The sequence below is a fragment of the Enhydra lutris genome, unplaced genomic scaffold (genome assembly GCF_002288905.1).
Source record: "Enhydra lutris kenyoni isolate GAN:26980312 unplaced genomic scaffold, ASM228890v2 scaffoldscaffold123, whole genome shotgun sequence".
NCBI classification, from domain to species: Eukaryota; Metazoa; Chordata; class Mammalia; order Carnivora; family Mustelidae; genus Enhydra; species Enhydra lutris.
Window position 1 is genome coordinate 295,730 of NW_019154207.1, and position 66,757 is coordinate 362,486.

Sequence of the window (66,757 nt, forward strand, 5' to 3'; positions counted from 1 at the left end):
CTCATGCATGGGGTAGGCTTAATTTGTTGTTGATTCTCCAGTTCTTTAAGGTGTAAAGAGAGTTTGTTTATTCAGTATTTTTCTATTTTTTTTAAGTGAGACTTGGATAGCTATGTATTTCCCCCTTATGAACGTCTTTGCTATATCCCATAGGTTTTGGATCAATGTGTCCTTGTTCTCATTGGTTTCCATGAATTGTTTAAGTTCTTCTTTGATTTCCTGGTTGACCCAAACATTCTTCAGCAGGATGGTCTTTGGCTTCCAAGTGTTTGAAATTCTTCCAAACTTTTTCTTGTGATTGAGTTACAGTTTCAAAGCATTGTCGTCTGAGAATATGCAGGGAATAATCTCAGTCTTTGGGTATCAGTTGAGACCTGATTTGTGGCCCACTATGTGGTCTATTCCGAAGAAAGTTCTATGCGAGTTCGAGAAGAATGAGTATTCTGTTGAATTAGGGTGGAATGTTCTGTATATATCTATGAAGTCCATCTTGTCCCGTGTTTCATTCAAAGCTCTTGTTTCATTGTTGATTTTCTGCTTAGACATCTGTCTGTTGCAGAGCATGGTGTGTTAAGATCCCCTACAATTAATGTATTCTTATCAATATGTCTCTTTATTTTGATAAACTGTTGGATTATGTAATTGGCTGCTCCCATGTTGGGGGCATAGATATTTACAATGGTTAGATCTTCCTGTTGGATAGACCCTTTAAGAATGATATAGTGTCCTTCTGTATCTCTGACTACAGTCTTTAGCTTAAAATCTAATTTGTCTGATATTAGACTTTCTTTTTGAGGCCCATTGGCATGAAAGATGGTTCTCCATCCCTTCACTTTCAGTCTGGATGTATCTTTAGGTACAAAATGAGTCTCTTGTAGACAGCATATGAATGTGTCCTATCTTTTTATCTAATTTGTGACCCTTTGCCATTTTATGGGAGCATTTAGGCCATTTATGTTGAGAGTGATTATTGAAAGATAAGTTTTTATTGTCATCATGTTTCCTGTGAAGTCCTTGTTTCTATTGATAGTCTCTGTAAATTTCTGTTCTATACCACTCTTGGTGTCTTTCTTCCCCCCAAAACCCCCCCTTAATATTTCTTGTAGGGATGGCTTGGTAGTCATATATTCTTTTAGTCTTTGCCGGTCTTGGAAGCTCTTTATCTCTCCATACATTGTAAATGAGAGCCTTGCCAGATAAAATATTATTAGTTGCATGTTCTTCTCATTTAGTGCCGAATATGTCTTCCCAGCCCTGTCTGGCTTCCTTAGGTTTTTGTGGACAGGTCTGATGTTATTCTCATGTTCCTCCCTCTGTAGGTAAGGAATCTCTTCCCCATAGCTGCCCTTAAGATATTTTCTCTCATTTTACAATTCATGAGTCTCACAATCAGACTGGTAGGTCTCTTTATCCTCATTTATCCTGGGTGGGTGTCCTCTCTGCCTCTAGGACATGAACACTTGTTCCATTTGCCAGGTTAGGGAAATTCTCAGCTAGGGTTTGCTCAACTATATCTTCTAGTCCTCTCTCTCTCCACCTTCTCAGGGGTCCCAATAATTCTGACACTGGAACGTTTCCTGGCATCATTTCTTTCTGTAATTCTGTTCTCATGGATTCGAAGCTGTTTGTTCCAGGCCCCCTCCTGATCCTTCTTTTCTGTCAGTTTGTCTTCTAGATCACTAATTTGTTCTTTTGCCTCACTTACCCTAGCTGTTAGAGTATCTAGATTAGATTGGATCTCATTGGTATCATTGTTAAATTCTGCCAGATCAGCACTCACTTCTGCCATTAGAGGATCTATGTTACCATTAATGCTTTTCTCCAACCTAGCCATTGTCTGCATAACTGTTTCCCTGAATTCTATTTCCAACATCTGGCTTATATCCATATCCATTAGTTCTGTGGCAGAGGTCCCAGTCTCTGAACTTTTCCTCTGTTGGGGGTTCCACCTCCTGGTTATTCTGGTGAGAGGTAATTGAGGGGATGTAAAGCTGAAAATTTCAACCATGATCTAGGCAAGGTGTACCCTCTCCACTGATGATCCTCTGCCCCCACTGAGATCCAGAAGTGTATAATCTTACATCTCAGGCTGATTTCATGGGCATACAGAGTGCTCTGGTATATATCTAACTAAATTCAGGGAACTGGATGAAATAGGGTCTCTACTCATCCTCCATCTTGCCCCTCCTCTTCAACTTTGCTATTTTTCAATTAAGTTTTTAATTTTAATTCCTGTGTAGTTAACATACAGTGCTATATTAATTTCAAGTATATAATATAGTGATTCAATAATTCTATACATTACTCACTGTCATCATCATAAGTGTACTATTTAATCCCCATCACCTATTTTAACATCCCCACCACCCACCTGCACTCAGTTTGTTCTTCATAGTTCAGAGTCTCCTTCTTGACAAATAGCATATGATTGGTTTGTCTCTCTTCTTTTGCACATTTGTTTTGTTTCTTAAATTCCACACATGGATGGAATCATATGGTATTTGTCTGTTCTGACTGATTTATTTTAATTTTAAATTTTTTTGTTAAATTTCTTTTCAGTGTTCCAGAATTCATTGTTTATGCATCACATCCAGTGCTCCATGCAATACATGCCCTCCATTAATACCCACCACCAGGCTCACCTAACCTCCCATCCCCTTCTCTTCAAAACCCTCAGTTTGTTTCTCAGAGTCCACAGTCTCTCATGGTTCATCTCCCCTTCCTATTTCCCCCAACTCACTTATCTTCTCCATCTCCCCATGTCCTCCCTGTTATTCCTTAGCTCCACAAATAAGCGAAACCATATGATAATTGATTCTTTCTGCTTGACTTATTTCAATGAGCATGATCTCTTCCAGTCCCGTCCATGTTGATACAAAAGTTGGGTATTCATCCTTTCTGATGGAGGCATAATACTCCATTGTATATATGGACCATATCTTCTTTATCCATTCATCCATTGAAGGGCATATTGGTTCTTTCCACAGTTTGGCGACTGTGGCCATTGCTGCTATGAACATTGGTGTACAGAAGGCCCTTCTTTTCACTACATCTGTACCTTTGGGGTAAATACCCAGTAGTGCAATTGCAGGGTCATAGGATAGCTCTATTTTTAATTTCTTAAGGAATCTCCACACTGTTTTCCAAAGTGGATGCACCAACTTGCATTCCCACCAACAGTGCAAGAGGGCTCCCCTTTCTTCACATCCTCTCCAACACATGTTGTTTACTGTCTTGTTAATTTTGGCCATTCTAACTGGTGTAAGGTGGTACTCAATGTGGTTTTGATTTGAATCTCCCTGCTGGCTAGTGATGATGAACATTTTTTCATGTATCTGTTAGCTATTTGTATGTCTTCTTTGGAGAAGTGTTTGTTCATGTCTTCTGCCCATTTTTTGACATAATTATGTGTTTTGTGTGTGTTGAGTTTGAGGAGTTCTTTAAAGATCTCGGATATCAGCCCTTTGTATGTACTGTCATTTGCGAATATCTTCTCCCGTTCCATGGGTTACCTCTTTGTTTTGTTGACTGTTTCCTTTGCTGTGCAGAAGCTTTTGATCTTGAGGAAGTCCCAAAAGTTCATTTTCGCTTTTGTTTCCTTTGCCTTTGGAGACATATCTTGAAAGAAGTTGCTGTGGCTGGTGTCGAAGTGGTTACTACCTATGTTCTCCTCTAGGATTCTGACGGATTCCTGCCTCACATTGAGTTCTTTTATCCATTGCGAGTTTATCTTTGTGTATAGTGTAAGAGAATGGTCGAGTCTCATTCTTCTACACATAGCTATCTAATTTTCCCAGCACGATTTATTAAAGAAACTGTCTTTTTTCCACTGTGTATTTTTTCCTGCTTTGTCGAAGATTAGTTGACCATAGAGTTGAGGGTCCATATCTGGGCTTTCTACTCTGTTCCACTGGTCTATGTGTCTGTTTTTGTGCCAGTACCTGTCTTAGTGATCACAGCTTTGTCGTAAAGCTTGAAATTAGGCAACATGATGGCCCCAGTTTTGTTTTTCTTTTTCAACATTTCCTTAGCGATTCGGGGTCTCTTCTGATTCCATACAAATTTTAGGATTGTTTGATCCAGATCTTTGAAAAATGCTGGTGGAATTTTGATCAGAATGGCATTGAAAGTATAGATTGCTCTAGGCAGTACAGACATTTTAACAATGTTTATTCTTCTGATCCAAGAGCACCGAATGGTCTTCCATCTTTTTGTGTTTTCTTCAATTTCTTTCATGAGTGTTTTGTAGTTCCTCAAGTACAGATCCTTTACCTCTTTGGTTAGGTGTATTCCCAGGTATCTTATGGTTCTTGGTGCTATAGTAAATGGAATTGATTCTCTAATGTCCCTTTCTGTATTTTCATTGTTAGTGTATAATAAAGCAAATGATTTCTGTACATTGATTTTGTGTCCTGCCACATTACTGAATTGCTGCATGAGTTCTAGTAGTTCTGGGGTGGAGTCTTTTGGGTTTCCCATATAAAGTATCATGTCATCTGTGAAGAGAGAGAGTTTGACTTCTTCACTGCCAATTTGAATACCTTTTATTTCTCTTTGTTGTCTGATTGCTGTTGCTAGGACTTCTAATACTATGTTGAACAAGAGTGGTGAGAGTGGGCATCCTTGTCGTGTTCCTGATCTCAGCGGGAAGGCTGCAAGTTTTTCCCCATTGAGGATGATATTCACTGTGGGTTTTTCATAGATAGATTTTATGAAGTTGAGGAATGTTCCCTCTATCCCTGTACTTTGAAGCTTTTTAATCAGGAAAGGATGCTGTATCTTGTCCAATGCTTTTTCTTCATCAATTGAGAGGACCATGTGGTTCTTCTCTCTTCTCTCATTGATTTGTTCTATCACATTGTTTGATTTGCAAATGTTGAACCACACTGGCATCCCATGTATAAATCCCACCTGGGCATGGTGGATAATCTTTTTAATGTACTGTTGGATCCTATTATCTAGGATTTGTTGAGAGTCTTAGCATCCATATTCATCGGGGATATTGGTCTGAAATTCTCCTTTTTGGTGGGGTCTTTGCCTGGTTTGGGGATCAGGATAATGCTGGCTTCATTAAAAGAGTCTGGAAGTTTTCCTTCTGCTTCAATTTTTTGAAACAGTTTCAGGAGAATAGGTATTATTTCTTCTTTGAGAGTTTGGTAGAATTCTCCCAGGGAATCTGTCAGGTCCTGGGCTCTTGTTTTTTGGGAAGTTTTTGATCAATACTTCAATCTTGTTACTAGATATTGGCCTATTCAGGTTGTCAATTTCTTCCTGATTCAGTTTTGAGAGTTTATAGGTTTCCAGGAATGCATCCATTTTGTCTATGTTGCTTAACTTATTGGCATATAACTGGTGATAATATTTTCTAATGATTATTTCTGTTTCCTTGGTGTTAGTCGTGATCTCTCCCTTTTCATTCATAATTTTATTAATTTGGATCCTCTCTCTTTTCTTTTGGATTAGTTTGGCCAACGGTTTATTGATCTTATTGTTTCTTTCAAAAAACCAGCTTCTAGTTTCATTGATGTATTCTACTTTGACTGACTTATTTTGCTTAGAATTTTACTCTCTAGTTCCGTCCATGTTGTTGCAAATGGCAATATTTCTTTTTTTATGGTTGAATAATATTCCATTGCATGTAGATTTATATATACATATGTATGTCACATCTTCACTATACTTCATATATTGATGAAAACTTGAGCAACTTCCATACTTTGGCTATTGTAAATAATGCAGGTATAAACATAGGAGCATGTGAGGGGGTGCCTGGGTGGCTCAGTTGGTTAAGCATCTGACTCTTGGTTTTGGCTCAGGTCATGATCTCAAGGGCCTGAGATTGAGCCCCACATCTGGCACCACACTCAGTGAGGAATCTGCTTGTCCCTCTCCCTCTGCTCCTCCCCCTGCTCCTTCTTTCTCATATAAGTAAATAAAATCTTTGAATAAAATAAAAATAGAGGTGCATGTATCTCTTTGAATTAGTGTTTCTATATTTTGCACCCAATAGTGCAAATACTGGATCAGAGGGAGGTTCTATTTTTAACTTTTTGGAAAACCTCCATACTGTTTTCCACAGTGTCCACACCACTGTGCATTCCCAACAACATCGCAAGAGTGCTCCTTTTTCTCCACAACCTCACCAACATCTGTTGTTTCTTGTGTTTTTAATTTTAGCCATTCTAACTGGTGTGAGGTGATATACCATTGTAGTTTGATTTGCATTTCTCTGACAATGAGTGATGTTGAGCATTTTTTCATGTGTCTGTTGGCCATCTGTATGTCTTCTTTGCAGAAAGGTCTGTTTATGTTTTCTGTCCCTTTTTAAATTGGATTATTTGTTTTTTGGGTGTTAAGTTGTATAAATTATTTATATATTTTGGAGACTAACTTTTTATTGGATATGCTATTTGCCAATATCTTCTCCCATTCAGTAGGTTGCTCCTTTAGTTTTTGTTGATTGTTTCCTTCACTGTACAGAAGCTTTTTATTTCAATGTAGTCCCAATAATTTATTTTTACTTTTATTTCCCTTGACTCAGGAGACATAGCTAGAAAAGTGTTGCTACAGCTGATGTCAGAGGAATTATTGCCTGAACTCTCTTCCAGAATTGTAATGGTTTCCTGTCTCACATTTAGGTCTATCATCCATTTTTGAGTTTATATCAAGTTTATATTTGTGTATGATGTAAGAAAGTGGTTCAATTTCATTCTTTTGCCTGTTGCTGTCCATTTGTCCCAACACAATTTGTTTAAAGAGACCCTTTTTCCCCATCGCATATTTTTCCTCCTTTGTCAAAGATTGAATTTACAGTTGTGGGCTTATTTCTGTGTTCTGTTGTCTGTTCTATTGATTTATGTATCTATTTTTTGTGCTAGCCATTTTGCTTTTATGAAAGAACTACATTAGTATCTGTTTTCACTAATGGAAAGAAATCTGAAGAGGATTTTCACTTTTATGAAAAACATCTCTTACTTTACTAATGTAGGTCTTTTGTATAAGTGAAGAGGCATAACACCAATTTCAGACAGCAGGAGATGCCTGTATAAGATAAAATAAGCTTTAAGTTAAAAGTGGTCACAAGAGACAAATATAATCATTATATAATGATAAAGTGGTCAATTAATAAAGAAGATTTAATTGTTGCAAATATTTATGTACCAACATTGGAGCACCTAAATACATAAAGCAAATGCTAACAGAACTCAAAGGAGAAGGAACACAATAATAGTAGATGACATCAATACCATCTTAATTATGGATATATCATCCAAAGAGAAAAATCAAAAAGCAAAAAAGCAGATTTGACAGCACTGTAAGACAAAATGTGCCTAACAGACACATAAAGAATATTCTATTCAACAGCAGCAAAATACACATTCTTCATAAGTGGACATGTTAGACTATAAAAGAAGTCTTAACAAATCCAAAATGACTGAAATTATACCAATAATCTTTTTCTACAACTGTATGAAACTAGAAATCAATAACAGAAGGATAATTGGAAAATTCACAAACACATGGACATTAAACACACTCCCAAATAAATAATGACTCAAAGAAGAAATTTAAAAAAAAAGAAATTAAAAAAACTTTGACATCAATGAAAATAGAAGCACAATGTACTAAAAGTTATGGGATGCAACAAAAGTATTTCTAAGACTGGAGTTTATAGCTATTAATGCCAATTTTAAGAAAAAAGAAAGACCTCAAATAAACAACCTAACATATCTCATAGAACTAGAAAAAGAACAAATTAAGCCCAAAATTAGCTGAAAGGAGAAAATAATAAAAAAAATTAAGCAGAAATATATGAAATGAAAAAGGAAAACAAGAGAAAATATCAAGAAGAATAAGAATTAGGTTTTTCTGAAGGATGAACAAAACTGACAAACGTTTGTCTAGGCTAACCAAGAAAAAAAGAGAGTAGACTCAATAAATAAAAGTATAAGTGAAAGAAAAGACATTACAAGTGATACCACAGAAATACAAAGGACCATAAGATATCACTATGAATAATCATAAGCCAACAAATTGAGTGACTTAGAAGAAACACATAATTCCTACAAACATACAACTTACCAAGACTGAATCATGAAGAAATAGAACATGACCAATAATAATATTGGTCTGTGAACAGATGTGAACAGACCAGTAATAAGTAAGGAGACTGAATCAGTAGTCTGACACCTTTCAACCAAGGAGAACCCAGTACCAGATGAATTCACTGGTGAAATTTTTTTAAAGATTTTATTTATTTGACAGCGAGAGAGAGAGAGAGAGTGAAAGAGAGAGAGAACACAAGCAGGAGGAGTGGGAGAGGAAGAAGTAGGCTTCTCTCCAAGCAAGGAGCCTGATGCAGGGCTTGATCCTAGGACCCTGCAATCCTGACCTGAGCCGAAGGCAGATGTTAACGAATGAGCCACCCAGGTGCCACTTCACTGGTGAATTTACCAAATGTTTAAGGAAGAATTAATGCAACCCCTCAAAAACTTGGGGAAGCAAACACTCCCAAGCTCATTTTATGAGGCCAGCATCACCTTTATACCAAAGCCAGAGAATGACACTACAAGAAAATGAAATTACAGGCCAATATCCCTGATGAATATACATGTAAATATTCTCAACAAAATACTAGCAAATTGAATTCAACAGCACATCTAAAAAACTATACAGCACAATTAAGTGGGATTTAATTCTGAGGTGAAAGGATGTTTTGCCATGTGCAAATCAATGAGATACACCACCTTAACAGAATGAAGGATAAAAATCATATAATTTAAGTAGATGAAGAAAATTTTTTTTCTAAAATTCAACAGCTTTTCATGATAAAATATCAAGGGACTGGGTACAGTACAGGCCATATATATATATATATATGTATACATATATATATATATCTCATAGCTAAGATTATACAAAATGATGAAAAATGGAAAGTTCTTCCTCTAGAACAGGAATAAGACAAGGATGCCCACTTTCACTAGTCTTATTCAACAAAGCACTAAAGTCCCAACCAGAGAAAATAGGCAAGAAAAAGAAATAAAAGGTATCCATAAAAATCCTCAACAAAATATTAGGAAACCACATTCACCATTATATTAAAAGGATCATTCACTGGGACACCTGGGTGGCTCAGTTGGTTAAGAGTCTGACTCTTGATTTTGGCTCAGGTTATGATCTCAGGGTTGTGAGATGGAGCCCCACATCAAGTTCCATGCTGGGTGTGGAGCCTGCTTGGGATTCTCTCCCTCTGCCCCTCCCCCATCCCACCCATGCTCTCTCTCTCTCTCTCAAAAAAAAAAAAAAGTATCATTCACTACAACCCAATGGGATTTATTCTGGGAATGCAAGGTTGGATCAATATTTGCAAACCAATGTGATACACCACATTAAAAAAGAAGAATAAAAATCATATGATTAGGGGCGCCTGGGTGGCTCGGTGGGTTAAGCCTCTGCCTTCGGCTCAGGTCATGATCCAGGGCCCTGGGATCAAGCTCTGCATCAGGCTCTCTGTTCAGCAGGGAACCTGCTTCCCCCACTCTCTCTCTGCCTACCTCTCTGCCTACTTATGATCTCTTTCTGTTAAATAAATAAAATATTTAAAAATCATATGATCATCCCAATAGATGCAGAAAAAGTATTTCACAAAAATCAACATCCATGCATGATAAAAACTCTCAACAAACTGAATTTAGAGGGAACATACATCAACATAATAAAGGCCATATATGACAGACCCATAGCTAACATCATACTCAATGGTGAAAAACTGAGGGCTTTTCCTCTAACACCAGGTAAAAAGACAAGGATGTACATCTTCACTACTTTAATTCAACAAAGTAATGAAAATACTAGTCATAGCAAGCACAAAAGAAAAAGAAATAAAAGGTGTCTAAACTGGTAAAGAAGAAATAAAACTGTCAGTATTTGCAGATGACATGATACTATACATGGAAAACTCTAAGGACTCCACCAAAAAAAAAAAAAACTATTAGAAGTAATTAATGAGGGGCGCTTGGGTGGCTCAGTGGGCTAAAGCCTCTGCCTTCGGCTCAGGTCATGATCCCAGGGTCCTGGGATTGAGCACTGACTGGGCCCGGCATCGGGCTCTCTGCTCAGCAGGGAGCCTGTTTCCCTTCCTCTCTCCCTGCCTGCCTCTCTGCCTACCTGTGATCTCTGTAAAATAAATAAAATCTTTAAAAAAAAAGAAGTAATCAACGAATTCAGTAAAGTCATGGGGTACAAAATAAATACACACTAAATGGTTGCATTTCCATATACTAATAACAAAGTAGCAGAAAGAGAAATTAAGAAAACAATTCCATTTACAATTGCACCAAAATACAATACAATACGATATGATACAATACAATACAATACAATACCTAGGAATAAACTTAACCAGGAAGGTGAAAGACCTGTCCTCTGCAAAAAGTAAAATACTGATGAAAGAAATTCAAGATGGCATAAACAAATGGAAAATTATTCCATGCTCATGGATTGGAAAAATTAATATTGTTAAAATGTCTACACTACCCAAAGCAATCTGCAGATTCACTGCAATCCCTATCAAAATACCAACTGCATTTTTCACAGAACTGGAACAAATAATACTAAAGTTTGTGTGAAAAAAAGTAAGACTCCAAATAGCCAAGGCAATCTTAAGAAAGAGGAACAAAACTGGAGGTATCACAATCACAGATTTCAAGATATACTAGAAAGCTAAGTAATCAAAATACTATGGTACTGGAATAAAAACAGACACAGAAATCAATGGAACACAATAGAGAGCCCAGAAATAAACTCATGCTTATATGGTCAATTATACTATAACAAAAAAGGCAAGAATGTACAATGGGGATAAATCTCCTTAATAAAATCTTAATAAAAGGTTCTGGGAAAAATGGGAAGCTACATGCAAAAAATTGAAACTGGACCACTTTCTTATTCCATTTACAAAAATAACCTCAAAATAGATTAAATACCTAAATGTGAGATTGAAAACATAAAACTCCTAAAAGAAAACATAGGCAGTAATTTGATATTGGCCTTACCAGCATTTTCTAAGATATGTCTCCTCAAGCAAGGGAAACAAAAGCAAAAATAAACTATTGGGACTACCAAGATAAAAAGCTTTTGCCCAGTGAAGGAATCCATCAACAAAACAAAAGCACAACCTACTGAATGGGAGAAGATATTTACAAATGTTATACCCAATAAAGAGTTAATATCCAAAATATACAAAGAACTTCTACAACTCAACACCAAAAAACCCCACAAATAATTCAATTAAAAATGAGCAGAGGACCTGAATACACATTTTCCAAAGAAGACATGCATATGGAAAACAGATATATGAATAGATGTTTACCATCACTACTCACTGGAGAAAAGCAAATCAAAACCACAATGAGATATCACCTTACACCTGTCAAAATGACTAGAATAAAAAAGATAAGAAATAACAAATGCTGGTGAAGATGTGGAGAAAAAGGAACCATTGTTCACTGTTAGTAGGATGTAAATTGGCACAGCCACTGTTGAAAACAGTATGGAGGCTCCTCAAGAAATTAAAAATAGAATTACCTTATGATCCAGTAATTCTACTACTGGACATTTCCCCAATGAAAACAAAAACACTAACTTGAAAAGATATGTGCACCCCTATGTTTATCACAGCATTATTTACAATAGCCAACATGGAAGCAACCCAAGTATCCATCAATAGGTGAATGGATAAAGAAAATGTAGTATATGTATACAATGGAATACTACTCAGCCATAAAAAATAAGATCCTGACATTTGCAACAACATGGATGGACCTACATGGCATTATGCTAAGTATAGTAAGGCAAAGACAAATACCATATGACTTTGCTTATCTATGGAATCTAAAAATGAATGAATAAACAAAAACAAAAAGCAGAAACAGACCCATAAATACAAACTGATGGTTGCCAGGGGGGAAGGGGTAATATGGGCAAAGGGGAGCGTGAGGTATAGGCTTCCAGTTGTGGAAGGCATAGGTGACAAGGATAAAATGTACAGGATAGGAAATATGGTCAATGGTATTGTAATAGCTTTGTATGGTGACAAATAGTAGCTGTACTTGTGAGCATAGCATAAGATACAGAGATGTTGAATCATTATGTTGTACACCTGAAATTAATGTAAGTAACACTGTGTGTCAATTTTAAAAAAGAAAGAAAAGGCATCTAATTTGGAAAGGAATAAGTACACTTATTTGTGTTTGCATTTAAAATAACCTTATATTCAAAAAATCCTGGGACACCTGTGTGGCTCAGTCAGTAAAACATTCAACTCTTGATCTCAGCTCAGGTCTTGATCTCAGGGTTGTGAGTTTGGGCCCCAGCATGGAGCCTACTTAGAAACAATAAAAATAAAAATATCCTAAAGACTCAACCAAAAACTGTCGGAACAAATTCAGTAAAGTTTTAGAATATACAATCAACACTGAAAAAATTCATTGTGCTTCTTTTTTTCTTAAACATTTTATTTATTTATTTAAGAGAGAGAGAGATAAAGAGAGAGCACAAGACTGGGAGAGAGGCAAGAGACAAAGGGAGAGGGATAAGCAGGCTTCCCGCTGAGCAAGGAGTCTGATGTGGGACTTGATTCTGTAGCCCTGGGATCATGACCCGAACTAAAAGGCAGATGCTTAACTGACTGAGCCACCCAGGTGACCCCAGTTGTGACTCTCTATACTAACAACAAAGTATCTGAAAAAGAAATAAAGAAAATAATCCCAAATTACAATAGCATCAATAACAATAAAATACTTAGGGATAAATTTTAGCAGGTGAAAGATCTGTACACCAAATACTAGAAAATATTGAAAAGAGAAATTGAAGAAACAAATAGAAAAATGTTCTGTTCATTGATCAGAATTAGTATTGTTAAAATGTCAACACTACCCAAAGTAATCTATAGATTAAATATAATCCCTATCAAAATTCCACTGGAATTTTAACAGAAATAGAAAAAAAATCCTAAAATTTGTGTGAAACCACAGATGACTTCACATAGCCTAAGCCATCTTGAGAAAGAAGAACAAAGCTGGAGACATCACACTTCCTGATTTCAAACTTTATTACAAAGATATATACTTAAAACACTAAGGTATTATCATAAAATCATACAAACAGAAAAATGGAACAGAACTGAGAGCCCAAAAATAATCTCACAAATATATGGTAAGCTAACAGTTGACAAGAGTGCCAAGAATACTCAGTGGAGAAAAGACATTGCCTTCAATATAATGCTGGGAAAACTGGATATTCACATGCAAACAAATGAAAGTTGACCCCTATCTTACACCATTCACAAAAATGGACTCAAAATGGATTAAAGACTTAAATGTCATACCTGATACTTCCTCCTAGAAGAAAACAAAGGGAAAAAAGCTCCATGGCACTGGTCTTAGCAACTTTTTTTTTATATGATGCTGAAGTCAGAAGGAACAAAAGCAAAAATAGACAAGTAGGACTACATCAAACTAAAAAGCTTCTGCACAGCAAAATAAATGATCAATAAAATGAAACGGCAACCTACAGAATAGGAGATAATATTGGCAAACCAAATATCTGAAAGGGGTTAATATAAAAAATACATAAGAAAATCATACAACTGAATAATCATCATCATCATCATCTGATTTTAAAATGGGCAAAGGACCTGAATAGACTTTTCTTCAGAAGATATACAAATGGCTAACAGGTGCTTGAAAAGATGATCAACACCACTAATCATCAGGCAAATGCAAATCAAAACCACAATGAGATCTCACTTCACACCTGTTAGAATGGCTATTATCAAAAAACAAGAGATAACACCTGTTGCCAAGAATGTGAAGAAAAGAAACTCTTCTGCACTGTTGCTGGGAATGTAAATTGGAACAGCCACTGTGGAAAACTGTGTGGATGCTTTTCAAAAAATTAAAAATAGAACTACCATAGGACTCCAAAGTCCAATTTCTGGGTATATTTTCTAAGGAAAGGAAATCACTATCTCAAAAAGATATCTGCACCCCCATGTTCCTTTGCAGTATTGTTCATAAGAGCCAAGACATAGAAACTACCTAATTATGCACTGATGGATAAATTAATAAAGAAAATGTAATACTTTTAAAATGGAATATTATTCAGCCATGAGACAAAAGAAAATCCTGGCATTTGAGACAACATAGCTGGAACTTGACATTATGCTAAGTGAAATAAATCAGACAAAGACAAATACTGTATGTTCTCACTTATGTATGGAATCTAAAAAAAGTCAAACTCATAGAAACAAAATAGGTAGTTGCCAGGTAGGTGTGAGAAATGGGGAGATGGAGTTCAAAGAGTTAATAACTTGCAGTTATAAGATGAGTCAGTCCTGGGTATCTAATGTACAGCCTGATGACTGGAGTTAACTGTATTGTAAATTGAAGTTTGTGCGCGCGCACACACACACACACACATACACACACAAGATAACTACAGGAGGTGATGGATGTCAACTAACCTATTTGTGTTAATCATTTCACAACATATATGTATATTGAATAATCACATGTTCACCTTAAACTTGCACAATGTGTTTGTCAATTATATCTCAATGAAGGAGGAGAAATTTTGAAAAATAAAATAAATTAATTTAAAATTCAAATTAAATCTAATAAATTAAATTATTAATTTAAATAATTATAAGTAATATTATAATGTATAATATAGTCTCATAATTTATAAATTTATGATTTATAAATCATCTTTTAAATATTATTAATAATCATAATTAATAATTATTAATAAATTTAATGAATTAAATTTAAATAATAAAATTTAAGTTAAAATTTAAAATAAAAGTAATCTTACCTTCCAACCTTAAAACAAACTTTCACACATTTAAATATATATGAAAAGTATTTACTTTAAAATTCAATTTAATTGACCTTCTGATTTTGATTTTAATTTCCTATAGGTGTACATACAGTAGGAGAATCCAGTGGATAATATTATTTCTTTTCCTTTGATGTTGCTATTACCCTGTACAAATTAGTAAACTGACACTCTGGATTCTATATAAGCCTTGTGATTTTATTAATTATGAGCTCACCATATATGAATGGATGCTATTTTTTGTATGAGGAAATTAAACTTCTGAGCTGGTATGGTTGAGGTAGAGATATTGTGGATTCTTTAAAAAGTCATCTAGGTAATGAGCACCATCATGAAAGCCTTCATGAAAGACAACGAGCTGGCTTTGGCAACACAGAGACATATTCTTTGACCTGACCAAAATATTTTCCATTTTGAAATTCCAAGAGTTTCAAAGGAGTTATATGAGAATTTCAGTACCTCTCAGCCCCAATCAATATAATGCTATTATATTAAAGATAAGGTAAAATGATAAAAATTAACTGGAGTAGTCTGATCACAGATGTGACTAATGGATATAACATTCCAGATAACCCACAATGCTTATTATAAGCTGCAATAAGCAATCCTGTATATTTCTAACACCAGGGAGCATTTACCTCAGAAACATACAAAACCAATTCCATACACTACAAAAGAGACATTAGGAATTGTTGGAGTAGAGGCAGATTATTTAATAAATGATACTGGTATTATGTGGAAAGAAACCATGTCCATTTTCCTCTACAAAACACAAGCCAAATTCATTCTAGATAAATGACTGTTTCTTCCTCTTCACTCACCCATTCCTTTTAAAATATTTAAGATACAAAAAAAAATATTTAAGATACCTAGTTTTCCTGGAATTTGCTTATGTGTATCAAGGTCTAACTTTGTTTTCCCAAATGCCTAGGTAATTATTCCAACACCATTTACCATATGTGTAGAAGAGTTAACATGACAGACCTGAATTTGCTAGCCTTATAAAGGTCTGCTTGCATGGCTGGCCCTTGGTGGGATTTTATTAGTAGTAGTTTATTAGTAATTAATAGATATACTAATTAATTAGTAATTAGTAATTTATTATTAGTAATTTATTAGTCAGAAGGATAAAGAAGACAAAGGGAAGACCTAATTACTAACATTAGAAATGAGAGAGGTGACATCACTAGATAGTCTACAAATATCTAAAGGATAAGTTGATTGACAAGGTTGTAGCAAAACAGGAACTCTCCTACATTGCTGGTGAGTGTCCAAATGTGTAATACTCCTTTAGAGGGATATTTGAGAATACCTAATAAAACTACACTGCACATGCATATCATCCATCCCCACTTTTAGGATCCACTATCCCCATTTCTAGGAATCTACCCTGAAAACAGACCTCTAACCATACAAAAATATATTTGCATGAGGTTATCTGTCCAGCACTAATTATAACAGCAAAATATTGGAAATAAATATCCACATATAGTGTGATTGAACAAATTACAGTAGTGACACAAGGAAGTGTTATTCAGCTGTAAAAAATGAGAAAGGTATCTATGTATCAACTGGCTTCAAGTCTGTAAAATATGCAAATAGATTAGAGGTATTAGTAAAATTTATTTTCCTAACTATATTTTCCTTAAAAAAAAAAAAAAGAGGTTGATATCCTGTGGCTATTTCACAGTGGGCTCTGACCAAAAGGGATCAACACAAATAAGGCAGTGCCACAGTGGATCACCATAAATCATGAAGTCTAAAGCTTTGGCCAGGAAATAAAAACAAGTAAAGGTCCCCAGAGGGTAACCTGTGAGACCATCCATAAACCATTTTCTGTAGGTGGTTCCTAGAAAGACCTTCCTTTAAGGTTCAAGACTGAAAAGGAAAGGACCTCAGATATGGCAGGTAGACCAGTGACCCTTGTATCCTTATATGGGAGGGAGCTATGTTTGTGTGTGTGTGGGGTACAATGGGACTAGGCCCTTTCAGAACCTCATATCCAGAGCAGACACCCAGAATGCTACTGCCTGAGATGAGATCCAGGGATCCTCCTGGGAGTTGAGAAGCTTGCTGTAATACCAATGAGAAATCCTATGTGAAGGGCCCAAAGCATCTAGGGTCCTTCCTCTTAAGTGTGTTGCCTCTCACAGAGCTGGCGAGATTGAGCTTAATTCCTCTCTTGCATCTCCAAGCAGCTGGAGCCTTTGGAGTAAGTCAGTCTTGTCCACTCCTCATCCCCCACTCCAACTCTCCCCCAGTATTGAGCTTAGCCATCCCCACCGTTTGAAAGACAGACAACAAAGAGTGCCAACTAGGTGAGACAAAGGGAGTGGTAATGTAGGTCACATACCCTATCAGTTCCCATCCCTGCCTTTTCAGAAAAACGCCACTGGTGTGCAGAAATTGCCATTTCACTGTTTCTTCTCTCTGGGCACCCCTGAAGCAAACTTCCTTCCTGTGTCCACCTCCCACACCCACAAATAGAAACAGTGTCACACAGAGCTGGGCAGGGAGGCTGGGAGTGGGGCAGGGATATTCAAAAGGAAGGAGAGAATAGAGAGGAGGGTCGGGGGCACTCCCTGCACCCACACCTAGTCTCAGCCACCAACTCCCACAGATGCCATTTCTCGGCCTCGCACCCACTTCCTCCAACAGCAACCGCTGCTTCTCTCCACGTCCGCCTCCCTCAGGATCACTGCCTGCCTCTTGAGATCTCAGGAAAAAGACTGACCCCGGCTAAGACGCTGGCAATAGGCCGAGGGGCTCTGCCCTCTACCAACAAATGCTGTTAATTCTGATGGCCCAAAACATTCCTTTCCAGGTTAGCTCAGCATGCAGAGACACACACCCACCCACCACAACGCATTACCACTCCTCCCACAGCAATGTCTCATTCGTCAAGTGTATGTCCTTCCCGCCCCTTTTCCGTGCTGCACACCTCTGTGTTTGCCCAGGAGAGAGCCTGGTCATGTGAGCCACCACCAGCCTCACGTGACCATGCAGTCAGCTTGCCTGCTGCAGCCCTGCAGCATGGAAGGCAGAATCTTCTGCCCCTGAAGTGAAGATGCTTGCTAGAAGAATCTGAAGCTTTGGTCCCTGGTGAAGATAGAGAGCTGAAGGAAGGCTGGATTTGGAGCCAGAGCTTCCAGCCCTAGCGCTAGACCTGGGCCCTGCTCTGTTAGGAGCACAGGGCTGGTGAGGAATATTCGATGAGGAGTTTGGAGACGAACTGATTTTTATTATTCTGTATGATACTCAGGCAACATATTAACACACACACACACACACACACACACACACACACACACACAACAATCGACCTTGAAAAATATTGATAAGCAAAACAAGCATTTAAACTCCAATGCCCACTACCAGGACTATCCCTGTTAATGCTTGTGGTTTCTGAAGGCAAGCAAAACTGTCACTTTGCCTTGCTTCCATAAACCTTGAATACCAGAGTCAGGTAAGAAAAAACCAAAACACTTTGCATTCTTAGACAAGCAAAAAAGTAACAGGGTCAACATGTCTGGTTATCTTCCTGAAAACAAACAAACAAACGACAAACAACTTTGTATATTTCCCCTTAACCTGCACTCACCTTCATCCTCTACCCTCCATCCAAAACAACTGTATGCCTTTTACTCCTGTCTGAATATATATTACCTTTTTGAATGTGAAAAGCCTGTGGTATGATTCAGGAGCTCTGGCAATTTTAAAGTTTATTCCCTTTAACTTACGTATTTTTATTCAGCAAGCCAGTTTTTTTTTTTTGAAATTGTAGTCTCTTAGAATTATTTATTCCTTTGATATGTTTTATGTTATTACAGATTTTTCCCCATCATCAAATATAAGCTTGCATAAACTTGGTCCGCTCACACACATTTACTTTCATAATGGAGTTATAGTTTCCTTGTATACCAATCTTGCTTATTTCACCAAATAAAGCATCAGAGCTTTTCTTAATTCAATTTAAAAATCTTACATCATCACTTTTAGTGGCTGTATGGTATCACTGTAACATTTTCCATGGGCACCACCCTGAAAAAAATGGTTTTCCTGACTCAGTTATTGCCTACTTTCCTCTTATTCTTTTAATTTTTAGGCAGTATCAAAGAAACCCCCATACTTTGAGCTGCAAAATGCAACTTCTCAGCTCTTCAAAACTTACTTCATCCTCTATATCCTTTAACCACTCCAGGCTGACTGGATAACTCATTCCCATGGAAACACCTTTCTCAACTCCATGCTTTTCTTCATACCACCCAGTCTTTTTCAAACGTTCCAGAGCCCAACTTAATTGGGTCCTTTTTCTCTGAGGCGTGCCCTGAGTAGCAGCCCATGGTAACCTCTGCATTTCAAGTTATTAGAAAAAACTTTTTCAAGGAGCATATTAATTATGCATTAATTACCTAAGTGTGTTTCTGTGTTAGATTTGCATCTATATTTTAAGTTCAAGAAGGGTGACTTCTGACAACTTTAACACAACTTTATTGAAAACACAAATACTCCTCAAATAGACCTCAATACACTAGAATAATCGTAAGGGTAACTGGCTTACTTTTGATGGCTCAGTTCGCTTTGGCTTAAATACTAAGTGTCACAATCTGGACAAAAATGAAAATATTAACAAATGTGCTTTCAATTCTAATATTCATTTGGCATCAGAATAATGATTCAGCTCATACAGAGTTGGGCAAAGTCAGTGTTGGCAACAAAGATGTACATTACAACACAGAACCAACTATGTAAATCAAAACATTATTCAAGGAATTGTTAACTTAGGAATATAAGGGCAAAGGCAAGTGATTAATCATACTAATTTTCTTGGTCTGCCTCAGGGTCCTTGTGACCATCTGTTTTGCTTTGCAGTTCCTTAGCAAATTCCTCAACTTCATGGAATGCAGAAATAAGTGGCTCAAGACTGAAATCATCATCAGTGAATAACACTGACTCCTTTTTGATATTGTTACCAATATTCTCAAACATTGCTAGAACAACTTGAATATTGTCATTCGTCTCTTTCCTTTTAAAAAGGCTCATAAATTCTGACATTGCTTCAGCACTGAGTAGTTCTTTTGTCATGACAGGATTTTCAGACAAATTCATTAGCATTTTCAGAACATGAAACCTTGTTTTGGTATTGCCCATAGCTAACAAGGAGAGAAATCCAGACATATACTTGGCAACTAGTGTGTGGTAGTCAGTAGTTGTAGTGAGATGTCTAACCATCCTTATTCCAGATAGCTGTTCAGGGGAATCTAAGCTGTAAGCAAGGGTTTCTTCACACACCTGACACACATATGTCTGAATCACGTTTAGATTTGGATAAGGTGGAGCCAAGCGAATCATATTTTCCAAAAAACTTGTCCTAATTCGGGAGGAAGGATAATTGAGCAGGGTTTCAATAAGTGAGACAACACCTGAATCCCGAATGAAATCTTGGGTAAATTGAGAAGCACTTCTCATACCCATTGCGATTTTAGATATTTCAAGAATAAAAGGATCTCGGATTTTGTCCATTAATAAAAGGAGTTCTTCAAACTCTTCAGAACCAATTTTGAGCTCACATTGTATGCAGCTGCAGGACCAACTCTCAGGCTCTGCACTCTCTCGGGTTCTAAGATGCTCCCGAATTTCCCTGACTGACCTATAGGATGGATCATACTGAAATGGGAACTCAGGTTCAGGCTGATCAGGCTGAAGCAAAGATTCCTGCTCTTCCCCTTCTGTGTTAAGTTCCATGTGCTTGGGCTTTTCTCCAAACATTTCAGAGAACAGACATGCTGCCTCTTTTGGAAATCTAAAGGGGATTGGAGATGGGAATCCAACCCTACCCCATGGACCAGGCTTGAATTGAATGGTGACCTCTTCCCAGCTCTGGGGCCTGCGCGAGGCATCAGGCTCCTGCTCAGATGAACACTCAGACCTGTGAATGGCCCTGAACACAGGCCTAGGATTTGATTCAAAATGGGACTCATCTCCTGCCCAGAACCAGGACCCCACTATGGCTTCATCCTCCTCAGCTACTGTCCTGGTCTCATAGTTGGTCCTATACCCAGTCCTGTTATTGGCCTCATCTTTAGCTCCAAACCAAGACCCAACAACTGTCCCTTCCTTGTTTTCTGGCCTGGACTCACAGGTAACAACAGTTCCAGTCTCATTAATGTCCTTCTCTTCAGACCAGAACCAGGACTCAACAATTATCTCCTCATCATCCTCTGGCTGAGATGCACAGCATTTCTCTGCTTCTGCACTGACTTCCTTTGCAGCATAGAACCAGGATCCAAAAATGATTTCTTCTTCAGTGTTTGACCTGCTCTCTTCTACTGCCTGAGGCCCAACCTCTGTACTGTCTTCTTCTTCAGCCCAAAACCAGGACCCAACAATGATTTCCTCTTCCTCAGTCACTGGCATGGACTCAAAACTGGTTCCTGCCTCCAAATTGGCCTCTTCTTCAGCCCAGAACCAAGACCCAACAGTGGCTTCCTCCTCTTCGGCCTCTGGACTGGAATTGTTGCAAAAGCCAGTCTCCTTCCTAATGATCTCTTCCCTGGCCCAGAACCAGGACCCAACAATAGCTTCCTTCTCAGCTGCCAGACTGTCCTTTTCTCTAGCCTCAGCTGCTATCTTGAGCCTGTCCTCTTCCCCAGCCCAGAACCAAGAATCAATAATGTCCTCCTCCTCAGCATCTGGCCTGGATTCTTCTCTGTCTGTAGTCTCTCTACTGGTTTTATCTCCTTTCCAGAACCAGGATGTGATCATGGTCTCCTCCTCCATTAGTGCCTTAGCCTCTTCTCCAGTCCCATCATCTATAGTGACCTCTTCTGTAGCCCATAACCAGGGCCCTATAATGATCTCTGGGCTTGTGTATTTTCTGGACAAGAATGATGAATCAACAGTGTCCTGTTCCTGCTCTGGCCTTAACTTCCAGCTGCCTCCATTGGCAGTATACATGCAGGGATCGTCTTCATCCCAGAAGCAAGACTCATTATTCATCTCTTCAGCCCCTGCCATAAATTTACATCTGACACCAGCTCCATACTGCATACTGACCTCTTCTGTGGTCCCAAACCAAGATGACAGAATAACCTCTTCCTTGTCCTTCAGACTAGACTTGTTGCTGACCTCAGTTCCCACATAAGCTTCTACTCCATCCCAGAACCATGACCCAATAATGGGCTCCTCCTCAGCTCCTGGCATGGCGTCACAACTGATTTTAACCCCAGAATCTATCTGGGCCTGGTTTCCAGCCCAAAACCACTCCCCGAATATTGTCTCTTCTTCATCTTCTGGACTGGCGTCTTCTCCAAACTCAGCCTCTGTATCGACCTCTTTTCTATCCCAGAACCAGGGACCAATGACCTCTTCTTCCTCAGACCTTGGCCTGGATGCACAGCTGGCTCTAACATCAGCTTCTACACTGGTCTCATCACTGACCCAAAACCAGGGCCCAAAAATGGTCTCTTCCTCAGCCTCTAGGTTGATTTCTTCACTTGCCCAGAAGCAGGAACCAGCAATGACCTTTCCTTTATCATATGCTACCACAGATTTGAAGGTAGCCTCAGCCCCAGTTTCCATACTGATCTTTTCCCCAGAACCAAGCATGGAATTACCAGCAGATTCTTCCTCAGCCCTTGGTCTGGATTTACTGCTGGCATCAGTCCTCATACTGGCTTCTTCTTCAGTCCAGAACCAACTGCCAACAACTGACTCATCCTCCCCTTGAGAACTGTACTTGACACTGGACCCATCAACTACACTGGACTCTTCTGTAGCCCAGAACCAGTTCCCAAGGAGGAACTCTTCCTCAGACCTGGCTTCTTCCTTGGCCCTGGCTCTGGCCTTAGTTTTCACCTTTTCCTTTGCTGTTATTCTGGTCCTGGCCTCTTTCTTGGACTTGGTCTTTGACAAGTTATCAGTCTTTTCTCTAGGCCAGAACCAGGACTCTTTTTTTACTACATCTATAGATCCAGAAACAAAATCAATGGAAGCTTCTTGCTTGGCCCTGTGCCTTGCCCTGACATTGGCCCCTTTCCTGATTCTGGGTTTGGACCTGGATTTGGCTTCTTCCTTAGCCCAGAACCAGGACTTCACATTGTCTTCACATTCAGATCCAGAACTGGACTCAGAGATTTCTTTCTTGGACCTAAACCTGGACCTGTTATTGATTTCTTCCTTGGGCCTGGACCAGGTACTGGTCTTTTCTCTGGCCCAGAGCCAGGATGTCTTAAAAGATTCATCCTCAGAGCCAGAACTAGACAAGATATAGTACTCCTGATTGATAGTAGGCCTAAACATGGCCTCTTCTCTAGCTATGTGACTGGATCTGGCACTGGCCTTTACCCTGCCTCTAGGATGAAACTTTGTACTGACCTCTTCTCCATTCCAGAACCAGGAACTCATAGAGGATCTGTCCGCCCAACTGAAATCATACTTCTGAGAGATCTCTTGTTTGGATGTAGGCCTGGGGCACCACCAGGACCCAACATTGGTCTTCTCCTCTGACCCAAACAAAGGCTGTTTTCCTGATTGGTACTTGACCTTGGTGCCAGAAAAGGACTCAGTATCCACACTGATCAGTTCCCTATCCATAGATAACATCTTAGATTTAGCAGCTGACCCAGACTCAGTACTGACCAGTGGCCAGGCTATGGTATTGGTCTGGGACACTCCCCCTGTCTTCGACATTGCTTTACTATCAAACTCAGTTTGGGCCCTAGAATGGGCTTTATATGAGAGCCTTGACCCAGGGATTGCCTTGGCCTCGGGCTTCGGATGCATTGCACCTACTCCCATGGGTTTAGCTTTGGGCCTTGCACCACCTACTACCATGGCATCAGATTTAGGCCTTACCCCAGGAATTACCTGTGCCTGGGTCCTAACCTTGGGTCTGACCACCAATGGGATTTCATTCTCTCTTTCAGCCCCACCCACAACCTCTTCTCCAGCCTTCTTTTCAGGCTTTGCCTGGGCAGCAGGTTCAATCTCAGCTCCAGTCATGGTACAAGTTACAGAAGAGGCCTAGTTAAGTAACCCCACCCCAGTCTCAGCCTCTACCACAGATCTCTCACAGTTCTGTATCTTCACACTCTGATCTTTCAGTGATTCAGGTGGTATAGTTGGAAACAAAGGTTAGAATCAATCACTAGTCCATCAGTCAGTCAACCTCCTTCTGAAGCCTAGCCTCAGTCAATATCACAGACAAAGTGCAGAAGAGGCACAACCAAGCTGGGGGATGATGGATGTTCCTGGCTGGGTGCAGACCTGTTGAGGGTAGTGATCAGCAGCAATTCCAACACCACCAGAGCTGCCACTGGAGGTGGATCTATGGAAAGAGAATGACATGGGCTTTGAATCTCTTCTAATTGTGTTGTTCTATGCAGAGATTCACACAGAGACTGGACTTTGAATGTTTAACGGGACAGTTGGGACTAGTTAGAAAGTCTTCTGTCATCCTCATTTCACCCATGTTTTACCCCAGAGTTTGCTGTGTTACTTTGCCTGATACAAAACAGGTATGAAACTGGTAAGTGTTAGCAATGGGAGAGGTTTAGGAGCCCCCAAAGTACTCTAATAGCTCTTAGGCCAGTGTTGATTTCCACTTCCCCACCCAAAATTGTACCTACTCTCATACCAACCTATATGGATGTGGTCTCATTTCCCCCTCCTTCCCTTGATTCCAGTGTTGTCAAACCCTAAAGCAACTTGGAGGATATCCTAGGAATAAGTAAAAATAAAGGAGAAAATGGAGCCTGACTGCTAGATATGTAAGAGGGCACATTGACCTCTGATGCAAGTATCTCTTACCATAAGAGTTCCATTTGTCTGTTTCCTGTCTCCTTGTCCCTGCTCTCAGGTCTTCTACTTCCCTTCAGAGCCAATTCACAACTACCCCAAAATTCCTAGTATCTCTTGCAAGAAAAGGACAAGGGATGCTGTGGCAGTGTGTAAATCTGGCAGCAAACAGGAGAGGTGGAGGAGGTCCCAGACCCACGTGGATCAAAGACACTTGCCATGATCTTACTCTAAAGTGCTCCCCTGATTTACCCACCTTCACAGAAACCTCCAGAGATCTGAACCAGTCTCCTCCTCTCTCCTTCCTTACAGAAATGAGCAGCCTTCAAGCAAGTCTATGGACAGACACAAAGGTAAAACATTCAGGAAATAATGGTAGCAACTAAGTGCTTGGTGAACTGACCAACACTAAAAATAAGAGTATCCATATTATCTTCTAACATTTAGGGTCCTGTTGATAAAATATTCACATTTAATTTAGGCCCTCTGTTTCACAGTTCTGGATAACAACTCTTCACATGACACTCTTCCAATTACTCTTTTCTCCAATTATGAGAATTAACCACTAGGTGTTCACACTCCCTTGTACTACAGAAATGGGGGAAAGAACACAGCATATTCCAGAAAACAGTATGTGCAGTGGCACTTGTAATTATGACTTGTGTGTGTCTCACCCTCACGTCCTAGCCCAATTTTAGCAGGAATTTTGGGTGGAGAAGAAGGAGTAAGGCAAGAAAAGTGCTTAGAAAGCTAATACAAAGGGGAATTTTGGAAGGTATTCCTGGATGCCTGACCTGTCCTGGTCCCACCAGTCACCCCATTCAGGTGGTTTCCACTCAATGGCTGCTGCCCATTTCCCGAACCACCCCGCCCCTCGCCAATGCCACACACCTCCAGAAATCCAGGCCATTGTCTCGCTCCTCCTTTTTCTCAAGCCTCTCCTCTACAGATGCAACCTGCAGGAGGAAACCACCAGAGCTAACACGCAGAGAGAAGGCTTTGGCATCAACCAGGCACCTGTAGAAAGGATAGCACCCACGGTGCGGGGCTCAACAGGCCCCTTTCCAGAATCAGGGCCCGAAGCAGCCAACGCCAAGGGGCATCCACTCCCGCCAGCTGGGCATAGAGCTCCGGGTCGCTCCGCCCCCCAACGCGGTGGCCTGCCTGGGCACTCCACACCCCAGCTCCCGCTCTGCCATTTCTTCCGCAGCAGAGCCCCGCCCCCTCGCCCCCGCAGCCATAGCTCTCTGCCCGTACAGACACCGTCGACGGCGGGTCGAGGGCGCCTGGAAAGCTGGCTGCGGAGTGGCGGGCGCAGTTCGCCTCCAGAGGATCCGAGGGAGCCTCTCCGGCCAGCCCCCGTGCCCCGGACCCGACCCAGGCCAGTCGCCGCCTCTCCTCGCCAGGGGTCCCGCGGCGTTGCGCACCTCTCTCAGGGACCAGCTACGACAGGGTCGCCTCCTCCTTGCCAGGCTGTCAGGGTCTGGGGTCCGGGCAGCCTGTAAGCCGGGCGACAGTGGGGGTCCCCCGCCTCCCCCCACGACATCCCCACTTGCCCTCACAGGCTCAAGGTGCAAGTCGTCGGCCTCCCCCTCCTCTCGGAGCTCTTCACTCAGATTCCCACCGCCTTTCGTGCGGCCAGAATCGCAAAGAGGCGTCCCGCTCCCCGCGCTGCTGCACCAAACTGGGCAGGGGCTGCGCAGGATGCGGCACGAAACGCTCGCGGCGAGGGTATCGGGAAGGGGGGCGGAGGGACACGGCGCGAACGAGCTCGACGCCCCCTCCCCAGCCCACCCTAGTTCCGACCCAGAGGGGGCGGGGCCAGGAGGAGCCCGAGCCTAAGGGGCGGGCTCACGGCAGCCCGCCTCTGCAGACCTCCGCGGGCGACCACCCCCTCGTTGCTGACACTGCAATCTATGGGACCGGGGGACGGTTGGCGGTGGGGGCTAGGATCCAGAGGTCGGGGGCGGCGGGGAGGGAAGGTGTGCGGCCGACAGCGGCGGATGGATATCAACCGCCCCTCGGTGTGTGAGAACCCCCAGGCTGCTCAGTGTCTGTCCGCCTCCCTGTCCCCACTTCCGTCCACCATCCTAATTGGAGGCGGATGGGCCAGGGGCTGTCAGGACAGCAGGCTGCAAGGAGAGAGGCGGCCTAAGGCCCGACTCTCCCGGACGTTCTGGGGTGGATGGCCCTCTCACTTTCTTCCTTCATTGCTTCGCGGGGCCGCGGAAGGGAGGAGGGCGGGGAGGACCCCCACGGAGGCCCCACCACCGCTCCTTTTCTAAAGGAAGGCAGACCTACACCTCGACCCTGAGAAAACCGACCCCTGCTCTGCGCCCATTCTTTCTGCCACGCTGCTGTTTCCCTGCTCCTTTAAACTGGTAGCATGCTTTGCCATTTTGCAGTCCCCACAGTTGCCCAAGGAGGGCCTTTTTTCCTTGTCAGGACCCGCAATGGGTCCTAGGATCTCTCCTGTCTGTTGCCCCCATGGCCAGGGGTTGGGCGGCTCCTAGCTCCTCTTCAACTGTCCTATTAAGTCTTCTCTCACAGTCACATCCAAGCTCTCATGATCTTTGGCCATGTGGAGATGTGGCGGGGATTAGAACCAGCTTGGATCTCAGCCACCTGCCATACATGCCTGTCTAGTTTCCCCAGCCATTCTTTGGAAGAAGGCCCCATCATGTACCTACTTCCCCAGGACAGAGCTTGCGGGTTCTTGAATCTTCTGATTCCTTTACCCCTACATCCTTCCTCTAGTCTTGAGCCCTTCCTTTCTGTGATCCACGGGGCAAACAGAGCAACGCGTTTAAGCACGACTGTGGTTGAGCATGAACCTGCTGGGGCCCAGGTGAAGTGCTGGCACTTTCACTATGATAGGAGGAATAAAGGTCCCTCAATGATCCAGAAGCTGGAATAGGCAAGGAAGCAGATTCTGCCTGGGATCCCTTAGAGAAATGAAGCCTGACCATCAGCTTCAATTCAGACCAGTGAGGTCCGTTTTGTGTTCCCAACATCCAAGGCTGTAAGCTAATACATTTGTGTTATTTTAAGCCGCCAAGAATGTGGTAATGTGTTACAGTAACAGTAGGAACTAAATTTACTCACCATCTTTTCTTGAAATTCCATTCCCCTTGATTTACTTTACTTGGCCCTAAACCCCTGGGAAGATCAATTTGGGGGCTCATTTCTTACCCCTATAACCACCTTCTCCAGCAATCCCCTGTCTCTGTTTTCTAAAGAAAAGAGACTTTTGCAATGGCCTTTTAGGTTCGTCTTAGACAAAGTCCCCATTTGCTGAAAATCACTGATGGTTTTGATGATGAAAAGGAACTATATTCTTACCATGAATGTTCACATATTTTCCTTTAGGTTTCATTTATATTTAAATACTTATTACAACTGTGCAATATTTAAGTGATAAAGAACCATCTGGAGATGATTCTATACAATATCTGGACTGACAATGGATGTCAATTATCAGAGAAGGGCTGCTTTTTCTGCGCTGTTTAAATGGCTTTAATGGAACTGTGGATCATTTTTTCTTTGTTCCACAGCATACACTCTTGGTTGAATGCCAGGCTTGAAGAAGGGAGTCTGAGCTCTGCTGGGACCTGTGGGTATGTGTGAATCTCCTTGCCTCCTTGAACTGTTCTTTCACTTTCTTAAATTCTCTGGTGCCTTTCATTCATTCAAGAAATACCTAAGAGTACCTTCTTTATCCTAGGCACTGGAGATACAGTAGAAACACAAATGAACGAAATCTCTGTTCCTGTGGAGGTTACATTTACTTGTAGTCTCTTTCTTACTCAAAATTTTATCCTAGAATTTTATGGTCATACCAGCGTAACGTTGTCTGGTAATTCTCAAGGTGATCCAGTATTGATTCCAAGATATTTACTAACAGGGGAGTGGACCTACCACAAACTGAAAGAGTACACTGTGAGACTTTGAAATTTTGTTGGACAAGTTGTTCTTAATCCATTTACAGAACAGATCCCATTGCTGTTTAATATTTATTAAACTGAGAAAAGTCCTATTTTAAGCTCTATATGTATTAGCACTTAATGTGTATATATCAGATAACTTAAGTGTCATCTTTAACATCAGAGAGTATGTAAAGGTTTCAAACAGGATGTTGATCTATGTCTTTGTGGTGCCAAGTAATAGTTTATTTACTTTCTTCTAAAATGAATTCTGGTCTGATTGGAACAGCCATAGATTCACGCCCCAGTATCTCTACTAGCATCTGTCTAACACTGACTAGCTTCTGAAATCTAAATTTCTGTAATATTATGTACTTGCCATTGATCTTTTGACTGCCAAGGCATCCACTTCAAAAGACATCCACCATACTATATAGAAAACTCTAAAGAGTCCACCAAGAACTATTAGAACTGATAAACAAATTCAGTAAAGTCAAAGGATACAAAATCGATGTATGGAAATCTTGCATTACTATACAGCAATAATGAAGCATAAGAAAGAGAAATTATGAAAACAATACCATTTACAATTGCACCAAAGTAATAAGATACCTAGGAATAAACCTAACCAAAGATGTGAAAGCCCTGTACTCTGAAAACCATAAAACACTGAAGAAAGAAACTGAAGACAACACAAAGAAATGGAAAGAAATTCCATGCTCATGGCTTGGAATAACAAAAATTGTTAAAATGCCTATACTACCCAAAGCAATCTACACATCTAATACAATCCTTACCAAAATACAACAGCATTTTTCACAGAACGAGAACAAAGAATTCTAAAATTTATATGTAACCACAAAAAACTGCAAATATCCAAAGCAACCTTGAAAAGGAAAAGCAAAGCTGGTGACATCATAATTCTGGACTTCAAGTTATATTACAAGGCTGTAGTAGTCAAAAGAGTATGGTACTGGCACACAAATAGACACATAGAGCAATAGAACAGAATAGAAAACTCAGAAATAAACCCATAACTATATAGCCAATTAATCTTCAACAGAGGAGGTAAAATTATTTAGTGGGAAAAAGTGTTTCCAACAAATAGTGTTGGGAAAACTGGACAGTAACATGCAAAAGATAGAAACTAGACCACTTTCTTGCATCATATATATAAATAAGTGCAAAATGGATTAAAGAACTAAATGTGAGACCCAAAACCATAAAAATCCTAGAAGGGAACACTGGTACAAACTTCTTTGACCTAGCCATAACAATTTTTTTCTAGCTAGGTCTCCTGCAGCAAGGGAAACAAAAGGAAAAACAAACTATTGGGACTACATCAACATAAAAGGTTCTGCACAGCAAAGGAAACAATCAACAAAACAGAATGGGAAAAGACATTTGTAAATGATATATCTAATAATGGGTTAGTATTCAAAATATATAAAGAATTGATATCACTCAACTTCCAAAAACCAAATAATTCAATTAAAAAATGGGCAGAAGACATGAATATATGTAGAGATCAAAATGGAGTCTCTCATGTTAAGTAGGAGCCTGTGTCAAGCAGGGGCCTGTGTCAAGCAATGACGCAAGTAGTTAAAGATACTGCATCCAGGGGATATTGTTGGGATCAGCATCAGCTGACACCCCAGAACTAATAACAAACAGAACCAGAGGTCTGCAGGGGCCCAAGACCGATTAAGTTCCTTTAAAAAAAGGGAGGATTTTTGCAGCAAAATGTCAGATTCTTCAGACATGACCTCTCTATGTCTGACCACTTAAAGAAGGCAATTGCCACCAAAGGCTCTGCCCAACTGATCTCTGAACAGAACTGACATTATGGAAAGACATAAACTGTGTGTGTGCCTTCATAATGTGCTCAGGATAACAGACATTTCCCCAAAAAGACATCCAGATGGCCAACAGACACATGAAAAAATGCTCAACATCACTCATCATCAGGGAAATGTAAATCAAAACTACAAGGAGATATCACCTCACCCCTGTGAAATGGCTAAAATCAACAACAGAAGAAACAAGTGTTGGCGAGGATGTGAAGAAAAAGGAACCCTCGGTATTGTTGGCAGAAATATGACTGCACAGCCACTGTGGAAAACAGTACGGAGTTTCCTCAAAAAATTAAAAATAGAGCTACCCTACAATCCAGCAATCTCACTACTGGGTATTTACCCAGAGAATACAAAAACACCAATTTGTAGGGATACATGCACCCCTATGTTTATAGCAGCATTATTTACAATAGCCAAAATATGGAAGTAGCCCAAGCATCCATCAGTTGATGAATGGATAGAGAAGATGTGGTATAATATACAATGTAATATTAGTCAGCCATAAAAAGATTGAAATCTTGCCATTTGCAATGACATGGATGGAGACAGAGAGTATAATGTTAAGCAAAATAACTGAGAGAAAGAAATACCATATAATTACAGTCATAAGTGGATTTTTAGAAACAAAACAAATGAGCAAAGAAAATAGAAAGAGAAAGACAAACTTAATTACAGAGAAAAAAACTGATGGTTACCAGAGGGGAAGTGGGTAGGAAGATGGGTTAGAGATGTGGACTAATGAGTGCACTTGTGATGAGTACTCCTTAATCCACATGAGATCCATGAGACACCATACATGGGTGGTGTATGGTATTCTTGAATCTCTAAACTATACACCTGAAACTAATATAACACTGTATGTTAACTAATTGGAATTAAAATAAAAACTTAAAAAAAAAGACACCCATCTTGAATAGACAAATGGGTTGATATATGATCCACCTCTTAGCAAAACAACCAGATAAGGAACTCAGCCACCTCATCCATTAAGTTACCTTTCAAAATGCCCCAGTTAACCTAAATAACTGAGCCCTTGACTCATCCTACTTTTTCCTTCCCAGCCTTAATTCCCACTCTTATGCCTTAAATTAGCCATTAGGGGTACACTTGTGGAACCCTAGGCTCCCCATCCCCAGATTCTCATAAAGGAAGTGTTTTAGGTCTGTTCTCCCTCCCACCCCCCACCATATGATTGGGACCTATGGAACAACTTTAGAATGAAATAATCCTCCATGTATTAAACCAGGGATACAGAAGCAGCTTTGCCCCAGCCCTACCCCCCACCTTCCACGTACGCGCGTGTGAACTTTCAAACTAGTATATTCCTTACACGTGCAGGTCAAATGATTTCATTTTGTCTCTCTCAATCCTCAGAGTCATGGACCTATTTTTTTTGCCCATTTATGTCTTCTGTCTTTCATGTGCCTCAGGCAAACTTTCCTTCTGGGATCTCCCTTTTGTCTACGATTGAGCCAAATTCTCAATGCATTCTTAGAATTTATCCATTCTCCTATCCCTGAATTTCAGGAGCTTTACACAGGAACTCAAGTCCCTTGCATTAGGACCAAGCTGTGTTGGGTTCTTGTGAACTGATGGAATTGTCTCAAGAGCCTTATGAGCCTCAGGAAAGATCTCAGCCTGTGTCCACTACTTGAGACAAGGCACATCTAGAAAACTTGTGGGGAGGCCTGACCCAAGAATATTTTCAAGTTACATATTAAGTGGGTTCTGCCTTAAGAGAATTTATCTTGAGAGAAAACAGCTAGGCACAATGGCCTCAGTCCAGAAACAGAGCCTTGTCATAAGGGGAATATAGCTATTTTAATAGCTAGGTCCCACAGTGGGATTAGAACTTCTATCTTCGCCTGGTTTAGCAGACACCCTCAACTATATGTTTGCCACAACAAAGGCAGGTAAAACAAAACAAAACAAAAAACAAACAAAAAGGTTGTCCCAGAAAGAACATCCATTCTATAACACTCTGGTGTGCAGATCCCATTTATAAAGTGTAAAATAAAGAGGAAAATATATTCCTCTACAGCAGGGATTTAAAGTTAAGAGTAGTACTCAGCTTTGACATCATGAGGACTCTGGGATGAGAAAATTAGAGGGAGCATTGAAGGGACTTAAGTGTTTCTGATAGTAAAGCTTAATGTGGCAGCAACACCTGGAAAAATCATGTAAAGCCACCAAAATTCAGGACATGGGAAATACCCCTTGAGGATTTCTAGAATTATAGGGGCTGGTAAGGTTAGGTTATTAGTTTTGAAGGGATAAGCAATCCTGAATTTCCACAATGTAAGCAAATACTAACAGTTAACTAAATGTCAAATTACTTTTTAAAATAGAAAAAATATATATAAGTCCATAGTACATTTTGTTATGTTTCTTATTACCTAACCATCATTTATTGCCTAGGACAGGGTATCATTGACATCTGCTTCCAGACAGCAAAAAGGGGGGAAAAAAGAGTAGAGGTAATCCACACACTTCTTAAAATCCTTGGTCAAGAAATGCTTTCAACATTTCTACTCCCATTCAATTGACTAGAATTCAATCACCATTTATTGAAAATACTGTTCACAAACTGGGACAACTGGATATCCACATGCAGAAGAATAAAATTGTCTCAGCAGACCAGGAATGGAGCAAAACATCCTTGACTTGATAAAGAACATCTACAAAAACCCTATAGCTAACATCATATTTAATAGTGAGAAATTTAGATTTACTATTAAGATCAGGAAAAAGCCAAGGATATCCTCTCTCACCACTCCTTTCCAACACTGTATTGGAATTCCCAGTTAATGCATTAAGACCAAGAGAGAATACAAAAGGAATACAAATTGGGAAGAAGAAATAAAACTGCCTTTATTTGCAGGTGACATGACTGTCTATATAGAAAACCTGAAAGAATAGACAAAAACACTCTTGGAAGTAATAAGTGGTACTAGCAAGGTTAGAGGACAGGGTTAATATACAAAAGTCAATGCTTTCCTGTATACCAGCAATGAACAAGTGAAGCTTAAAATACCTTTTATATTAGCACCCCCAAAAATGAAGTACATAGGTATAAATCTAACAAGTATGTACAAGATCTACATGTGGAAAACTACAAAATTCTAATGAATGAAATCTCAGAAGAACTAACTAAATGGAGAGATATTCCATGTTCATGGATAAGAAGACTCAATATTATCAAGATGTCAGTCCTTCCCAACCTGGTCTATAGATTCAATGCAATCCTAGTCAAATCCCATAAAGTTATTTTATAGATATTGACAAGCTGATACTAAGGTTTATATGAAGAGGCAAAAGACCCAAAATACCTAATTCAATATTGAATAAGAACGAGTCAGAGGACTGATATTACCTGACTTAAAGACTTATTATAAAGTTACAGTGATCAAGATGGTGTGATATTGACAAAAAGATTGGACAAATAGATCAATGCAACAGAATAGAAAATCCAGAAATGTACAGACTTATAGTCAATCTTTGACAAAGGGCCAAAGGCATATAATGGAGCAAAGATAGTCTTTTCAACAGATGGTGCTGCAAGAAATGAACATACACATGCAAGAAACTGAATTTAGACATAGACCTCACACCCTTCCAAAATTAATTCAAAATGGATCACAAAGCTAACTATAAAAAGGAAAACTATAAAACTCCTATAAGATAACATAGGAGAAAACTTGATGACCTTAAGATGACTTTTTAAAACAGCTTTATTGAACTATAACTCACATATTAAAAACTGCATATATTTAATATACATAATTTGGTTAGTTTGAACATATGCATACACTCATGAAATCATCTCACAAATAACATATTTATCTCTTCCAAAAGTTTACTTGTGCCCCATTGTTGCTGCTGTTGTTATTGTAGTTGTAAGAACACATGACACAAAATGTACCTTTTTAACTAAATTTTAAGTGCACAATACTGTATTGTTAATTATAGGCATTATGTTATACCATTCTCTATTACATATCCATCTTGCACAACTGAAGCTTTACACATCCTCAACAACTCCCCATTTCTGCCTCCCCGCAACCCCTGGCAACCACCACTCTATTCTCTGTATCTAGGAGTTTGACAATTTTAGATATCACATATATGTGTAAACTATCACAGTCATAATGTGAAATCATGTGGTATTCGTCCTTCTGTGACTGCCTTATTTCACTTAGCATAATGTCCTACAGGTTCATCCATGTTGTCGCAAATGGCAGGATTTCCTTCTCTTTTAAGGCTGAATAATATTCAATTCTAGGTATATCATATTTTCTTATTATCCATTTGTCAATGGACATTTGGGTTATTTCCATATCTTGGGTATTGTGAATAATGTTGTAATAAATAAGAGAGAACAGAAATCTTTTTGAGATCCTGATTTCAATTTTTTTGGGGATGTATACCCAGATGTGAAATTGCTAGGTGATATAGTAGAGATATTTTATATATATACATATGTTTTACAAACCTCCATACTGTATTCTATATGACTGTACCATTTTACATTGCCACCAATGATTTGTAAGCATTCCAATTTCTTCAAATCCTTGCTAATTAACACTTGTAGCTTTTTTTAAATAATTGCCATCCTAACAAGTATGAAGTAATATCTCATTTTGGTTTTGACTTGCATTTCCCTGGTGGTTAGTGATGTTGGGCACCTATTCATATAAATGTCTGCCATTTGTATGTCTTTTTTTAATTTTTAAAATTCTTTATTTAAATTCAATTTAGTTGACATATATTGTATGATTAGTTTCAGGGGTAGAATTTAGTGATTCATCAGTTGCATAAAACACCCAGTGCTCATTACATTGCGTGCCCTCTTTAATGCTCATCACCCACTTATTCCTTACCCCACCTACCTCCGCTCCAGCAACCTTCAGTTTGTTTCCTATAATTCAGCATGTCTTATGGTTTGCCTCCCTCACAATTTTCATCTTATTTTATTTTTCCTTCCCTTCCCCTATATTTATCTGTTTTGTTCCTTAAAGCCTACATATGAGTGAAATCATATGGTATTTGTCTTTCTCTGACTTATTTTGCTTAGCATAATACTCTCTAGTTCTGTCCACAACACTGCAAGTGGCAAGATTTCATTCTTTTTGATGGCTGTGTAATATTCCTCTCTCTCTCTCTCTCTCTCTCTCTCTCTCTCTCTCTGTGTGTGTGTGTGTGTGTGTGTGTACACACCACATATTCTTTATCCATTCATCTGTCGATGGACATCTGGGCTCTTTTCATATTTTGGCTATTGTGGACATTGCTGCTATGAACATTAGTGGTGCATGGGCCCCTTTGAATCACTATGATTGTATCTTTTGGATAAATACCTAGTAGTGCAATTGCTGGGTAGCTCTGGTTTTTAACTTTTTGAGGAACCTCCATACTGTTTTCCAGAATGGCTGCAGCACTTTGCATTCCCACCAACAGTGTAAAAGGGTAGAGAAATGTCTATTCAAGCCTTTTGCCTTTTTTTTTTTTTGCTATTGAGCTGTGGGAATTCCTTATATATTTTAGGTATTAGCCCCCTAGATATATGGTTTGCCAACATTTTCCCTCATTCTGCAGTTCGTCTTTTCATTTTGTTAATTCCTTTGCAGTGCATAAGCTTTTTAGTTTGATGTAGTGTCATTTGTCTTTTCTTGCTTTTGTTGCATGTGGCTTTGGTGTTATAACCAAGAAATCACTTCCAAGAACACTATAAAGCCTTTCTCCTGTGCTTTTGTCTAGGAGTTTTACAGTTTCAGGTCACATGTTTAAAGTCTTTAATATATCCTGAATTGATTTTTGTGTATGTTAGGACTCTAACATTTTTGGAAGACAAAATTTAACCCATAACAGATGATAAAAAATTTTGAAATAGATAGTGGTAATGGATGTATAACTGTGAATGCAATTAATGCCACTTAATTGTTCACTTAAAAATGGTTGAAATGGAAAATCTTGTCACATATGTTTCACCTTAATAAAAAAAAAATCACACCTTCTCTTCTCTCCTCAGACCCCAATGACTTCCTATCTCAGCTGATGACCTTGCTTATTCCATTGAACAAACAAAAGCAATATAAATAGAACTTCCACAAACTCCTACCACCCTAATGTTCTCTGAATGAACTGGCCATGCTCCTATCTAAAGCCAGACTTTCCATGTGTCCATTGGATGATGTCCCATCTCTTCTACACATGGTCATTATCCCAAAATTTTCTTCTTTCTCTCCTTTATCATAAAAGTTTCCCTCTCAAGGGATGCTGGGTGGGTCAGCTGGTTAAGCATCTGACTTCAGCTCAGGTCCTGATCCCAGGATCCTGGGACTGAGTCCCATTATTGGGGCTTCTTGCTCAGTGGGGAGCCTGCTTCTCCTTCTGCCTGCCACTCCCTCTGCTTATGCATGCACACACCCTCTCTCTCTCTCTCTCTGATAAATAAATAAATAAATAAATAAATATTTTAAAAAATTTTCCCTCTAGTGAAGCAACCCCGTCAACATCCAAACATGCTGTACTATCTCCTACCCCATTTCTTTTGCACAAAATTCCTCAAAACAGTGGTCTATAGTTACCATATGACACTGTTTCCTCCCTTTTTCTTGATATCACTCTATTCTTTTATCGCCAACATCCAATGAAGTTTCACTGCTCTATTGAAACCGCCTGTCAAGACTGCTAATGATCTCTTTTTTGGTAAATCCAATAATCAATTATCAATCCTCATCTTTTTCTACCACCCTAGTGACCATATAATTTATCATTCAAATCAAATCATTCCTGAGAGTAAAAAAGGCTGTTGTTAACAAGTTATTCCTGTACAAAAGACATAAACCAGGATGGTCCTGGGAAAATAGGGGTACTTGGTCCCCTTACCTATCAGTAGTTTGGGCAAAGTTGAAAACTCCCTTCTTGAAATATCTTGACTTAGCTTCCAAGACACCATAATCTCCTGGTTTATCTCCTACTTTACTGACTACTTCTGACTGCACATTCTTAGCTTCCTTTTTTGTTGTTGCTTTTGCTAGTTCATTGTCATCTCCTGTATCTCAATATTGAAATGTCCCAAGGCTCAATCTTTGAACTTCTTCCCTTACTACATACACTATCTATATTCCTTAGTGATCTCATCAAGTCTCATGGCATTAAATACTATCTATACCTTGATGAGTCTCAAATATCTATCTCTAATCTGGATCTCTCTCAAAAATCCCAGACTCTTATATCCAACTGCCTACTTTTTATCTCTATGTGTATATATAAAAGGCATCTCAAATTCAACATGTTCTAACCTGAGCTCTTCAGATTCCCCTTAAAACCTGCTCCTCCCAGTCTTCAGCCATCTTAATAAATGATTACTCAGTTGTTCAGCTTCAGAATCATTATTGAACCCTCTTTTTCTCTTTATATTCAATTCATCCACAACATCCATTGGTTCTACCTCCAAAATATATGTCAAAGCTGCACACTTATCACCATATCAACAGCCAACACCTTAGTCCAAGCCACTATCATCTTTTATCTAGATCACTGATTGCTTCCTACCTCCAAATTTTTCTCCATTTTCATTCCTGTTTCCCTAGGGTCCATTCTATTTACAGTAGCCAGGTTTATCCCTTAAAAACATAAGTCAGGTCATGCTGATCTCCTTGCCAAAATCCTCTAATGACTCTCCATAACTTTTAGAATAGTACCCATACTTCTTTCCATGGCCTACAATATCTCATAAGATCTGGCCCCCAGCCACAACTCTAAACTCACGTTCAACCATTCTCCCTTTGCTTGCTCCATTTGAGCCACACTGGCCTCCTTGCTCTTTCTTGAACAAACGAAGCATATCCCTACCCAAGGAGCTCTGCATTTTTTGTTCCCACTGCCTATAATGCTTTTCCCTAAGATAGCTTCATGGCCCATTCCCTCATTTCATTCAGGTACCTACTCAGAGTGAATTTCTTTGATTATCCAATCTAAAACTGTATTCCCCCTTTGACTATCCTTTGTCCCCAGACTTTGTTTTATTTTTCTCCATAGCATTTATCACTATTAAATATTATAGTACGTATTTTATATATTGACTTTATTGTCTATTTCCCTCCATTCTTAAATGTAAGCTCCATGAGTATTCTATTCTATATATTCCCAACAACTAGAAATAGTGCCTGCCACATAATAGATTGCTCAATAAATATTTGCTAAATATATAGATGCCTCTGAAACCCTAAGGTGTTTTTCTGTTGTTGGTTAGGATCAGTTTACACCATAATTTAAAATCTGGACAGAGTTATTATGCTTTATACCTTTGTCATTGACCAGACTTAGAAGCACCCTATTAAAATTCCTTAGACTATTTTGTAGGGAGATATTATTTTGTGTTGGTGAAGGTGAAAGTGTCCCACACAGTGATTTTCCCCACTATTCTGTCATCTGAAGCAGGTGAAAGCTAATGTGTACAGTACCCACTGGAACATAATACTGAAAAAAAGCTGTAGGTTTGCTAAGGTTTATACAGTTTAGAATTTTAAAGAAGCTTCCACAAAATTCTATACATTTTTTAAGTTTATTTTATTTTTACAGTGTTCCAAGATTCATTGTTTATGCACCACACCCAGTGCTCCATGCAATACATGCCCTCCTTAATACCCTACATTTACCACAAAGATGGGGCTTCTTTTTTCTCAAGCTGATATAAGATGCTGAGCCAATAAATGAAAATTTGATGCTGTATAGTTTTGCCGGGGGTACCATAATAAAATACTACAGAATGGGTGGCTTAAACAACAAAAATTTACTTTTTCGCAGTTTTGGAACCTGGTAGTCCAAGATCAAGGTGTCAGCAGGTTTGGTTTCTCCTGAGACCTCTTTCTTGGCTTTCAATGGCCACTTTATTGCTATGTCCTCATATGGTCTTTCCTCTGTATGCATGCATGTTTGGTGTCTCTCTGTGTGTTCAAATTTGCACATGTTATAAGGGCACTTGTAGAAATGGGTTAGGGTCCAGGCCAATAGTCTCATTTTAACTTAATCACCTCTTTGAATGCCCTGTATCCAAATATAATCATATTCTGAGATACCAGAGGTTAGGGCTTCAACATATGAATTTGGGACAATTCAGCCCATAACAGTGGATTATCATGGAAAAGAGAGTGTTAAAATGAACCCCTATCATATTTCCAGGAACTCCACCAAAGGACACATTTCCAAGTTGTTTTATAGTTCACTGTGAGGTGAAACTTAAAGTGGTCAAGTTTCACTTTGTTATGGAAATTTGACACTCATCTGTTTTTACTTATTATAACATATCCTTTTATGATTTCATGGATGGTGACATGGTGATGACTGGATATAAGTCTGTCAAAGATGTCTATATAATGCCCCAAACCCTAAGTATATGAGTAGCCTGCTTTACCACAGCATTTATTTACCCATCTGGAACTGGCTTTACTGTTTCTGTGACTACTGCCTTTACTATAAGTAGTGTGGTAGGTTAAATAATAACCTCCCCCCACAAATATGTCAATGTCCTGATCCCTGGAACCTATCAGTATGTTACCTTACATGGTAAAAAGCTACTTTTGCTAGTGTAATTAAATTAAGGCTCTTGAGATGGGAATATTAATTATCCTGGATTATGCAAATGGACCAATGTAAGTACAGGATCCTTAAAAGAGGGAGACAAGAAGGTCAAAGAGAGAAGACAGAAATGGGGCCATGGAATCAAAGGTTAGAGTGATGCAAGGAAAGGGCCATCAGCCAAGGAATGCAGGAAGGCTATAAAAGCTCAAAAAAGGCAAGGAAATGGATTCTCCTCTCACAACCTCCAGAAGGAACCAATCCTGCTGATACCTTCACTCTAGCCCAGTTAGACGAATTTTGGACTTTTTGACTTACAGAACACTAAGATAATAAAGCCATATTTGTAGTAATTTGTTATAGGAGCAATAAGAAGAAACTTAGTCAAAAACTGTTAGAAGAGGGGCGCCTGGGTGGCTCAGTGGGTTAAAGCCTCTGCCTTTGGCTCAGGTCGTGATCTCAGGGTCCTAGGATCGAGCCCCGCATCGGGCTCTCCGCTCAGCGGGGAGCCTGCTTCCTCCTCTCTCTCTGCCTGCCTCTCTGCCTACCTGTGATCTCTGTCTGTCAAATAAATAAATAAAATCTTAAAAAAAAAACTGTTAGAAGAGGGGCGCCTGGGTGGCTCAGTGGGTTAAGCCTCTGTCTTCGGCTCAGGTCATGATCTCAGGGTCCTGGGATCAAGCCCCGCATCAGGCTCTCTGCTCAGCAGGGAGTCTGCTTCCCACCCCCTCTCTCTGCTTGCCTCTCTGCCTACTTGTAATCTCCAACTGTCAAATAAATAAATAAAATCTTAAAAAAAATTGTTAGAAGAAATAACATTATATATTGACAATAAAGGGCTGATTCACTAAGAGGATGTGACAATTACGAACATATGCACAAAACTCTGAGTTCAAAAATATATTTAAAAACCACAGAATTGACAGGAGAAATGGAAAGTTCTATACTAATAGTTAAAGACATCAGTAACCCCATTTTCAATAATGGTTAGAAAACAAGACAGAAGATCAACAAAGAAATAGAGGACTTGAATAACACTATAGACTAACTGGATCTAATAGACATATACAAAACACGCCATCCAATGATAGCAGAATACACATTTTTCCCAAGTACACATGGAACATTCTCCAGAATATACCATATGTTAGACCACAAAACAAGTCTTAATATTTTTTTAAAAAGAGGAAATCATACAAAATAACATTTCTGATCACACTGGACTGAAACTAAAGATCAATAATAGAAGAAAAATTGGGAACTTCATAAATATGTGAAAATTAAATAATACACTCTTCAACAACCAACAGGCCAAAGAAGAAATCACAAAGGAAATTAGAAAATAACTGAGGAAATGAAAGTTAAAACAAAACATACCAATACCTATGGGATGCAGCAAAAGCAATGCTATAGTTCCAATTACTTACATTTAAGATAGAAGAAAGATCTCAAACCAACAACTAAGCCATATACCTTAAGAAATTAGAGAAATACCAAATGAAACCCAGAGCCAATAGATGGGAGAAAGTAATAAACACAGAGAATAGAAGAACAATAGAGAAATTCAATGAAACCAAAACATTTCTTCAAAAGATCAACAAACTTCACAAACCTATAGCTAGATTAACTAAGAAAAAAAAGAAAAGACTCAAATATCAAAAATATCAATATCAAAATGATATCAAAAATAAAAATGGAACCCTTACCAATTTCACAGAAATAAAAAGCATTATAAAGGGATACTATGAACAAATGTATACAAAGCAAATTGGTAATCTAGGGGAAATGAACACACTCAAACAAAAAAAACAAACACAACCTATCAAGACTGAATCATGAAAAAGTGGAAAATATGCATAAACCTATGTTTAGTGAAAAGATTAAATAAGTAATCAAAAACCTCCTCCTTCCAAAAAATAAATAAATAAATAAAATCACCCTACGCCAGATACCTTCACTACTGAATTAACAATAAAAGGAGAATTACAGTAAGTCTTCCCAAGTTTTTCCTAAAAAATGGAGAAGGGAGCACTTCCTAACATTCCAATAGGTCTGCATTACCCTGGTAACAAAATCAGACAAAGACATGGCAAGAAAAGAAAATTACAGTCAAATATGTTTTATAATGCTGATGCAAAATTCTCCAACAAAATGCTAAAAAAGTAAATTCAATAGTATATGTAACGAATTCTATACCATGGCCAACTGGGGTTCACTTCTGGAATTTAAGGATGATTCAACATACAAAAATCAACACTTACTTGTGGAGCATAAGGAATAACATGGAGGACATTAGGAGAAGGAAAGGAAAAGTGAATTGGGGGAAATCAGTGGGGGAGACGAAGCATGAGAGACTGTGTGGACTCTGAGAAACAAACTGAGGGTTTTGGAAGGGAGGGGTGTGGGGGGATGGGTGAGCCTGGTGGTGGGTATTAAGGAGGGCACAAAATGCATGGAGCACTGCATGTGGTGCATAAAAAATGAATCTTGGAACACTGAAAAAATAAAATAAAAATTAAAAAAATCCATCATATTGCAACACAACACATTAACAAAATGAAGGCAAAAAACAAATCATCTCAATTCATGTAGAAATAGCACTTGACAAAATTCAACACCCTTTCATCAAAACAGTCAACAACCCAGGAATAGAAGGAAACTTCCTCAACACAATAAAGGCCATAAATGAAAAGCCCATGTCTAAAGATCATATTCAATAGTGAAAGACTGAAAGATTTTCCCTAGGATAGAGAATAAGACAGGATGTTCACATTCTCCCACTTCTATTCAATGTAGTATTGGAGGTTTCAGCTGTAACAATAATGCAAAACAAAGAAACAAAAGACATCTAAATTGTAATGGAAGAAATAAAATGATCTGTGCTCAAAAATGGCATGGCATATATGTAGACAACCCCAAAGATTCTGCAAAAAAATCTTAGAACTAATAAACAAATTCAGCAAAACTTCAGGATTCAAAATCAACACACAAAATGTGTTTATTTCTATACAATAACAATGCACAATCTAAAAAAAGAAATTAAGAAAGCCATTTCATTTACAATAGCATCAAAAGAATATAATTCTTAAGAAGACAATGAAGTAGGCCAAAGACTGTACACTGAAATCTACAAAACACTGCTGAAAGAAATATAAAGACATAAATATGGAAACATATCTTGTGCTCATCAACTGTAAAGATTATACATTGTTAAGATGTCAGTACTACCCAAAGTGACCTGTAAGATTCACTGCAATCCCTATCAAAATCCCAATGATAGAGGTGCCTGGGTGGCTCAGTTGTTTAAAAGTCCAACTCTTGATTTAGGCTCAGGTCACGATCTCAGTTGTAAGATCAAGCCCTGAGTTTGACCCTGCACTTAGCGTGGATTCTGCTTGTATGACAAAAAATGTTCTGGAGATGGACAGTGGTGATGGTTGAACCACAAGTGGATGTACTTAATGCCAATGAATTGTAAATATAAAATTGGTTAAAATGGCAAATTTTATGTTATGTATATATTACCACAATGTTAAGAAACAGAAATGTATAATACAAAAAGTGAATGCTAATGTAAACTAGAGACTTTAGTTAACAAAAATGTAGCAATATTCATTCATCAACTATAACAAATATATCACACTAATGCAAGATACTAATACTATGAGAAACCATGTGGGGAAAGAGGGGTAGGAGAGAAGTAGTATGTCTGAGCTTTCTGTACTTTCTGCTCAACAAAGTATAGTTACTAACTGAAACTGCTCTAAAACAGTCAAGTAATTTTTTAAAGCCAATATTATTGCATTTTTGGTTCATCATTTCTTGTTTTTTTCTAGTGCATTTTAAAAGCCAAATGCATAAAACTATAATTAAAGATCTGCATTAATGAATATGCAATGTATAAAGATCTAATTTGTGACAATAATAACATAAAGAGGGAACCAGAGTTGTAAAGGAGCAGTTTTGTATACTACTGAAACTAAGTTGATACTTGTACAAACTGGGGTTTTATAGACTTAAGATATTAATTATAATTGACAGAGTAGTCACTAAGGAAAAAAAAAACTAAAAACATACAGAAAAAACAAGAAGTAAATCAAAATGGTACAGAAAATACCAAATTGCTTCGCACAGTGGCTATACTTTTTTACATTCCCACCAGAATGTACAAGGGCTCCAGTTTCTCTACATCCTTGCTAACACTTGCTATTACTCACTTTTTAAAGAATTATAACTATTTAGTGGCTGTGAATTGATATCACTGCAGTTTTGATTTGAACCATTATTGATTATTTGAATATCTTCTTTGGAGAAATATCTATTCAAATCCTTTGACTATTCTGTAATCATTTTATTTGTCTTTGTATTGAGTGGAAAGAGTTATATTTTATATTTATATTAATAAATATAAATTAATATTATTAATATAATATTTATATTTTATATTCTGGGTACTAGACCCATATTATATACATAATTTGCAAATACTTTCTCCTATGCTATGAGTAGTCTTTTTACTTTAGTGATGGCATCATTTGAAATATGTTACTATGTTTAAAGCCAAACTGAGTAAGCCTAGTAGCTTTGTTCTAAAAAGTGCTGGAGGAAAATACTTTGGAAAACAATATTCATTATATTAATTTAGTATTCAATATATTAATATTATGTTATATTCATCATATTAATCATTAAACCCTGGTATCAATGTAGTAAAGCCAATACATAAGTTACTCAAGATATCCATGCAATTGACTTATTGAATCCTTGCAACTCCAGGATATTCTGATACATTTAGTTTTGGGGACAAAGATGCCAGAACACGGGTGCCTGGGTGGCTCAGTGGGTTAAGCCTCTGCCTTCGGCTCAGGTCATGATCTCAGGGTCCTGGGATAGAGTCCCACATCAGGCTCTCTGCTCAGCAGGGAGCCTGCTTCCCTTCCTCTCTCTCTGCCTGCCTCTCTGCCTACTTGTGATCTCTCTCTGTCAAATAAATAAATAAAATCTTTAAAAAAAAGATGCCAGAACAAAAGTACGTATTTCAGAGAAATTTGATCAACCAAAATTGACATTTTGCTTTAATCACAATAGAAACTTATCTGTATAAGCTTCTACTTGACTGGTAAAAAAAAATTATAGTCTGTGTAATAAAAAGGCTGGCTCCATTTTTTGATCTTTGACTACTGTCAGCTTTTAAGCTTCACCCCCCTTCTATTCTGCCCCACGTACAAATAAATTACTAACTTCCCCTTGTGTCCCTTCTCTTTAGAAAAGTTTGATAATCTTACTGAGAAATCATTTATCACACAAATTATTGATGATTTATATTAATTTATATAATTATCTGAATAGTATCTCCACATATTTGAAACAAAATAACAAAGCATCTTATAAGTCATAATAGTAAACTCTCAAATTTATTAGCACTATGAGAATTCTTATCTTTTCTTTGCATACCAGGGATCTATGAATCTTAAGTTTGTGCAAAAAAAGTTTTCTTTTCAGACTTTTCCACAGCCCCCAAAAAGCTACTATGAAGCACTTAGCCGCTTAGAAATTGAGTTGTATTTTTCTTTTTTTTTTTTAGGTTTTATTTATTTATTTGAGAGAGCGGGGGACAGAGAAAGAGAGAGAAAGAGAGAGAGGAAGGGCAGAGGGAGAGGGAGAATCTGGAGCAGACTCCACATTGAGCACAGAGCCCAATGCAAGGCTCAATCCCATGATCCCTGTGACCATGACCTGAGCTGAAATCAAGAGTCGAGTGCTTAACTGAGCCACCCAGGTGCCCCTGAATTGTATTTTCTTAAAGGGGAAACTCATATTCCTCATCTGATTCTTTTCTGTGAGTTAACGGAACTTATATATTTTCTTCAATATTAGTAAAATTTTAATTAAAACAAAGTGATACCATTTTGCATCTATCAGATTGGGCAGTTATGTTTAAATATGTAAATAATCAGAACTGTTAGTGGGTGTAGGGAACCAGGGACTCTCATATACTGATAGTCAGTGGGTAAGATAATATAATCCCTTTCTAAGGAGATTTCAAATGTCTATTAAAATGAAAAGTACCGGGGCGCCTGGGTCGCTCGGTGGGTTAAGCCTCTGCCTTCGGCTCAGGTCATGATCCCAGGGTCCTGGGATCGAGCCCCGCGTGGGGCTCTCTGCTCAGTGGGGAGCCTGCTTCCTCCTCTCTCTCTGCCTGTCTCTCTGCCTACTTGTGATCTGTCAAATAAATAAATAAAATCTTTAAAAAAAAATTTAAAGTACCTATGACCCAGAAGTCTACTTAGAATCACCCACAGAAACAAAAATGATATTGTAATACATGAAATTCAATACAGCACTAAGAAGAAAGACATAGATACATACTTATACAGAAAAATCTCTAAATCAAACTATTGAAAAAATGTTAAAGAATAATACATATACTATGATAAAATTTAATACTTTAAAAAATCCTCAGGACATTTATATATCTTTGTATGTAGGCAATGTATAGAAAAGTTCTAGAAACTGACAAATATGTGTTGCTTCTAGGAAGAGGCTGGGATTGGAGTTGCATTCAAAGAGGTCTTTATTTATGATGTTTAATTTTTTGAAAGTAAAATGTATTAAGATATTATACTATTAGAGGTTTGAGGGTCTAAGTAAATATCTTCTTCCCCTAACCATGCTCTAGATAAAATGAATAAAAATAATAAAGTAGGGAGTGATGTCAGCAACACAGATGTATAGGGCTTCCTAGTGCTCAACTACCTCAGAAATACTAATTTGAATAACTATTCATGCACAAAAATACCTTCAAAAGAGCCAAGGATTCCAGTTGAGGGATGACAGCACCTGGGTGAAGCACAGAAATAAGAAAAGATGTATTGAGGAGGGTAGGAAAATAGATTCACATTAACTCCATCACCTTTCCCCCCAAACCCAGTAGCCCAGCATGGGGAGATACCCTTCCCATGAGAAATGGAGAATGAAGTGAGTGTCCAATTTCACCAGACTCCAGAGCCAAACTGTCCTAGCACAAGGTCAACTCTTATGGCCCTAAGTGGCTCTGTGCAGTCTCCCACAAACCCAGGCCCCCAGCTCACTACAGTGCCTTCCAGATCCACAACTTTAGGCATTTCCAATGATACCAGGCCCTCAATCAGCTCCTGTAAAACCAGGCTCCTGGCTCACCTCAGTACTATCAGCTCCAGCATGCCCAAGTGACTCCCATGGTTCCAGACAGCTTCCAGAGCACCAGACTCCTGGCAGGCTCCCACAAACCCCAGCCTCTGACTCATCCATGTGTCTGCCAACTCCTGTGGCTTCAGGTGGCTTCTGTAGCACCAGGATCCCAGAGGGTTCTTATGAACCCAAGCTTCTGGCTTACCCTGGCAAAAACCAGCCCCAGTGGTCTGAGGTGGCATCTGTGGGTCCATATTCATAGCAGGCTTCTGCACACCTAGGTTCCCGGCTTACGAGAGAGCTGGCTGTTTCCTAATGCCATGAATGGCTCTGTAGCCCAGGCTTTCAGTATATCCTCATTCTTGCCAACTCCCACAGCCCCAGATGGTTCCTGTCACCTCAGGCTACTAATCAGCTACTATGAATTCAGGCTCCCAGCTGAACCCAACATCAGGCTGGGTATTGCCGACCCAGGCTTTTGATACACCCCAGCACCAGGCTAGCTCCTGCAGCCCTAGTCCTCCAGCCCACCCCAGTGCCAGACTAGTCCCTGCAGACCTAAACTCTAGGGCAGTTCCTATGGACCCAGGCTCTTAGCCTATCCCAGCACCAGGCCAGCCTCTGTGCTCCAGCCTCAAGGATAGCTCCCGGTGCCTGGCCTTCCCAAGCACCAGAGCAGTCACAATGGCCCTTGCCTTCAGGTTTGCTCCTGTGACTAGGCTCACAGCTTCCCCTAGTACACAACTGGTCCCTGTGGACTGAGACATCAGGCCAACTCCAGTGGTCCCTGGTGCCTATTAGGTCCCAGTGAACCTAGGTTCCAGGCCTGCCTCCTTGGACCCAGGCACCAGGTGGATCCCCATATACACAAGCATGAGGCTTGCCCACTTTTTACCCAGATACCAGACCTGCCCACTCAGAGTCCAGCAGAGAGTCCACCATGGACACCACTGGATAGCCCACCCTGAATCTGTGGATGAGTTGTTTAATGATGGGTTTTGTCTGCAGAAGCAGTCTATAAAGACTAGAAGAGGTTCTAATTCTTCAAATGTGCAGGCACTGAAACAAGGCCACAGGGATCATGAATAATCAAGGAAACACAACTTTACCAAAGGAAACTGATAAAACTCCAATGACTGACTCTACAGAAATGGATATATGAACTGTCTGACAAAGAATTCAGAATAATTCTCTTAAATTCAGTGAACTACATGAAAACACAGACAAGTAAATGAAATTAGGGAAAAACAAAATGAGAAGTTCAATAAAGATACAGAAACCATTTTTAAAAAGGCAGAAATTCTAGAAGACACTGAATGAACTGAAGAATTCAAAAGAGAGCTTCAACAGCAGACTCAATCAAGCAGAATTAGTAAATAGGAAGGTATCTGAATGTCACTTGAAATCTTTCAGTAAAAAGCAAAAAGAAAGAATAATGAAATAGGATGAAGAAATAGTACATAAATTAGGGGATATTATTTTTAAAAAATCCCTGCATTACTGGAGTCCCAGAAGAAGAGTGGGAGAAAGGAGAAGAAAGCTTATTTAAAGAAATAATGACTAAGAACTTAGCAAATTTGGGAGAGATTTGGACATATAAGTTCATGAAGGTCATAGGCCAGCCCCAAATTTCAACCTAAAACAAGCTTTCCTAAGACACATTATAACAAAACTGTCTAAAAATCAAGCACACTTTGTCACTGCCAAAGGCACAAAGAAAATCTTAAAAGCGGCAAAGATAAGAAGACTATAACTTACAAGGGAACCTCCATAATACTATCAATGGATTTCTCAGTAGAAATCTTGCAGGCTAAGAGAGAGTGGGGTGATATATTCAAAGTGCTGAAAGGAAAAAATGCCAACCAAGAACACATTACTCAACAAAGTTGTCTTTCACAAATGAGAGATAAATAATTTACCAAAAATACAAAAGCTGAGGCAGTTCATCACCACTAGATCTACCTTACAAGAAATAATGAAAGGAGGATTCATCACTCAGTTCTTTAAGTTCTTAAAGGATTCAATTCTTTAAAAAAAAAAAACTTCATTTATTTATCTGTCAGAGAGAGAGAGCATGCACAAGCAGAGGGAGCAACAAGGAGAGGGAGAAGCAGGCTCCCTGCTGAACAAGGACACTAGAATCATGACCTGAGCCAAAAGCAGATGCTTAATGGACTGAGCCACCCAGGCATCCCAAAAGCTTCAATTCCTTAAGCTGAAGATAGGGGCATCTGGGTGACTCAGTTCATTATCTGCCTTTGGCTCAGGTCATGATCCCGGGATCCTGGGATAGACCCCACATCGGGCTCTCTGCTCAGCTGGGAGCCTGCTTCTCCCCCTGCTTGTGCTCTCTCCCTCTCTCTCTTTCTGTCAAAATAAATAAACAAAATATTTTTAAAAAGCTGAAGATAACAGGAGGAAAACCTGAAAATTCACAAATAAGTGGAAATTAAGCAACATGCTCCTGAACAACCAATGGATCAAAAATAAAATCAAAAAGTAAATTTAAAAAAATCTTCAAACAATGAAAGAGGAAACATGACATACCAAAATTTATAGGATGTATCAGCTTGTCTAAGAGGGAGATTTGTAGTAATAAACCCCTGTGCATTTGGTGGTAAGGTAAATTTCTTTAACCACTATAGAAAACAGTATGGAAGTTCCTTGAAGACTTAAAAATATAGGGGCACCTGGGTGGCTCAGTGAGTTAAGCCTCTGCCTTTGGCTCAGGTCATGATTTCAGGGTCCTGGGATCAAGCCCCGAATTGGGCTCTTTGCACAGCGAGGAGCCTACTTTCCCCTCTCTCTCTGTCTGCCTCTCTGCCTACTTGTGATCTCTCTCTGTGTCAAATAAATAAAATCTTTTAAAAAATAATAAAAATAAAAATATAACTACCACATATCTAGCAATCCCACTTCTAGATATATATCTGAAAGAAATAAAATCATTTTCTCAAAGAGATCTTTACCTCCATATTTACTGTAGCCTTATTCAAATTGCCAAGACACGGAAACAACTTAACTGTCCACTGACAGATGAATGGATAATGTAAATGTAGTGTATATACAAAATAATATTATTCAGCCACAAAACTGGAAATCCTCTCTTTAGGGACCCTAACAATGGACCTTGAGGGCTTTATGCCATGCGAAATAAGCCAGACAGAGAAAGACAAATACAAAATATTCTTACTTATATGTGGAATCTAACAAAACAACTCACAGAAATATAGAGTAGCAATGGTGGTTGCCAGGGGCTGGGGATGGATGAGATGAGGAGATGTTTGTCAAAGGGTACAAATTTCCACCTATAAGATGAGTAAGTTCTGGTGATCTGATGTACAGTATGGTGACTATAAGTAATAATACTGTATTACACATATAAAAATTTTTAAGAGAGTAAATCCTAAATATTATCATCACAAAAAAATGGTATTCATGTGATGGAATGGTGGTGTTAACTAACCTTATAGTGGTAATCATCTCACAATATATATGTATATCAAACCATGATTGTTATGTAACTTAAATTTACGTATGTTATATATCAGTAATATCTCTGTAAACCTGGGGAATAAAAGAATCTTTGTTACTGACAAATTTGATACAGACGAATGTGACTTAGAATTCCAGACAACAGTGTTCCTAAAAATAAATCCAAGAATTTGATAAAATATCCCACCTAATTAGAAATTGGGTATGTATTTCACTGCACACATGAAAACTTATATTATGGAAAAGAAAAGTAGGACACAGCCCTTTTTGGTAAGGCAACCTTTCAAAGAGAAAGGGAAGATGGAAAAATAAGAGGGAGCAAGGATGAGGGCAGAGAAACGTCACAGTTGTCATTCTAATGAAGTTCCCACTAACAGTGTGTGCTAACAGTCCAGGTGTGTTGTAGATTACTTGCTTTACTTCATGACAGGAAAGATGAGAAATCCATCCTGATTTTCACTCCCAGGCAGCAACATTTTAAGAGGAGTAATATCAGATCAACTCTGATACTTTTATTATTGTATTATTGATACTTTTATTATAATTTCCTGGAAATTATTTTTCCAGGAAAGGAGTGAAACAAGGAATGAGCAACAGGGTTTTGACTTCAAGCACACCCTAGGAACAATTTGGGAAATGACTGTCTCCCATAATTCCCACCTAAGGGAGACCATCAGCTTCTTACTTTGACACAAATACCTGCATACCCCACACTCATTCTTCTCTTTAGCCAATGGAAAATTCCATAGCTGACTGTGTGCTCCATAGGGCATGAGACACAGAGTATTTCCAAAGGGTCTGATCTAATTGTATTGGGAAGACCCCAACTCTGAAATTAGTACACATGGCTGGAATTCCAAGGGACTAAAAAACAAATTATAAACAGGCACCTAGGTGGCTCAGTAGGTTGAGCATCTGATATCAGCTCAGGTCTTGAACTCAGGGTCCTGAGTTCAAGCCCTGTATTGGGCTCCACACCAGGCACAAAGCCTACTTATAAAAAAATTACAAAGAACTTCAAAAATCATCTAAGTAGTAACTGCACATTGCAAAATCCCTACTTTTTTCACCCTTTAGTGCACAAGTGTGGCCAGCTGTCCTTCATTTTAACTCCTAGATATATAAAAGATAGGTTTAGAAATGACCTTAATAGAAATTAAACTAGGCATGGCTTCTAAAACTAGGAATACATGAAACCTTATTGAGACTTTTCAGTTTAGGCCTTTCCCCAAATACATAAATTAGGAGCAAGAGGAAGTTCAAAAGAAAGACTAGTATTTATACACTGATCCTAATATCTGTATTTCCCAATTCTTGGCAGTAAAGGAAAGGGCCAATAACAGCAAAGGAGGCAAAGGTAACCCCAGATACCAATCTATACCCTGGAATTCTATGTCAGTAACCCCTAGCCAGAACATAGCTTTCGTTAAGTATAAACAGGAGGACCTGAAGAAGTATAGACCACATGGCTTTAGCTCCGTAAACTGCACAGATAGGATAACGGAATTAGGGGAATTAATTTATTCTTAACTACACACCCTTAAGGACTTCGGAGCCCTGCAACTATCTCACTGAGCTCAGCTTGCTCAGCTTGCTCAGCTCCAAGCTACCTACCACCAAGGATAGGTGCAAATTACCAAGCCCAAAGCATTGGCCAGCAAACAAAAGCAAGGATGAGAGTAAACAGACACCAAGGTAGGACAAATGAGATTATCCATGAAGCAGCTTCTGTAATTAGATCCAGGAAGACCTTCCTCTGAGGCCCAGGACTACAGGGAATGAAGCAGTAAACCTGGTCCCTTGATGGGGTACCTAGATTTTGAGGGCATGGTGGGGCTGGGTCCTTTCAGAACCATATTTCCATGGCTTTACTGAGTAGGGGTGAGAACCAGGAATCCTCCTGGGAGTTAAAAAGCTTCAAGATATCCTGATGAGAAATCCTGTGTTAAAGGGTAAACCCAAGTTCAGGGACTCAGACTGGAAAGAAAGAATCTGTGTTCCCTTTCTTCTAGGTCTGTGTCCTCGCCCCTTTCCCCAGATCTGCCCAGATGTCATCTAGTAGCACAGTCCTGTCTTCTTGTGTAGAGTGATTCCATTCCTTGAACATGTTGAAACTAGAAGATCTATCTATGCGAACTTGCTTTGTTTGTACCCTCCTACATACAGACAGTACTCTTTATCATCTTTGTGGTGATTGTGCTTTATCCTTCTGACTAGACTTCATTCAGCTGAAAAACTAGGACAATGTTTTCACCAGTTTGAGCATGCAACTTTATTAACATGTAAATAAAGTCTCAAACGCATACATTTATGTCAATATAAAGCACAGAAATATAGCTTACTCAGAATGAATAGGTTAATTATCAGGTAATGTTGCTAAAATACTAAAAATATCTCCATTTATATAGCACAATAAAAATGAACATTCAAGTTCTCAAGATCACTTGGTATCCATAAAGTTGCCTCCTTCAATCAATACAAATAACATAAATATTGAACTTAGATGAACTTACAGTTAAAATATGCATGGCTTCATATTACAACACCAAAAAAAATTGTTCACAATTTTGTAAGAACATACAACCATTCAGAGTTTCAGTATTAATCGTATAACTTTATCTCTCACCTCAGGATCACTGTGATCTGCTAAGTCTTGGAGTTTCTGACCAAACTCTTTTGCTTCCTGGAATATGGAAATAAGCTCAGATTTAGTGAACTCTTCCTTGGTAAACAGCTTCGCCTTCTTTTTGAATTGGAAATTTATATTCTCAAATATTTCAATGATATTAAGAATATTGGCCTTTGACTCATTCTTGTTAAAGGGAGCAACCAATGATGATAGTACTTTGGCACTAATCAGTTCTCTTGTATTGGCTTGATTTTTGGACAAGCGCAAGAACACTTTTAAAACATAAAACTTGGTTTTGACACTTCCCTTGTTTAACAAGGTAAGAAAATCTGGAATGTAATTAGCAATTATATGGTGATCCTCAAATTTCACACTTAGGTGCACTAATAATTTTAGTCCAGCCAGTTGCACGGGGGAGTTCAATGGGTAAGAGATTATGTCCCTACAAACTAAATGTATGTACGACTCTGCTGGTTTTGGTTCTTCAGAAGACTCAGAGTTGTCATCTACCATATTTAAAGCTCTAGGGTGTTCTGTAACATTGGGATTATTGACCAAGTTTTCAATCATAACAGTAATACCTACATCATGAATTATATCTTGGGTAAATGGATAAGCCGGACTGATGCCCATTATCATAGTAGCTATTTCATGAATAAAAGGATCCTTAGTTAACTTAAGTAGGGCAACGAGTTTATCAAATTCTTTAGGCTCTAAACTAAAGTCACGTGATTTACAGCGGCAGGCTCTTGGATTGGGCCCATACTTTTCCCTATACTTAACCTGTTTTTTGATCTCAGCTAAGGTTTGGAAGTAAGGCCCATTATAGGGCGGGATCTTGGTCAGAGGCCGAATCCCCAGAGGAGTTTCAATCAAGGTCTCAACCAGAGTCCAGTTCCCTTCTGGAGGCAAGGATGGCTCCCCTCCTTCTATTGGGACTAGGACACTATACCTGGCTCTTGACCATGCTGCTGCTTTTTGTTTTATAGTGAGTTCTGGTTTGGGAATGGGCTTGGCCTTTTCCTGGATCTTAGGTGGAGGCTTATAAACTTGAGAAGGGGTCTCCTCTTCAGGCCAGAACCAGGATCCTACACTAGGTTCTTCTCCGGTCCAGAACCAGGAGCAGACATTTTCTTCATCCTTATCAATGGACTCGGTTACAATACCAGCTCTGTCCTCAGCCCCAGCCCTGAATTTGATGCCGTCCTCTCTCTTTCTCTGGGGCCTGGACTCAATATTGGCTTTATCATCAGCCTTGGCAAAGGACCTGATATTGGTTTCACTTCCAGCACGAGCCTTGACTTCATACTTGGTCACTGCACTGACCCTGGCCATAGGCATCACCTTTGACTTGGTTTGGGGCACTATACCAGGTTCTGCCATGGATTTTGCCTTAGTCTCAGACATGACTCCATTCTGTCATAGCTTCCATCTTGCCCACATTCCTTGTCATAGCCACGGCCTCAGTGTAGGTCACTGTGTCCTGGCCACTGCTCCATCCCCAGCCTTGGCCTGGGTCACTGGTCCTGTTTTCAGTTCTGCCTCAGCCACTGCCTTGGCCTGGATCTTAGCCTTGGCTCTAGTGTTGGCAGGGCCACTGATTCGAGCTTTTAGGGCAGCTCCAGCTCCTGCTCTGCTCCTGCCTTAGCCTCAGAGCCAGTCATGATCCAAGTTAAAGGCAAGGCCAAGTTATATACCCCAACCCCGTCTCAACCTTGACTGAAGTTCTGTCCCAGGTTGGTGTTTTCATACAAAGTCCATTCGTCACTCGGCCCCCTTTCCAACTACAGGCTCTGCCAATGATATAAACAACGTGCAGAGGAAGCTCACTCAGGTAAGGGAAGAATGGCTGTGTGCCTGAGCGCAGCCCTGTGGAGGGTGGTGGTCTTCAGCCACTCCAAGGACACCAGATCTGCCACTGAAGTTGGACCTAGGGGTGGAGGAAGGAAATGGGGCTTTGAGACGCTTCCAATTTATGTTGATTAGTACAGAGAGACAGGAGAGTATGAACATTCAGTCCTAAGTGGGAGAGGTAGATAATAATCAAACTCTCTCCTCATTTCACACTCTCTACAAAACTGCAGGTGCTACTAATCTTCTTTCCAGACACAAAACAGGAATATGGAGAGTGGGAAAGCTTAATGGAGGTGAGAGAGACTGAGGAATCCCTGGACTGGCTCTTTATCCCTGCTGGACTCCTACTTCATCTTATATGTCTACTGGGGAAGTCTCCATACTCATACCAAACTCAGTGATCTGGAGTAATTTTCTTCTCCTTGCTTCCAATGTTGACAAGCCCTACAGCAAACCTACAGGCAGATCTATGGACAAATAAACAAACAGGATATGGAAACTGACCTCTTGGTAGAAAGACCTTGGTCCTTGGTCCCTGTATTTGTAGTCTGTCTGGTGTTTCCCTCCTTCTGTCCCATACCACCATTACCCTAATTCAGGACTAATCCTCTGTCTCCTTGCTGCCCACCAGTTTACTGTTCAGTGACTGTCCTTGCATTTCTCTAGTTTAAAATTGGCCTAGGTGAAGCATAAGAATAAGAAAAGCAAGTTGGAAATCAGAAAAACAAGTGTTACCCTTCTATACTCCCGAAGCATTCAAAGATTCCCAACTAAATTAGCAGGGGACCAAAGAGGGATTTGTAAACTGGCAAAACAAAAGAGAATAGAATTTCCAAGTCTCAATCTTCTCCTGTCCACCTACCCTCACACCAATTCTAACAGACACAGGGCATGTTTCTCTTTTTCATTGTTTACCAGGTTCAAGTTGGGTTACTTGAACTTGGGTTCAAGTTGCAAACTTTCATAACAACTGAGAGTTCCACAGACCTGGGGATGGGTCTATACCCAGGGTGTCACAAATGCAGAGATAAATAAATAAATAAAGCCACAGGAGACAATGGAGACTGAGTCCTTGGTAGAGATCAGCACCTGGGACACCGACCCTTTCTGGAAATAGGTACCTGTTTGCCAAAATTTTCTATAGCCCTTTCTTTCTCCTTCTCCCTCCAAGTTCCTCTGCTCCATCCCAAAAGTCTGCTAATTCTCCTGCACAGCCAACTTAAACATCCCCGCAAGATAGTGGTGGTGGTGGTAGAGATGGAATGCTCAGACAAGCCATGGAAGCTGGCTGGAAATCAATGAAAAGTATTATCTCCAAATTTCATCTAAGATTTTATGTCTCCTTCCTCTCCCAAAAGCCTAACATTTTCTGCAATACAACAGGAGTAACGGAGGGCTGTCTGGAAAGCATGCACAAAGGGAATCTAGAGTTTTCCCCAGAATCCTGCCTGTTCGAGTCTTAGCCATCTACCAACTCCAAGCACTGCCCACTCCGCAAAAATCAGGCCAAGTTTCCTTTTCTTATCCCCTCCCTTTGAGGTCCACAGCCTTCTACAGATCTTTACAAAAACATGCTGTACCGAAAATTTAGGAACAGACCGAAATATATAAATGCATGATACACACCTAAGGACCAAACGAAAACACAATGGGAGAGACTCGGTTATTAATGGTCAGACTAGTAGGACAGGAGAACATTTTCTAATCCAGGACTTTGATTATCAAACACAACTTCCCTTTTACACTCTCTCCCAGGGCTTCCCTGACAACTGCTCTCACCAACAGCAGCAGCCCCTCCTCCTATGACATAAACCGCCATTTCTCCGCTAGAAGCCGCCGTTATACTCCTTTACCTTCCCAAACACGGTCGGAGGTGATTAGTGTCTGGAAATCAAGCTAGCAATATCATTTTAAATTTATAGTTGCGTACCACTCAAATTAACCCTGTCCCCCTCTCCCTCTCACCGCCCGCGCCCCACGACCAGATCACGTATCGCACATTCCTCTCTGATACCCATATCCACACTCCCAAGCGATGCCCGCCTTCTCACTGACCTGCTCTGCTTGGATCAGAGACAGTTTTCTTATTTCCTTGCCTCAAGGGGTGCCGTGCCCTACAGAAAGAGGGACGGACAGTCAGATGGACACGAGAACACGAGACAATGGCGGCGACTGTGTTTGGGGATTGGCCCGGCACCTGGGATTTAGGACGCGAAACCTGCTTTGTCAGATTAAGGGCCTTAACTGGCAAACAATTGCCACTGTTTGGTACTCCCTTCCTCCCGTCCCCAAAGCTCCTCCGAGACCCACGCCTAGTGACTAATTAACTGCTACCTTTTCTTCCGCAGACTCTGCTTTGCCACGTCCCCCGTACCCAAATCTGCAGCGGGAGGAGCTAGAGAGCGGTGTAAGAGGATCCGGCCTCACGGAAGCGGAGTGATACCAAGCTTTGCACAGCACCACCCCGCCCTCTGTCGGTGAGCTCAACCCTAGCCTTTTCTCATCTTGGTAAGGGCTGGGGCGACAGCTGAACCTAGAGGAAGAAGCGCAATACAGAGAGAAGCAGACCAGTAGCAAAGGGTCTCAGCATTACTTGCCCTCTTTTAGGTTCTCCCCCAACCAAGCCTATATATTTTTTTCTTCTTGAACTGAAACGCATGCGGATATGGGGCGGTTTCATTGCTGACTCCACGCCAGGCCGAGCATGCGGAAGGATACCGCAGGGTTGTGTTTATGCATTGATTTCTCCAAAGTCCTAGGCCTACATAACTAGGGCGCTTGGGGAAGGGATAAGAGCGTGGCGGGGAGGGTGGGGGAGCTCAAGACTGAGAGAAGAGGGTACGTTCTAATCTATTCCAAAAGTTGAGTCCTTCTATGAGAGAAGACCCTCCAAGCTGCTGCTCCAAGCACTAAATTCTCTGCACAAAATGGGCTACGGTGGGCTTGGTGTCTGGAAAACCACCCTGGTCTGACTTGCTGATCCATGTCAAATATCTTAGTCTTTTATTGTTCCTCTCCTCTACGGCTCTCATTTTATTGCCTACAATGTTTCTTGCACTGAAATAGTTGAAGGTAAGGTGGGAGAAAGATATAGGGGAATTAGTGATGGATAAGAGAAACATATTAATACCAATCTACCCCTGTGTGTACATATGCCATTCTCAAGCCCTGCCTCCCCTCCTGATGTCCACAATATTCCCTGGACCTAAATATGCATGGTCCTGAGCATGTGCATGAGGAAAACAACTCTGCAGTCATGAAAGAGGTTTAATAGTTAAATAACTTTGTACCTGTAAACCACTTGTGCTGGAGGGTCTATAGTGGCCTTCCCAAGTTTTTTCACTCTTCATGGGCCACGGAAGAGAAGAAGGTGGGAAGGGGCTCCCACGGAGGTCTCACCACTGCCTTCTAAAAGAAAGCAGATCTCACCCTCTAACCCGAAGAAACAAACTACTGGCCTGTGCCGTGTCTTTCTGCCACACTGCCTTTTTTTTCTCGCTTACACTGTATCATTTCCAGATCCCTACAGTTGCCCAAGAAAAAGGGCCTGTTTCTGTAAGGATCCAGACGGGGTCATGCAGTCCTCTCTGTCACCTCACACCCAGGTGTCAGGAGCTAGTTAGGAGAGGTTCTAGCTTCTCTTCCACACTCCTCTCTAAGGAAAAGGGATACTACCAATGTACTTCTCAAGACAGAACCTAGCTGCTCTCCTGACTCCTTTTCTCCCACCTGCCTAATGAACGTATTTGCTCTTTCTCCCTGAATATATAAAATTATTTGAATTTCCATTCCAAGTAGTATCAGGAGGGAATTTGAATTATACTGTAAGTTCCACGAAGGAAGAGCCCCTTTCTCAGTCTTGGTTCACCACTGTATCCTCAGTGTCACACATGAAAGAAAGAGTAGTCAATAGTTGAAGGAGGTGAGGGCCACTGAGTCATGAGGATACCATGGTATCTTCTGATGGTTGTAGACCAATATCTGTTTATAAGTGTGTCTTTGTCTTTGATGTCTATAACCCCAGGACTTAGTCTAGAGTTTGTCACACAGGAGATGTTTTATATGTAATTTTTCCATGGAGGAAGGAAGAAATAGTTTACTAAAATATATTTTAGAAAGAAACATAGGGTATCTTAATATCTCATACTGTAATAATATTTGGTGGATACATATAATTTGGATTTGGTGGTTTGTTACTCTTTTTTTCTCCTCTATTGATGTTTATAATTATGCCTTACTAAGTTCCCGAATATATAGCAAACGCCTATGAATTTGTAAAGGAAAGATAATGACCAACAATCCAATGGAAAAATAAATGAACTGACTGTTCATTAAAAAGACAAGTCAATGTTTTATAAGTATATAAGACAATATTTCATTTCACTGATAATGTAAATGCAAGTTATACTTACAGTGATAAATTGTTTCTCTTCTATCATATTGACAAAGAAAGAAAATTTGGAAACAAAGCTTATTGGAGAAGAGGTGAGAAAACTGGCATTCCTATATGTTACCAGTTGGAGTATAAATTGTTTCACCCTCTGTGAAGGTTATTTGGCAATGTTTATCAAAATGCAAATGCACGTAACTATTGACCAGCAATTATCCTTTAAGAATCTATCCTAGGGGTGCCTGGGTGGCTCAGTGGGTTAAGCCTCTGTCTTCAGCTCAGGTCATGATCTCAGGGTCCTGGGATCAAGCCCCACATTGGGCTCTCTGCTCAGAGAGGAGCCTGCTTCCCCCTCTCTCTCTGCCTGCTGCTCTGCCTACTTGTGATCTCTCTCTCTGTCAAATAAATAAATAAAATCTTAAAAAAAAAAAAAAAGAATCTATCCTAATGGGGATGCCTGGGTGGCTCAGTTGGTCTGCCTTTGGTGCAGGTCATGACCCCAGGGTCCTGAGATCGAGTCCCGCATGGGGTTCCCTGCTCAGTGGGGAATCTGCTTCTTCCTCTACCTGCTGCTCTCCCTGCTTGTGCTCACTCTCTCTCTCTGACAAATAAATAAATAAAACCTTAAGAAAAATAAAATGGACATACAGAAATCTGTTGCATTTGAATACACCAATAATGAAGCAGCAGAAAGAGAAATCAAGGAATTGATTACATTGTAATTACACCAAAATCCATAAACTAAAAAAAAGAAAAAAAATTAACCAAAGAGGTAAAAGATCTGTACTCTGAAAACTATAGAATACTGATGAAAGAAATTGAGTTGAAGAGGACACACACTAAAAATGGGGAAATATTCCATACTAATGGATTGCAAGAACAAATATTATTAAAATGCCTAGTCTACCAAAACAATCTACACATTTAACGCAATCCTATCAAAATACCACCAGTATTTTTCAGAGAGCTAAAACAAACCATTCAAAAATTTGTACAGAATCACAAAAGACTCTGAATACCCTTTTCTTGAAAAAGATAAGCAATACTAGAGGCATCACAATTCTAGATTTCAAGCAATAATACAGTGCTGTAGTCATCAAAACAGTATGGTACTAGCACAAAAACAGACACATAGATCAATGAAATAGAATAGAGAACCCAGAATTAGACCCACAACTGTATGGCCAACTAACCTTCCAGAAAACAGGAAAGAATATCCAATTGAGAAAAGATAGTCTCTTCAACAAATGGTGTTGGAAAAACTGGACAGCAACATGCAGAAGAATGAAACTGGACCTCTTACAGAATACACAAAAACAAATTCAATATGGATGAAAGAGCTAAATATGGGACAGTAAACCATCAAAATCCTAGAGGAGAAAATGGCAGCAACCCATGCTGCCATGGGTTGGCAGCAACTACTCTAACCTCTGCAACAGCAGCTTCTTACTATACAGGTTTCAGGAGGCAAGGGAAACAAAAGCAAACATGAACAGTTGGGACTTCATCAAGATAAAAGGCTTCTGCACAGCAAAGGAAATAATAAAACTAAAAAGTAACCTATGGAATGGGAGAAGATATTTGAAAATGACATATATGATAAAGGGTTAGTGTGCAAAATCTATAAAGAACTTATCAAATTCAACACCCCAAAAAATAAATTATCCAGTTAAGAAATTGGCAAAAGACATGAATAGACATTTTGCCAAAGGAGACATACAGATGGCTAACAGACATATGAAAAGATGCTCAACATCATTCATCATCAGATAAGATACCACCTCCCACTTGTCAGAAAGGCTAAAATTAACAATACAGGGAACAACAGATGTTGGCCAGGATGCAGAGAAAGGGGAACTCTCTTACATTGTCAGTGGGAATGCAAACTGGTGCAGCCACTCTGGAAAACAGTGTGGAGGTTCCTCAAAATGTTAAAAATAGAACTACCCTATAACCCAGCAATTGCACTACTAGGTATTTATCCAAACACACAAAAAAATTCTGATTTGAAGGTGCACATGCATCCTGATGCTTATAGCAGCATTATCGACAATAGCCAAATCATGGAAAAGCCCAATATCCATTGACTGATGAACAGATAAAGAAGAAGTGATATATATACACAATGGAATATTATTCTGCCATAAAAAATGAACACTTGCCATTTGCAACAAAGTGGATGGAGCTAGAACGTATTATGCTAAATGAAATAAGTCTGTCAGAGAAAGACAAATACCATATAATGTCCCTCATTTCTGAAATTTAATAAACAAAACAGATGAACATAGGGGAAGTTAAAAAAAGAGGGAAACAAACTGTAAGAGACTCTTAACTATAGAGAACAAACTGAGGGCTGATGTAGGGGGGTGGGCAGCAGAAGGCTTAAACAGATGATGGGTAAAAAAGAAGTCACTTGTTGACGTGGATGAACTAGATAGAGGGTATTATGCTTAGCAAAATAAGTCAGTCGGAGAAAGACAACTATCATATTATCTCCCTGATATGAGGAAGTGGAGATGCAATGGGGGGGTTGGGGGATTGGAAAAGAATAAATGAAACAAGATGGGATCGGGAGGGAGACAAACCAAAAGAGACTCTCAATGTCACAAACAAACTGAGGGAGGCTGGGGGGAGGAGGGAGGGAGAGGGTAGTGGGGTTATGGACATTTGGGAAGGTATGTGCTATGGTGAGTGCTATGAAGTGTGTAAACCTGGCGATTCACAGACCTGTACCCCTGGGGCTAATAATACATTATATGTTTATAAAAAAATAAAAAATTTTAAAAAAGGAGTCACTTGTGATGAGCACTGGATATTATATATAAGTGATAAATCACTAAACTCTACACCTAAAACCAATTTTACCATGTATGCTAACTAGAATTGAAATAAAAATATTGCAATATTTAACACAAAAGAGAAACAGAGTACCCAAATAAAATCACAACTGAAAGAGGAGAAATAACAGCCAAAACAGAAATATAAAAGTTTGTGAGAGAACATTATGAAAAAAATAAATGCACCATTTATTGAAGAGACCGTTTTTTTTTTTTTCCACTGTATATTTTTTCCTGCTTTTCTTGAAGATTATTTGTTGGAGAGGATGTGAAGAAAGGGGAACCCTCTTACACTGTTGGTGGGAATGCAAGTTAGTGCAGCCACTTTGAAAAACAGTGTGGAGATTCCTTAAGAAATTAAAAATAGAGCTTCCCTATGACCATGATATTGCAGATACAGATGTAGTGAAAATAAGGGCCATCTGTACCCCAATGTTCATAGCAGCAATGGCCACAGTCACCAAACTGTGGAAAGAACCAAGATGCCCTTCAACGGACATATGGATAAAGAAGATATGGTCCATATGTGCTATGAAGTATTATGCCTCTATCAGAAAGGACGAATACCCAACTTTTGTATCAACATGGATGGGGCTGGAAGTGATTGTGCTAAGTGAAATAAGTCAAGCAGAGACAATTATCATATGGTTTCACTTATTTGTGGAGCATAATGAATAACACGGAGGACATGGGGAGAGGGAGAGGAGAAGTGAGTTGGGGGAAACTGGAGGGAGAGACAAACCATGAGAGACTGGATTCTGAGAAACAACTGAGGGTTTTGGAGGGGAGAGGGGTAGGGGTTGGGTGGGCCTGGTGGTGGGTATTATGGAGGGCAGGTATTGCATGGAGCACTGGGTGTGGTGCATAAACAATGAATTCTAGAACACTGAAAAGAAATTATTTAAAAAAATGAAACAAAAAAAGAGAAATAGAAAATTGAACATAGAAATTACCAGCAAGGAAATTGAATCAGTAATCAAAAACTCCCAACAACAACAACAAAAAAGTCCAGGAACAGATGGCTTCACAGGCAAATTCTACAGAACATTTAAGGAAGAATTAATATCTATTCTCTCAAAATATTCCCAAAAAAAATGGAGGAGAAAGGAAAACTTCCAAATTCACTTTATGAGGCCAGTATTACCCTGATATCAAAACCAGATGAAGACACCACAAAAGAGAAATAGAGGTCATTATGTCTGATTAATATACATATGTCTGATGAACATACATGCAAAAATCCTCAACAAAATCCTAGCAAACTGAGTTCAACAGTACATGAAAAAAAGCATTCATCACAATCAAGTAAGATTTATTCCTTGGAAGCAATCATGGGTCAATATTCACAAAGCAATCAATGTGACACATATCAATATGAAAAAGGATAAAAAACATATGATCATTTCAATAGATTCAGAAAAAGTACTTGACAAAGTACAACATCCATTCATGATTAAAAACCCTCAGCAAAGTAGGTTTAAAGGAACATACCTCAACATCATATTTAATGGGAAAATACTGAGAACTTTCCTGCTAAGGTCAGGAGCAAGACACGGGTGTCCACTCTTTCCACTTTTATTCAGTATAGTACTGGAAGTCCTAGCCACAGCAATCAGACAACAAAAAAGAAATTAAAAGGCATCCAAATTTTGAGGAAGTGGTAAAACTTACACTATTTTCAGATGACATAATAATATATATAGAAAATCCTAAAGACTTCACCAAAAAACTACTAGAACTGAAAATGAATTCAGTAAACTTGCAGGATACTAAATCAATGTAGATAAATATATTGCATTCTTATACACTAATAATGAAGTAACTTAAAGAGAAACTAAGAAAACAATCACATTTACAATTACATCAAAAACCATAAGAGGGGCACTGAGGTGGCTCAGTGGGTTAAGCCCTTCAGCTCAGGTCATGATCTCAGTGTCCTGGAATCGAGCCCCGCATCAGGCTCCCTGTTCAGCGGGGAGCCTGTTTCTCTCTCTCTCTCTCTGCCTGCCTCTCTGCCTACTTGTGATCTCTGTCTGTCAAATAAGTAAAAAAATCTTAAAAAAAACCCATAAGATACCTAGATCAAAAGCTTCTGCACAGAAAAGGAAACAGTCAACAAAACAAAGAGGCAACCCACAGAATGTGAGGAGATATTTGCAAATGACAGTACAGAAAAAAAGTTGATATCCAGGATCTATAAAGAACTCCTCAAACTCAACACACACAAAACAATCATATCAAAAAATGGGCAGAAGATATGAACAGACACTTCTCCAATGAAGACATACAAATGGCTATCAGACACATGAAAAAATGTTCATCATCACTAGCCATCAGGGAGATTCAAATTAAAACCACATTGAGATACCACCTTATACCAGTTAGAATGGCCAAAATTAGCAAGACAGGAAACAACATTGTGTTGGAGAGAATGTGGAGAAAGGGGAACCCTCTTACACTGTTGGTCGGAATGCAAGTTGGTGCAGCCACTTTGGAGAACAGTGTGGAGATTCATCAAGAAATTAAAAATAGAGCTTCCCTATGACCCTGCCATTGCACTACTGAGTATTTACCCCAAAGATACAGATGTAGTGAAAAGAAGGGTCATCTGTACCCCAATGTTTATAGCAGCAATGGCTATGGTCGCCAAACTGTGGAAAGAACCAAGATGCCCTTCAATGGATGAATGAATAAGGAAGATGTGGTCCATATACACTATGGAGTATTATGCCTCCATCAGAAAAGATGAATACCCAACTTTTGTAGCAACATGGACGGGACTGGAAGAGATTATGCTGAGTGAAATAAGTCAAGCAGAGAGAGTCAATTATCCTATGGTTTCACTTATTTGTAGAGCATAACAAATAGCATGGAAGACAAGGGGAGATGGAGAGAAGGGAGTTGAGGGAAATTGGAAGGGGAGGTGAACCATGAGAGACTATGGACTCTGAAAAACAATCTGAGGGTTTTGAAGGGGCGGCGGGTGGGAGGTTGGGGGAACCAGGTGGTGGGTATTAGGGGGGGCACGGATTGCATGGAGCACTGGCTGTGGTGCAAAAACAATGAATACTGTTATGCTGAAAAGAAATTTAAAAAATAAATAAATAAAAAAGACACATAGAACAATGGAACAGAATAGAGTCCAGAATGGACTCTCAAACATATAGTCAACTAATTATCAAAAGCAGGGAAGAATACCCAATGGGAAAAAAGTCTCTTTAACAAATGACTTTGGGAAAATTGCACAGCCACATGCAGAAGAGTGAACCATTTTCTTACACCATATTCAAAAATAGACTTAAAATGGATGAAAGAACTAATGTGAGACAGGAATCCATCACAATCCTCGAAAAGAACAAAGGCAGCAACCTCTTCAACTTTGGCCACAGTAACTTCTAGTTAGACATGTCTCCAAAAGCAAGGGAAACAAAGGCAAAAGTGAGCTATTGGGATTCATCAAGTTAAAAGCTTTTGCACAGCAAAGGAAACAGTCAAAAAAACTAAAAGACAACCTACAGAATGGAAGATTTTTACAAATGTTTTATCAGAGAAAGGGTTAGCATCCAAAATCTAAAAAGAACTTATCAAACTCTACACCCAAAGAATAAATAATTCCGTCAAGAAATGGGCAGAAGACATGGACAAACATTTCTTTAAAGAAGACATGCAAATGGGTAGTTCTATTTTCAACTTTTTGGGGGAACATCCATGCTGTTTTCCAGAGTGGTTGCACCAGCTTGCATTCCCACCAACAGTGTAGGACAGTTCCCCTTTCTCTGCATCCTCACCAGCATCCGTTGTTTCCCGACTTGTTAATTTTAGCCATTCTGACTGGTGTGAGGTGGCATCTCATTGTGGTTTTTATTTGTATTTCCCCCATGCCGAGTGATGTGGAGCACTTTTTCACATGTCTATTGGCCATCTGGATGTCTTCTTTGCAGAAATGTCTGTTCATGTCCTCTATTTCTTGATTGGATTATTTGTTCTTTGGGTGTTGAGTTTGATAAGCTCTTTATAGATTTTGGATACTAGCCCTTTATCTGGTATGTCGTTTGCAAATATCTTCTCCCATTCTTTCAGTTGTCTTTTGGTTTTGTTAACTGTTTCCTTTACTGTGCAAAAGCTTTTGATCTTGATGAAGTCCCAATGGTTCATTTTTACCCTTGCTTCCCTTTTCTTTGGCAACGTTCCTAGGAAGGAGTTGCTGTGGCTGAGGTCAAAGAGGTTGCTCGCTGTGTTCTCCTCAAGGATTTTGATGGATTCCTTTCTCACATTGAGGTCCTTCATCCATTTTGAATCTATTTTTGTGTGTGGTGTAAGGA

The 66,757-nt window shown here is 39.5% G+C and overlaps 2 protein-coding genes across 3 annotated transcripts; both read right to left on the minus strand.

Moving 5' to 3' along the window:
* Positions 1 to 7,005: 7,005 nt before the first annotated feature.
* LOC111139890 (armadillo repeat containing, X-linked 5) lies at positions 7,006 to 54,913 on the minus strand. The gene is made up of 3 exons (XM_022492316.1): positions 53,352 to 54,913; positions 46,860 to 46,900; positions 7,006 to 7,041 (listed from the first exon to the last, which is right to left on the minus strand). The coding sequence occupies exons 1-2, from the start codon at positions 54,759 to 54,761 to the stop codon at positions 46,862 to 46,864; spliced, it is 1,449 nt and encodes a 482-aa protein (XP_022348024.1). The 5' UTR covers positions 54,762 to 54,913; the 3' UTR covers positions 7,006 to 7,041; positions 46,860 to 46,861.
* On the minus strand, positions 19,190 to 23,904 carry LOC111139887 (G protein-coupled receptor associated sorting protein 1). Of its 2 annotated transcripts, XM_022492312.1 has the most exons (3): positions 23,093 to 23,904; positions 22,518 to 22,957; positions 19,190 to 20,906 (listed from the first exon to the last, which is right to left on the minus strand). In XM_022492312.1, the coding sequence occupies exons 1-3, from the start codon at positions 23,902 to 23,904 to the stop codon at positions 19,720 to 19,722; spliced, it is 2,439 nt and encodes an 812-aa protein (XP_022348020.1). In that variant the 3' UTR covers positions 19,190 to 19,719. The 2 variants fall into 2 exon arrangements, with proteins under 2 accessions (XP_022348020.1, XP_022348019.1); XM_022492311.1 differs by having other exon boundaries at positions 19,190 to 23,904.
* Positions 54,914 to 66,757: the final 11,844 nt, after the last annotated feature.

Bases quoted from the DNA above. Each gene is read 5' to 3' on its own strand.
- LOC111139887 (XM_022492311.1), bottom strand. From the start codon at position 23,904: ATGACTGGAGCTGAGATTGAACCTGCTGCCCAGGCAAAGCCTGAAAAG.
- LOC111139890 (XM_022492316.1), bottom strand. From the start codon at position 54,761: ATGTCTGAGACTAAGGCAAAATCCATGGCAGAACCTGGTATAGTGCCC. The intron at 46,901-53,351 runs GTGAGAGATAAA...TGCTTCACCCAG, and splicing joins CAGATCACAGTGATCCTGAG to GTGCTGTCATCCCTCAACTG.